Below are 72,089 nucleotides of genomic sequence, written 5' to 3'. Positions count from 1 at the left end.
GGTCCCAGGAAATCAGCAGCTACCTGAGCAGTGTTCACAATGAAGGCTCTCAGTCAATGGCGAGAATGCAAAAGGAAGAGTTGCTATAGAGTTAAGATTGCGGCCACAGACCTGGGGTAGCATGGTTGTTTTTTGTCGTTGTTGCTTACCGTTTTGATTTTGGTTTTCCTGCTCTGTTTCCTTAACAGCAGAGAAGCTTCGAGTCGAGAAAAGTCCTAGAAAGAATCTAGTGCCATTCTGCCACTTCTCCAGTGAGATAGCTAAGGCCTAAGGAAGTTTCATGACTGGCCCAGATAGTTAAGAACGCTTATCCGTTGTCTCCTCATTCCTGTGCCTTCTTTTTTCTCTCAGTCCCCACTCCCACGCCCCAGAAACCCAGCCCAGAGCTCTGTAGACAGAGAAGTAATAGAAAGAATATGTGGTCTTTTTTTAAAAAAATGTTTATTTACTTTTGAGAGAGAGAGACAGAGAGAGAGACAGAGACAGAGAGAGAGTGCCTACAAGTGGGGGAGGGGCAGAGAGAGAGGGAGACACAGAATCTGAAGCAGGCTCCAAGCTGTCAGCACAGAGCCCGACTCGGGGCTTGAACTCGTGAACCACAAGATCATGATCTGAGCCAAAGCCGGACGCTTAACCGGACTGGGCCACCCAGGCGCCGCGAGACTGTGTAGACTTATAACCCAAGGACTTGGAGTTCAAGTTACGCATCCGTGGCGCTTAACTTCTTGGGGACTCAGTTTCTTTATTGGTGAAAGGGGAATAAAGATCCACACCTGCCAGTATTTTTATGAGGACTGGATGAAATAACTTCTACAGAAGCACGTTAAAATTGCCAAGGAACATGTCATTTAAGGCATTGCCTGACTGCAGCCCAACCTAGACGGGAAGGACATGGGACACAGGTTGAAACCCAGGCACGGAACAAACTTGGAGCAATTGACAGTAACACCCGGTGCTCTCCACACGTACTTGAAACCAAAAAAAAAAAAAAAAAAAGATTACAGATTAGAAGGCTAAAAATACTTGCAGATGTTTGGCATGGCTGCGGTTAGCTTTTTGACTTTTGGAGCACATAACATCTAGGGATATTTGTTCCACTTGGTTTTAACTAAGTTGTCAGCATATTATTTGAAAACTTTCTAAATTCTGAAGATCTATTTTGCAGAAAGATGTCTAATCATTTATTTGAACAAAGCTATAAACATGGCCTCCAGGCTCGCCCTACCATCATGCCTCCCGGTGAAAGGCACAGAACCCTACCCTTTATGCTGCTGGCAGGGCACCCAGAAGCTTCATCAAAGTGTTTACAGAAATGCCTGCCGATGGTACTTTCACAGGTATAGGCCTAAATGGAACCACACACAGCCGGGTCCTAGAAAAAGCCCCGGGTTGTTTCCCATTAGCTGTATGACTCAGAGCCACTCTACCTCTCTGAGCTTCTAAGAGGCAAAAGGGGGATAAGTCACAATATCAACCCCAGGATTAAAAGGGATCGCATCATCCGGTCTTAGCTCAAATGTACCCTGCTCAGAGGGGCGATAGCAGATGCTGTGACACGTCACTTCAGGACTCAAGCATCGTGCCCATAGCTGCTGGGTGTGTTGGAAACCGACAGCTCACAGCTGGGCCCTTTCGTAGATTGCCCTCCTCTGCCCACCACATTCAAGGCCTCACCCACTCACCCCCCAACTCAGCACATGTACAACACTGGCCACTAAGAGGGTCTAGAGGCCAGCCCTCTGCCTCTGACTACAGAGTCGCAGCAAAGTTCCCCGTGGCTCCGGAGGCTGAGGTTTTGCTGCGACCATGTACCAGCCCAGCTCCTCCCTCTCACGAATACTGTTTCCTGTACTCCCGCATGGGTGTTGATCCGAAAAGAGAGCTCGGCGATACCCTCCCTATACGGTGATCCCCAATCCAGAGTTGTCCTCCCAAGGAACCAACCTGCAGCAAGGACCCTTCCCTGCCACACCAATGTAGAACCACTCCTCCCCTGGTCACTGTCTATCCCATCGCTCTTGTCACTGAGAAAAACACCATTTGTCTGTATATGCATCGTCTACCCCTCTGCTGCTATGATACATGCTCCCTGAGGGAAGGGACTTGGTGTGTTTGACCCACTGCTGCGTCCCTGGTACCTGGCACACAGTTGGGTGACACTCCTTAAATATTGTTGAATAAAAGAATATTATGTGTTAAGAGCTTCCAGTCTAGTGAATACAATAAGCCATACAAATGTTAGCTTATATGTTTGTAGGAACTGAATTTGTGCTTCAAGAAGGATGAATTAAAGATTATTAATGTGGAGGCTGAAGGACTCACCCAGTGACTCACTTATCAACAAATTAATGGATCCTGCCTCGGTTGACATTTCTGTTTGCCAAGTAATGGCAAAGTTATTTAAATATCTCCATTATGGGTCCTCTGTATATCCAAAGAACACATTTAAACATAAAAAAAAAAAAAAAGTTTGAATGCAACACCGTGTGTTTGTAGTCACCAGCAAATCCCATTTGGATAAACTAACAGCTCATAACTAAGGAAACAGCTATCGATAAAGTGAACAGATTATTAGTTCAAGAACAGAGTGTTGTCTTTGGCAAGAGCATTTCACGCGTTGATCCTCACAAAGTTCTGGGTCACAAAGGCTACAAGTCAGGAGATCCACCTGGTCTCTGATCCAAGCTCTGCCTCTAACTCCCCAAGTGACCCGGGTCACGTCACTGCCCCTCTCTGGTCCTGAATGTTCTTATCTGTGACATGAGAAAGATGCTTTCTATCAACCCTTTTAACAATGACATGCTACATGCAGACCATACTACCAACTACGTCTAGGACAAGGTTAAAAGATCTCATAGCCTACATGATATTTGCGGTGAAAAGTAGATAATCTATGACCTGAATCCAAGGTGGTACTTAAACCGATTTTGCATGATACTGGATAAATAACTGAAAAGGCAAATAACCTTGAGGCCAGTGGATGATAGGATATATATAACTACCTTTGATCTACGGGACGGGATCTGTTTTTCTAGGTCACAAGAGGCAGGTTTTTAAGAATGGTTCCTCCAAAAATCTCTCGAGAAATGCAACGGGTCTCCTTTTCTCGGTTGTGTGAACTAAACGAGGAGGTACCAGTCTCCATCCGCTCTCGCTCCCGGTTTGGAGCCCTAGCTCAGAAAATTGCGACTTTTGTTTCCTACTTGCTCTTTCCTTCACAGCTTCTTTTTCCCTTCCTTCCCCATCCTCCCAATTGTGGTCACCCTTCAAGGCCCCATCCTCTACCCTCTTCCCCGTGTGCTCATCTCAGATGATGATCTCATCCACCCACATAGTTTGGTTATGGCAAATGACTCCCATGGCTGTCCCTCCAGCCATGAGCTTGCAGTTTCGAAATCAAATTCCTAATTGCCTGCTGGACAGTTTCGCTGGCCATCTCAACATCTCAAACTCATATCTTAACGTAAACTTAACTTTTTTTTTTTTTTCAACGTTTATTTATTTTTGGGACAGAGAGACAGAGCATGAACGGGGGAGGGGCAGAGAGAGAGGGAGACACAGAATTGGAAACAGGCTCCAGGCTCTGAGCCATCAGCCCAGAGCCTGACGCGGGGCTCGAACTCACGGACCGCGAGATCGTGACCTGGCTGAAGTCGGACGCTTAACCGACTGCGCCACCCAGGCACCCCAAACTTAACTTTTTTTTATCGTCCATATTTACTATCCACAGTTCCTGATGCTCACTTCCTTCCCTTGGTTTGTGGTGGCACTTGTATTCAAATTCCTGTTTCCCAACTCGAAATAGTCACTAAATCCTCCCCTTTTTTCTTTTCCCTGTCTTCTGCATATGCCCCATTTCCACTGCTCCCACCCTAAAAGAGGTCTTTTTTTTAATGTTTATTTATTTATTTATTTTTATTTATTTTTTAAAGTTTTATTTATTTTGAGTGAGTCGGAGACAGTGCAAACAGGAAAGGGGCAGAGAGAAAGGGAGAAAGGGAATCCCAAGCAGGCCTCTTGTTGCCAGTGAAGAGCCCGACGTGGGACTCGAACTTACAAAATCACGAGATCATGACCTGAGCTGAAACCGAGTCCGGCGCTTAACTGACTGAGGCACCCAGGTGCACCCCGTTTATTTACTTTTGAGAGGGGGGGGGAGAGAGAGAGAGAGAGGGAGAGAGGGAGGATCCCAAGCAGGTTCCGCACTGTCAGCACAAAGCCCAACCTGGAGCTCGAACCATGAGATCATGACCTGAGCCAAAGTCTGACGCTCAACCAACTGAGCCACCCAGGCTCCCCAACAGAGGTGTTGAATAAGATGACCCATTCAGTAATCGATAACATGCATGTTACTATTCGAAAAGTTGAAATAAGCAATGGTATGAAAAAATATGTAGGCCTAACTCACTTAGATATGGCAATATGAGGGAAATTAGTAGCAAACCAGATCAAGCAATGAATAAAAAAGGCATTATGATCAAGTTGGGTGTATGCCAGGAATTCATATATAGCTTAACATTAGAAATCTGAGCAACATAATTCATGATATTAATAGACTGAAGGAGAAAAACCGTATGCTAATACTCATAGCTCCACAGATACAGGAAAAAATATTAAAAATTGATAAAATTCAACACCCATGCAATTTAAAAAGAAAAAAAAAACTTGGCAAACTAAGAATACAAGGGGATTTTTTACATCTACCAAAAACTTCTCTCATACATCATTTTTAATGATCAAATGTTAAAAGTTTTATAGGAAAGTTGCAGAAATTCCCACTATCAACATGTCTGTCTTTATAATAGAAGTTCTAAACAGGACAGTAAGAAAAGTCTAAGAAACAGCAGGTATAAAAATTGAAAAGAAAAAAATTGTTAGTACTTGCAGGCGACACGATTAGCTCTATGAAATAATAAAACAAAAGAAGCTATAGGAAAAAATGGTAGATTTTCATTGTTGTATATAGCATAAATATACAAAAATTAATTACCTTATAAATTAAACAAAAAAAGTTAATGTGATTTTGCAAATACCATTCACAATATCCAAAATAAAGTAACCAAATAATTAATCTCACAGAAAATGTACAAAGTCCTTAAGGACAAAATGATATAACATCATTGAAAAAATACTTGAATGACCTAAACAAATAGAAGGATGTACCAAGTTCATGGATAAGAATATTCAATATCTTAAATATGTCCATTATTCCTAAACTAATATATACATTCAAAAAAATTCCAATCAAAGTCCTAATATAATTTTTCATGTCACTTAAGAAGCTAAATTCTATAATTGTATGGAAGAGCAAAAGGCCGAAAAAAGGCGAAGACAATCTTAAAAAACATTTGCCCTAAATGATTTCAAGACTAACACTGTAGGGTTGGAAAAGGGATGGGCAAATAAAAAAACTTCCACACACACACAAAAACAGGCTACAGAGCTCAAAAATATATCCATATATATGAGGAAACTTTACATATATGCGAGGAAATGTTGTCGATCGGGGAGGGGAGGAGGATGGGCAATTCAATAAATGGAGCTAGGGTAACTCATCCTTATGAGTAAAGAAAAAAATTTCTACCCTATCCCACACCCATTGAAAGCAACTTACAGGTGGCCCAGTCGGTTGAACATCTGACTCCTGATTTCAGCTCAGGTCAAGATCTCACAGTTTGTGGGACTGAGCTCCACATGGGGCTCCACACTCACAGCACAGAGCCTGCTTGGGATTCTCTCTCTCCCTTTCCCTCTGCCCCTCCCCCTCCCCGTCTCTCTCTTAAAATAAATAAATAAACTTTTTAAAAAGCCATTTATAATAGAAACAAACATATAAAGATGAAAAGTTTTGGAAGAATTACAAGAGAATATGTTTATGGCTTTGTGATACAGGAGAATTCCTTAAAGATTCAAAGCATAATCGGACTATATTGAAATCAAAATATTTTGCACTTCAAAAGACATCATTAGAGGGGCTTTTGATTATGGCAGGATGAAGCAGTTTTTCCAAAATACATACAACACTGGACAAATTGTCAAAATCAATCATTTCGAGGTCCTAGAAATCAACCAATGGTAGATAATAAATTGGAAAGCTTTATTTTTGAAAAACTGCTAGAACTTTGGGTGAGAACAAGAGGGGTCTGTGGTCTTCTTGCCTGGGGCTGCTCAATCTATTTGCCCCAGTTTGACTGGTAAGCCTTGTAGTTTTGCCAGTGCTTAGCCAGCTGCAACACTAGGAGCTTTGCTGCCAGAGAGATGAGGTTCAATTCATGATGGTGGTCGGAGGGGTGACATGGGGAGCAAACACCCGGGGCTTTTCCAACTAAAAGTGGTGAATTCTATAGGAAATAAGAATTTCCTATGGCTTGAACTATAGGAAATAAATGAGGGAAACCCGTAACAGCTTGCTCGTCCAAGATTGCAACCTTAGTTGTGGTGAGTGATAGACAAATCCGAAATTTAATGGAGAGATCCGGGAAATGAAAATGCCATAGAAGCGCTGAAATCGACTCCCCACACATACCTTAGTGACTGCAAAACTACACACATGTGCAAGGGAGACCCAAGGAAGTCTGGAGATAAAATCCATGGGAGACTTGGGAACTGGTTGCACGTCTTAGTCTCCCTGCCCGCCCATAGATCATTTAGCACAGGGTAAAAGCCTCACTGAATCCAGAATAGCCTCTGCCCAGATCATTGGCTGGCCGCTAGCTATGCAGACACAGGGGTGACCTTTAAGAAGTCAAGATAAAAATTAAAGTAAGAACGAAAAATTTCAGCAGATACCTTAGTGACATCGCACCTTAAGGGAAACTGTCTTTCCACACACCCCCCCCCCCCAGCTCTTGGTGTTGCTAATCGTCTTAATTATAGCCATTCGGGTGGGGACTTAGTGTTAGCTCATTGTGCTTTTAATTTACATTTCCTTACTGACTAATAATGCTGGGCATCTTTCCATGTTAGCCATTCACATATCTCCCTCAGTGAAGTGTCTATTCAAATTATATGCCCACTTTTATTTATGTTTTTATTTTTTTAATGCTTATTTACTTTTGAGAGAGAGAGAGAGAGACAGGGACAGAATGCGAGCCAGGGAGGGGCAGAGAGAGAGAAGGAGACAGAATCTGAAACAGGCTTCGGGCTCTGAGCTGTCACTACAGAGCGCAAAGCTGGGCTCGAACTCAGAAACAGATCACAACCTGAGCCGAAGTTGGATGCTCAACCAACTAAGCTATCCAGGAGCCCTAATATGCCCACTTTTAAAATATACATGCACTTTGGGGGCACCTGGGTGGTGCAGTCAGTTAAGCGTCCAACTCTTGATCTCCGGTCAGGTTGTGATCTCACAGTTCGTGGGTTCAAGCCCTGCGTCAGGCTCTGCGACACTGGTGCTTGGGATTCTGTCTCTTCTTCTCTCTGACCCTCCCCCACTTGTGCTCATTCTCTCTCTCTCTCTCTCTCTCTCTCTCTCAAAATAAATTAAAAAACTTACAAAAATTTTTTAAATATGCATACACTACTGATGGGGATGAAAAATGGTATAACCATTTTGTGAGACAGTTCAGCAGTTTCTTAAAGAGTGTTAAACACAGAATTAACATACAAATCAGCAATTCCACTCTAAATATCTACCTGAAAGACATCAAAATATACACTTACCCAGAAATTTGTACACAGATGTACATAACAAATTATTCATAACAGTTAAATGCTGTAAACCATACAAATATTGGAGTGGATAAACAAAATGATACAGCCATACAATGGAATACTAGCCAGCAATAAAAAAGGAACGAACAACAGTAGTTGTATATGCAACATCAGGGATGAACTTCTAAAATATTGTATTAGATGAAAGAAGCCGGACATGAAAGACTATATATTGTATACATCCAGGTATATGATATTTTTAGAAAAATCCAAACTAGAGACTCAAAGCAGATCAGTAGTTGCCTGGGGCTTGGGGTAGGAGGTGAGATTCACTGACAATGGCCAAGAGGAAACTTTTAGGGGTGATGGAACTGCCCTAAAATTGCAGCGATGGTTGTCCAACCACATATTTATTTAAAACACATCAATCTGTCCATTACAGCGAGTAAATTTTGTGACTATACAAATTATAGATCAATAAAGCTTGCCTTAAGAAATAAGCCATGGATGAGAAAGTAAGAAGTCAAGTTGTAGATTGGGAAAAGATATTTAACACGTATATAATTATAGAAGGATTAGAAGAATCCAGAATATATATGTGTCTGTGTGTGTGTGTATGTGTATCCATATATATCCATATATATGGACTCTTATAAATCAAGTAGAAATAAGAAACACAATACCGAAAAAAGAAAAGGGGGCAAAAGTGATGAACAAGCATTTGCACAAAGGAAACCTGAACGGGCAATAATCACAACATCTAAAAGACAATCAATCTCATGGTAATCAAGTAAAATGTAAGTTAAAACCACAATGAGATACCAAGTGGTGCCAGGGAAAAAAATTAAAAATCTTGATCACATCAAACGTTGGCAAGGATATGGAGGAATAAGAATTCTTAAACACTGCTGGTGAGACTATAAATAGTCACTATGGAGAGCAATTTGGCAACGTCTCCCAATGTTGAAGCCCCGCACTCTTCAGGACTGAGCTGTTCCATTGCTACGCAAACACACACAGACACACACACACACACACACACACACACACACCCCGAAATTCTCACACATACTCCACAAGATACGAGAACGTTCATAATAGTAACTGGTGTCGCTGTCAGATTAAATCCTTTATTCTGAATAGCCTTAGGCAGAAATTTCTTCAATCTCACTCAGTTTTAATTTCCCTTCTAGTAAAAGGGGGATAACCATACCTGCCCACCAGAGATGCCGTGCGGGTTAAAAGAGCAAAATGCGTATGACAAATGTGGCACAGTGTCTGAGACTGACTAGACCCTCAAGGAACATAATTTCCCTTCCCTCCGTGTACTAAATGGATGTTCATATCCTTAATTAACTGGAGGCAATACCTCCACCATAAGCGAGGCTGAAGCCTACAGCGAAGCAAGTGGGTTCCTTCAAAATATTTAAGCTCCCATTTCCTCTCTTTGGGTGCTTTCCAGAAAGTGCACCACACCATGCTTCACAAAGGATTTAGAACCGGAAGCAAAAGGTATGTCGCGGGAAGAGGGACGCAGGGACACTGAGACAGTTACAAGGTTAGGAAGCCATTGATTACAGACTTTGCGCCACCTGGATCTCAGTATGAATTAAATCTAATTACGCTTGGCTTAAAGCAGCATTTGTGTTACGTTCAAATGGGTCTCGGTAGTTTTAAGGGGTAAATGTGCTTACATACATTCAATGGGACACACTGATTCCTGCTCCATAAAAACATACAAGACCATCTTAATTTATCTTAGGAGGTAAGAAGACCAGCGATGTTATGGAGGTCAAAGTAAATTTGTTGGCCCTTTCTCATTTAACTCTACAAGGACGCTCACAGCAAATGAGGATAAAAATGTGGCTGATTTCACAAGCATGATGGTATGTCCTCCTCTTACAAATGAATGTCAGGCTAGAAGTCTGGTTATTCCGAGCGAGCCCTAACTAACGCAAATTGTCTATGTGAACATGTCAGAACTGGGAGCCACACAGAACCAGCAGGAAGGGAGGAGGGTAGTAATGCACTGGATAGGAAGAGGGTGGGTTTCAGACTCCAGCCCCCGGTGTGCTTACTTACTGGCTATGCCTTCCGAGCAAGCCCCTCAGAGCTTTCAGGCCTCCGTGAGACACAGCGATGTGTGTGCTCCAATTCCGGGTTCTGAAGCTCATCACGTCCTTCTCAAACCCCAGTTGCAGAAGTCATATTCCAGGGCATCTTTTAAGACCCCCGGAGAACAGAAAGACCTGTACTGGATATACAAATGGGTACCAACGAAGTATGGGAGACAGGGAACAAAGAGAGGAATTTAGAAGGTGCGTAAACGTTACAAATGCATAAATGATAGGGGTGCCTGGGTGGCTCAGTCGGTTGAGCGTCTGACTTCAGCCCAGGTCATGATCTCACAGTTTGTGGGTTCGAGCCCCATGTCGGGCTCTGTGCTGACAACTCGGAGCCTGGAGCCTGCTTCGGATTCTGTGTCTCCCTCTCCCTGTTCTCTCTCTCTTCCCCCACTTGCACACACACACACACACACTCTCTCTCTCTCAAAAATAAATCAAGATTAAAAAAAAATTTTTTTAGGCATAAAAAATAGACATGCATTTTTTTTCAATGGCATTCAATTGCAGTGGATACATTTAATTAAAATAATGCCTCCATAAGTTCAAGGAGGTCCAGGTGAGGTACCTACTTTACAGTCTGAACTCTTGAACTGACTAAATGTGTGACTTTGGGTCGGTCACTTTCCTTCTCGTGGCCTCCATTGTCTTCTCTGTAAAAGGAGGGGCTCAGCCAGATGGTTTCCAGGCAAAACAATGTGATGAACCTAAGTTTAGAGGTAAATACCACATAATGTCTGTATAAGCCTTGAGGGATCTGGGAGGAATCAAGGCAGGTCAGAAATGGGCGGGGCTTCCCTCTTAGAACCTCTCCCCTTTCCAGAGTGCGCCCCTCCCCAGCAGACTTCCCAGACCACGCTGGCGTTGCCAGAGGGCTGCTGGGAATTTCTCTGCAGAACCCTGTTCCCAAACGAACTCCCAGGAGGTTGGGGGAAGGAGAAGGGTGCCAGTTTAAAGCAGGTCTGATATGATCCAGGACCTGCTAGGGTTTCAGCTGCCTGCTTTCTGGCAATCTGCAGAGAAATTAAAGAGATTCTTGTAGAGGTTAAATGGCTGTAGTCCTAGGGAGGGGACTCTGTTGCTCAGAAAGAAACACAAAGACGAGATTCATCTTGCTCAAGAATTATAAATAGAACAGTCAGATTAGATTCGGCAGAGGAATGGGGGCACCAGGAAGGAGCCAAGTTCTCTCCGAATAAAGAGGCAAGGCTCCAAAGACTCCCAAAGCAGGCTTTCAAAAGGGAAAAAAAGGAAAGATGGGAAAGAAGAAAACTTCAAAAAAAAAAAAAAAATGGGCCTTTTCTTTTAACCCACAACTTTTTATCAGGCAAGAAGGCAAAATCATCAGTTCCCTGAAAGAGAGATTAAAAGTAAATTATCACCCCATAAGGAGCCGTTCCCTGTAAAAGGAATGAAAATAGTTTACTGCTCTACGGAAAATGCAGACGGCTTCCAAACTTTAGGTTAAAAACTTGGCAAGGGGAGTTTGGCCTCCCTGTGCGTCTGTCTTAGAGATGTTTATCCAGCGGATGGAGATACTGAGATGGGTCTGGTTTTCAGGTTTGTTTTTTTTTGTTCGGCATAAGGTTTCCATCAGATACAGTCTGCAAACTGGCGCAAGCCGGGGAGGCTGCTGGAGGAGAGGCCGTGATTTAACTGCAGGCGACTCTGCCTACACCTTAGTACCAACAAAGCCACAGTGCAGAGACCAAGCTGGAAACCGCGCTGGGGGCTGGTGGAGGGCCTACTGGCTCCTGACTCCAAAGACCTTTCTCCCAGGTCTCCTTCCAGCATGAAATGCCATATGGTCTTAGACAAGTCACTTGACCTGTCTGAGTTACAGATTCCCCATCTGTTCCTCAGTGAGTCTGGCTTACGCCCCCATCTCAAAGTTGTTCAAGGAAGTAACATAAAATACAAGTTCTGTAGAAATGCCATCAGTAGTCGAGGCAAAAACAGCTCCCTTCCAGGGGGCCTCGGTGCTTTCTACAAAACACGGATACCGGGGGCTGCTTGGCCACGTTATACATTTCCCGTTCGCCAGGATTCCTCTTGTAAAAGGAGGCCCACAGGGGGCATGAAACACAGAGATTTCGGGTTTTAGGCCAAGACAGGCTAAAGTTTGAATCCTTCCCTCCTGTCTCATTCATTAGGTGTAGAACATCGGGGGGGAAAGTTTCTGAAACTTTCTGGATCTCAGTTTACTTCACTGTGAAATGGGAATAATGCTGGCTCCACAGGTTTGCTGTGAGGACTCGTAAAAATGGTAGAAAGTATGCCCATGTGCTCAATAAAATATGGCTGTTGTGAATCAGCACCCACCACCACGGTCACCAATTTTATTCCTTCTGGATTAAATCAGACGCACACTCCTTGATTTATTCATACACGCCTAGCTGCAATTTAAGCCTTTTTGTTTTGTTAAAAATATGTCTTTTTTTTCTTATCGTATTTCCACTTCCAGGAAGATAGAGTGGGCACACGTTTCCCTATTCCTCCCACAAACTACAACACGAGAGCCTGGCCGTCATACGTGACACGAACACGAGACTCTAAAACGTGGAGAAAAGGCAGAAGCCTGGCTAGGGGCCTCAGGACCCAAGAAACAAGGCAGGGTTGCGTTCTCTGGGTTTTCGTTTTGCTTCATATATGCCAGGCTCGGAGCTGAAGAAACTAAAACCTCAGACACGGCAACAGGCACAGATTAAAAATAACGTCCACGGCAGCCTGTGCACCCTAGCCAAGGGACCAGGAAAGAGGCAGTCAAGCAAGATGGAAAACTTTTAGACAATAATCTCTCTACTCCTGCCAAAAAGCACAGAGAACACTGTGGCCTTACCCCCACCCATGCCAGCAAAGGCCAGCGAGGAACCTAGATTTCTATCCTTATCAGGCTATAGTGAGGCACCCACCACCCCCGTCAGGCATTGTCAGAAAAGACCAAGTAGGAAGCTGCACCTTTTATCCCTGCCAGGCGGTAACCCCACCTCCCACAGTGACACAGGAGACCATGTGGGGGGCCTGGACCTCCACTCCCACCCAGACTGTTGAGGCACCCCTCCGCATCCCCACTGGGGTAGTATCAGAGGAGGACTGGCGGGGCGTCCGAACTTTCACCACTGCCCAGCTGTAATAAGGGCACCTCCCCATGGTGTCAGTGTGGCCGGATGGAGAGCAGTAACAAGGCACATCAACCCCTCCCAGCCAGCTTGGGAGGTATTAGTGGGGAGCCAGAACTCCCATTCCCAGCCAGCTATGACAAGGATCCCCCCACTGGATGTCAATGGAGGCTCGGTGAGGAACCTGTGCATTTGCCTTTGCCAGGCATTATCAAAAGAGGGCCCTCGGGCGCCCGGGTGGCTCGCTCAGTTAAGCGTCCGACCTCGGCTCAGGTCATGATCTCATGGTTTGTGGGGTTCGAGTCCCACGTGGGGCTCTGTGCTGACAGCTCGGAGCCCAGAGCCTGCTTCGGATTCTGTGTCTCCCTTTCTCTGTGCCCCTCCCCGGCTCGTGCGCGCGCTCTCTCTCTCTCTCTCTCTCTCAAATAAATAAACATTGAAAAATAATTTAAAAAAAAAAAAAAAAGAGGGCCTGCTTTCCCATTCTTTTTAATTTTTTTTTTTTCAACGTTTTTTATTTTTATTTTTGGGACAGAGAGAGACAGAGCTTGAACGGGGGAGGGGCAGAGAGAGAGGGAGACACAGAATCGGAAACAGGCTCCAGGCTCCGAGCCATCAGCCCAGAGCCCGACGCGGGGCTCGAACTCACGGACCGCGAGATCGTGACCTGGCTGAAGTCGGACGCTTAACCGACTGCGCCACCCAGGCGCCCCGTGCTTTCCCATTCTTGAAGTAGTGTCAGAGAAAGCCAGCTAAAATGGAATGTTTACCTAAGATCCAGAATATCATAACATATACAAATGTGATCAGTTTTCAACTGGAAATTCCTCATCGTACCAAGAGCCAGAAAAATTGCCAAGAGAACACATAAAAATACATCAATAGGTGGTAACACCAACACCAAAATGACAGAGACACTGGAAGTCTAAAGAGGCCACGATAAAAATGTTTCCGGGAACAATTACGGACATGCTTCAAACGAATGCAAAAGAAAGCACTAGAAACCCTCAAACACAGGGTAAAAAGAATTAAATAGAAATTTTAGGGCCAAAAGTAAAATAATTAGAATGGAAACGCATGAAATAGAATCGGATGAAACTCCAATTAAGACAGAGATTGGCAGAATGGATAAAAACACATGACCCAACTACATGTTGTCTATAAGTGACTCACTTCAGATCCAGATCTAGAAATAGGTTGCAAGGGGAAGGGTGGGAAGAGATATTCCATGCAAACCAAAAAGTAACCAAAAGAAAGCAGGGGTAGCTATCCTAATATCAAACACAACAGATTTTTAAACCCAAAAAAGGTCACAAGTACAAAGAAGGGCATTATATACTAATAAAAGGTTCAATACAGCAAGAAGACATAGCAGTTATAAACATATAAGCACTAGTAACAGACCAGAAAAATATATGAAGCAAAAATTGACAGAACTGAAATGAGAAATAGTCCTACAGTAATAACAGGAGTTTAATAGACTACTGTCGATAACGGCTAGAACAACTGGAGAGAAGTGAGGAAACAGAGGGTTTGAACAATATAATAAACTAACAAGATCTAACAGACATAAACAGAACACTCTACCCAACAACAATAGAATGTACATTATTCTCAAGTGCACGGGGACGTTTTCCAGGATAAGCCATGTTAGCCCCCAACACTAAATGCCAATTGATTTTTTGTTTATTTTTATTTATTTTTTTTAACGTTTATTTATTTTTGAGACAGAGAGAGACAGAGCATGAACGGGGGAGGGTCAGAGAGAGAGGGAGACACAGAATCTGAAACAGGCTCCAGGCTCTGAGCGGTCAGCACAGAGCCCGACGCGGGGCTTGAACTCACGGACCACGAGATCATGACCTGAGCCGAAGTCGGACGCGCAACCGACTGAGCCACCCAGGCGCCCCAAATGCCAATCGATTTTTAAAGGCAAAAGCCATACAGCATATCTCCTCTGACCACAATGGGATGAAGCTAGAAGTCAATAAAAGGAGAAAAATTGGAAAATTCACAAAGTTGTTAAGATTAAGCAATACACTTTTTGAACAACCAATGGGTAAAATAAAAAACCAAAATGGAAATTAGAACATCTTGAGACAAAAAAGGAAAACACAAGGTGCCCAAACTTACAGGATGCAGTGAAAGCAGTGCTAAGGAGGAAATTTATAGCTAAAAGTGCTCACATTAACAAAGAAAAAAGACTGGGGCACCTGGGTGGCTCCATTGGTTGAGTCTCTGACTCTTGCTTTCAGCTCAGATCATGATCCCAGTGTTATGGGATCGAGCCCCATGTCAGGCTCTACACTGAGCATGGAACCTGCTTTGGGATTCCCCCCCCCCCCGCCCCTCTCCCCTGTTTGCACTCTCTCTGTCTCTCTCTCTCTAAGAAGAATAAAAAATAAAGAATAAATGAAAATAAATTTAAAAAAAGAAAGTGATGAGTTTAAAAGAAGAAGAAAAAATTCATATCAACAACCTAACTTTAAAAATTAGTAAGCTAGAAAAAGACCAAACTAAACCTAAAACTAGCAGAAGGAAAGAATTAATAAAAATTAGAGCAGAGATAAATGAAATAGAGAGTAGAAAAATAACAGACAAAATTGACAAAACCAAAAGTTGGTTCTTTGAAAAGAGCAATAAAATTGACAAACCTTTTAGCTAAACTGACAAAAAAAGACATAAGATTTAAATTACTAAAATTAAAAGTGGAAGTAGGGACAATACTACTGGAACTACAGATATAAAAAGGATTTTAAGGTAATCATAAGCCAACAAGCTAGATAACCTAGATGAAATGGACAAATTTCTAGAAATTTCTAGAAATACAAAATCTACCAAGACTAAATCATGAAGAAATAAAAATCCTGAATAGACCTATAACTAGTAAGGAAATTGAAAAAGCAATTAAAAATCTCCCAACAACAACAAGAAGCCCAGACCTGCTGGCTTCAGGAGTGAATTCTACCAACCTTTTAAAGAACACTAACTCTTCTCAAAAAAAATTGAAAATGAGGGGACATTTCCAAATTCATTCTATGAAGCTAGAATTGCTCTGATGCCAGAGCCAAAGACAATGCAAAATTACAAACCAGTATCCCTTGTGGACATTGATGCAAAAATCCTCAACAAAGTACTAACAAACTGAATTCACCAGCATATTAAGAATTTATATACTACGACTAAGTTGGATTTATCTGGAATACAAAGATGGTTCAACATACAAAAATCAATCCTGTAATACAACACGTTAATAGAATGAAGAAAAAAACCAACGCATGATCATTTCAATTGCTACAGAAAAAGGCATTTGATAAAATTTAATAAATTCAATACTCTTTCATGATAAAAACACTCAACACACGAGGAACAGAAGGAAACTACCTCAACATGATAAAAGCTATATAAAACCCCACAACAAATATCATACTCAATGATGAAAGACTGAAAGCTTTTCTTCTGTGATCAGAAATAAGGCAAGGATGCCCATTCTATCACTTCTATTCAACATAGTACTGGAAGTTCTAGCCAGAGCACTTAGGCAAGAAAATAAAATAAAGGTATACAAATTGGAAAGAAAAAAGTAAAGATATCTATTCACAGATGCTATAATTTTATATGTATAATATACTAAAGATTCCATATCAGAATAAAACTATTAGAATTAATAAATGAATTCAGCAAAGTAATAGAATACAAAATCAGCACACAAAAGTAACTTATATTTCTATACACTAACAATGAACAATATGAAAAAGAAATTAAAAAACAATTATATTACAATAGCATCAAAAATATTTAGAAATGAACTTAAACAAGAAGGTAAAAGACTTATACAGTGAAAACTACAAAACATTGCAGAAAGAAATTAGACATAAATAAATGGAAAAATATCCCATGTTCATGGATTGAGAGACTTAACATTGTTTAGATGTCACTATCACCCAAAGTGATCTTCTACATATTCAATGCGATCTCTATCAAAATCCCAACAATGTGTTTGCAGAAATAGAAAAACCCATCCCAAAATTTATACAGAATCTTAAGAGACAGCACATCATTAAAACAATCTTCAAAAAGAACAAAGTTGGAGGATTCACATTTCCTGATTTCAAAACTTACTACACACATAAATTTGGTAACGTTGAGATGAAATGGATCAATTCCTTGAGAAACAGAAACTACCACGACTTGTCCAATATGAAGTAGATAATTTGAATATTCCTATAATTATTAAAGAAATTGGATTCATAACTAAGAAATTCACCCAAAATAAATCTCTGCACCAGTTAGTTTCAATGGAGAATTCAATCAAACATTTAAAGAAAGATTGACACCAATTTTAAACAATCTCTTCCAGAAAACAGAAGAGGAAAGAACACCTTACAATTTATTTTATAAAGCTAATATCACTCTGATATCAGTCAAAGACAGTATAAAAATCAGTCAAGGACAACACAAAAAAAGAAAACTATAGTCCAATATCCTCCAAGAATATGCACACAAAAATTCTTAACAAGATATCATCAAATAGAATCCAGCAATTAATAAAAAGAAGTATTCATCACAACCAGGTGGAGTTAAAATATTCAACTATCAATCAATGTGATTCATCATATTAATGGACCAGAAGAGTAAAATCATATGATCATATCAATCAATGCAGAAAAAGCACTTGATGAAATTCAATACCCATTCATGATTCTTTAAAAAAAAAAAAAACTCTGAGAAAAAAACAGAAATAGGGAACTTTCTAAATTCGATGAAGACCATCTACAACAAACCAATGGCTAACATTAAACAGTGGAAGACTAAATGTTTTCCTCCTAAGATCAGGAATAAAATAGGGACATCTGCTCCCAGTCTTAGTCAACATAGTGCTGGGATTTCTAAATGCAGTAACACAGTAGGCAAGAAAAGGAAATAAAAGACATACCAATTGGAAAAGAAGAAATAATATTGTTTTTACTTACAGATAGAATGTTTGTCCAAGACTCCTAAACTAATAAGTAACTTCAGCAACATTGCAGGATAAAAGATGAATATAATTTTTAAAAAATCTTTTAATGTTTTATTTATTTTTGAGACAGAGACAGAGAACGAGTGTGGGAGGGGCAGAGAGAGAGGGAGACACAGGATCTGAAGCAGGTTCTAGGCTCCAAGCGATCAGCACAAAGCCCGACACGGGGCTTGAACTTACAAACTGGAAGATCATGACCTCAGAGATCAACCAACTGAACCACCCAGGCGCCCCAAGATGAACATAAATTTTTATATTTATAAATAAATATATTTTATACATTTATATATTATACATACATAAATATAAACATGTTTTTCTATTTCTACACATTAGCAATGAATATATGACACTGAAATTATAATACCATTTACAGTCACTCAAAAAAAATTAAATGCTTATGTGCAAATCTAACAAAACATGTACAGGGGCTTATATGTTGACAACTGCAGAACAATGATGACAGAAATCAAAGAAAATCTAAATACATGAGTGACACGTTGTTCTCATGGATTTGAAAACTTAACATAGTAAAAGATGTCACATCTCCCCCGAATTTATATACAGGTTTAATGTATTTCCTAACAAAATCATAGAAAGGCTTTTTGGCAGCCATAGGTAAGATTATTCTAAAACTTACATGGAAAGGCAAACTAAATAGTTAAAACAATTTTGAAAAGAGGGAATAAAATACGGCTCTATTTTCAAGACTTTTTATATGGCTACAATAATCAAGATTGATACTAGCAGAGGGAGTAGACACACAGATCAATGGAATAGAATAAAGAACACGGAAACAGACTTACACGAATATGCCCAGCTGATTCTGACAAAAATGCTAAAGTAATCGAGTGGAGAAGGGGAAGAAGGGAAGGAGAGGGAAGGGGAAGGGGAGGGAGGAGTGGAGAAGGAGGAGGACGTCATAAACTTAATCTCCCTTTTTTTTTTTTAATTTTTTTCTTTACTGTTTATTTTTTTTTTTAATTAAAAAAAATTTTTTTTTCAACGTTTTTTATTTATTTTTGGGACAGAGAGAGACAGAGCATGAACGGGTGAGGGGCAGAGAGAGAGGGAGACACAGAATCGGAAACAGGCTCCAGGCTCCGAGCCATCAGCCCAGAGCCTGACGCGGGGCTCGAACTCACAGACCGCGAGATCGTGACCTGGCTGAAGTCGGACGCTTAACCGACTGCGCCACCCAGGCGCCCCTTTACTGTTTATTTTTTATTTTTGAGACAGAGACAGAGCATGAACAGGGGAGGGGCAGAGAGAGAGAGAGAGGGAGACACAGAATCCAAAACAGGCTCCAGGCTCTGAGCTGTCAGCACAGAGCCCTATGCGGGGCTCGAACCCACGAACTGTGAGATCATGACCTGAGCCGAAGTCGGACGCTTAACCGACTGAGCCACCCAGGCGCCCCTAATCTCCCTCTTTAAACAAAAATTAAGTCAACGTGGGGCACCTGAGTGGCTCAGTCAGTTAAGCGTCCGACTTCGGCTCAAGTCATGATCTCACAGTTCATGAGTTCGAGCCCTGCGTCAGGCTCTGTGCTGACGGTGCAGAGCCTGGAGCGTGTTTGGGATTCTGTGTCTCCCTCTCTCTTTGCCTCTTCCCCACTTGCTCTCTCTCTCTCTCTCTCTCAAAAATAAATACACATTGAAAAAAATTAAGTCAAAATGGATCACAAGCTTAAACATTTAAAAAAAAAAGTATAAAACTTAAAAAAATAGAAAAGTATAAAACTTAAAAAATAGGACAGGGGTGCCTGGGTGGCTCAGTCCGTTAAGCCTCCAGCTCTTGATTTCAGCTCAGGTCATGATCCCACTGTCAGCAGGAATGGAGTCTGCTTAAGATTCTCTCTCCCCCTCTCCCTCTGCACCCCTTCAAAAAAGAAAAAGAACAAAATCTTCGGAAACTAGGCTAAGCAAAGAGACCCTACACTGGACCCCAGAAGCACAATCTATAAAAGGAAAAATTGATAAGTTGGACTTTATCAAAATTACAAACCTTTGCTTAGTGAAAGATAAGAAGATAAAAGACAAGCTAGATGCTGGGAAGAAATCTTTGAAAACGACATATCCGACAAATAACTAGTATCTAGAATATACAAAGATCTCTCAAATCTGTTGAGATTTCAACAGCAAAAACCCCCAAACGCTCCAATGTGCAAAACCCCCGAAGAGACATTTCACTAAAGAGAATATATAGATGGCAAATAAGTACATGAAAATATATTAGCCATTAGGGAAATGCAAGTTAAAACCACAGTGAGGTAACAGTATACACCTCACCAAGCTGGTGAGGGTGCAGAAAAATTGCATCACTCATATGTTGCCAGTGGGGTATAAAGTGGCAGTCTGGGAAAGAGTTTGCTACTTTATTTATTTATTTTTATTTTTTTTTTAACGTTTATTTATTTTTGAGACAGAGAGAGACAGAGCATGAACGGGGGAGGGGCAGAGAGAGAGGGAGACACAGAATCGGAAGCAGGCTCCAGGCTCTGAGCGGTCAGCACAGAGCCCAACGCGGGGCTTGAACTCACAGACCGCAAGATCGTGACCTGAGTTGAAGTCGGACGCTTAACCGACTGTGCCACCCAGGCGCCCCGCTACTTTCTTTAAGCACCAAACAGGCAACTGCCATATGACTCAGAAAATGCAATACTGGGCATTTATCCCCGAGAAATAAAAAATTATACTCACACCAAAAACCTGGACACAAATGTTCTTTGCAGTTTTATTCATAACAATGTATTCCTAATAGTGAAAAAGCTGGAAACCACCCAGATGTCCTTCTGTAGCTGAATAGTTAAACAACATGTGGTATATCCATACCCTGGAATACACAACAACGTGGGTTGTTGTATACCCAATATACACAACAATGGGGTGAACTTCCAGAGCATTGCACGTTGTCTGATTCCACGCATATAAAATGCTTACTATGGGGGCGCCTTGGTGGCTCAGTCTTTTGAGCATCTGACTTTGGCTCAGGTCATGATCTCACAGTTCGTGGGTTCGAGCCCCGCGTCAGGCTCTGTGCTGACAGCCTGGGATGATGGGATTTTGACTGTATCAATGTCAGTATCCTGGTTGTGATATTGTGCAATAGCTTTCCCCGATGTTACTTACCTGGAGGAGAAATGGACCAAGGGTAATGGTATCACGCTGTGCTATTTCTTGCAACTGCCTGTGAATCTATAATCATCTCAAGATTAACAGTTTACTATTCAAAAAAAGTGATCCATAGAAATCTGGAAATTACATATATAGAAAAATAATAAAAATCATGTGTTTCTCCACCACTCAGAGACAACCACTTTTTAATACCCAGGCATATTTAACAAAAGTTTAAAAAAAATCTTTCTGAGCATGAATAATTTCAAAGAAAGAGAACACTTATTCAATGGAAGCGATTGTATGCCCCACCATGAAAATTGTTTTACTTAAGAAACTCCTTTTCCTACAATGGCCTTCCATATATATATATATATGGAAGGCAATATGCATATATACATTATTAATATATATAGTTATTTTACATGTAACAAATAAGGAGCTGGCTCACACAATTATGGAGGCTGTGAAGTCCCAAGGTATACAGTTGCAGGCTGGAGATGCAGGAGAGCTGATGGTGTAGTTTCAGTCCAGAAGCCAGCAGACTCAAGACCCAAGAAGAGCCAGTGTTCATTCAAGTTCAAGTCCAAAAGCAGGAAAAGACCAATATCTCCACTTACAGCAATCAGGCAGGTGTCTTCTCTTACTCATGAGAGGATCAGCCTTTCTGTTCTATCCAGGCCTGCAACTGATTGCACGAGGCCCACCCACATTAGGCAATCTGATGTAGTCTACTGATTCAAATGCTAACCTTATCCAGAAACCTCACAGACACAACCAGAATAACATTTGTTCAACTATGTGGGCACCCTGGAGCCCAGCCAGTCAAGCTGACACACAAAATTAACCATCACATGGCCGGATGCCATCCCCACCGGTGAATCACCAACCCTCCTCTCCCAACGCTTAGGCTGATTTCCTGTGATTTCTCATCTGAATACAGGAGAAGACCAAATTCTTCTTTATGTGTAAGAACCAGTGAGGGGCTTCTGGGTGGCTCAGCCGCTTACGTGTCTGACTTCAGCTCACAGCTAGTGAGTTTGAACCCTGCATCAGGCTCTGTGCTGACGGCTTAGAGCCTGGAGCCTGCTTCGGATTCTGCGTCTTTCTCCCTGCCCCTCTCTGGCTTGCACTCTGTCTCTGCCTCTCTCTTTCAAAAATGAATAAAAGTTAAAAGAAAAAATTAAAAATAAAAAAAGAACCAGTGAGATCATAGCGGTGATGTTGCAGAACTTGGCTATCGTATTTTTCAGCCAAATATCCTACATCTGGAGTGTATCGCAAGGGAGTTACTAATTGGCAGGACCAGGGTGAAACTACCCCAGAGGAAATGGAGTGTTAGCTTTGTGATGTATGAGGGAAGTGATGGGGTGCCACAGAAGAAAAATGGCGCGCGCGTGCGCACACACACACACACACACACACACACGGGACCTTGTGGCCTATCATGCCAACTGCTCCGTTGTTCTGTAGTGAACATCTCAGTCTGGTGGTGCACACTCACATCAGGACATTTTAGATGGGTCTAGTCTGCAGAGGAATTATGGCCCTCTCTGCTGCCATTCTGTGCTTCAATTTCTCTAACCGTCAAGTGGGCAACTTTGGTCTATTTTTGGTTCATAGAGCTCTTAAGAAGTGTAGTGATGCCTCTATAGCATTTCAACCCCTTAAAAAAAAACCTGCATAAGTAAGTCAAAGGCCACTGCATAAGAAACAATTCCAAGTTCATAAATCACCCAGATCCTTGGGAGATTCTCGGTAAACACTTAATAAAAGTAGGCAAATGGCTGGCAACATGAGGATTCAGTTAGCCACAGAGTTCGAAAAGAAAAAAAAAACTCACAAAAAACTAAGACCCACATGAGCACCTGATGAAGTGACTTCATTGTGGCCATACAGTTCTCTTGCTCTATGGACCAACTTCCCAATGGAAATATTTTTCATCATCCGTCTATCTACTCTATGACCCAGCAATTCTACTCCTGGTATTCACCTGAAATAAATAAAACAGACGCCCACAAAAAAAGACTTGCACAGACACATTAATGGCAGTCTTACTCATAAGAGCAAATATCTAGAAACACCCCAAGTGTCAATTACCAGGTGAGCGGATCAACAGAAGTATATTCACACAACACAATACCTCCTCGAAACGAAACAGACCTACACAATAATACAATGCAGTACAAAATAAAAGGGAATACACAAACTACAGATGTAGGCAACCCCATGGATGGATATCAAAGTCATTGCGTGAGAGATGAGAACATGCTGTGTGGTTCTAGTGACATGAAGTTAGAACATGCAAAGTTAACATATTATGGAAGAAATCAATACCAGGGTTGTGTCTGGAAGCAGGGATGGGTTCGAGGTGGTGGGAAATAAACATCTGGGGAAGAGGGATGAAGGTACTTTCTGGGGAAATGAAAATGTCCTAGATCTTTTGGGGATGAGGTGGTTTCCCAGGTGTATAGAATTATTGCACTCATCAAACTGAACACTTAAGATCTGTGCCCGCCATTTTATGTAAATTACATCTTAATCGTTTTTTTTAATGGTCAGACCCACCCATATCCAGGGGCAGAAAAACTATCTCGACTGAATAAACTCTGAATGGGCAGTGGGAAACAAAATTAAGTTAGGTTTGATCACATCCTTTGATTGTGCTTGTTAAAGATATCAGTGAAAGGCAGGACTTATTTTGTCCAAGAAAGGCAGAAAGGAAGGAAGAAAGGGGATGTCTGACACCCTCTCCGACTTTTCCTGTTTAATACACTTACTTCCCTACCCCTCAACCCATTGTTCTATCCATTTAGTATTTCCACACCTTCCTCCATGCCTGCTGGGTGCTTGGTGCTCTCACGGGCACCCCAAGGTGGTTGGCTGAAAGGGGATGAAGGCCTGGAGCAAGTAAAGGATGACCCAAGACACTTTACAATTGAGGGGTGATTTGCATGGTACCTGTTCTAAGTGCCAAAATTAGAGAAAAACCCCTTCAAGGGGAGCTAGACAGTTTCACTGAAGCAATGGGGTGAATGTACTTCCAAGAACTGGGAGTATTTACATATATCTACGTGTGTGTGTGTGTGTGTGTACACACACACACACATACATATGCATAAAATTTATTTATTTTGAGAGAGAGAGAGCACAAGTGGGGGAGAGGCAGAGAGAAAGGAAGAGACTCCCAAGCAGGCTCAGCACTGTCAGCACAGAGCCCAATGTGGGGCTCGATCTCACAAATCGTGAGATCATCACCTGAGCCAAAATCAAGAGTTGGATGCTTAACTGACCAAGCCACCCAAGCATGCCGAACTGGGAGTATTTTAATCAACGTAGACACAGAAAGGGGAAGTTCCATAAGGAGGAGATCATAACCAAAGGCACAGAATCAGAAATCTACCAAGAATGTTGGGGAGATAAAAAGGAATAATTATAGCTACTACTTGGTGAAGAGCCTGGCTTTGCCACCCATGAATGTAAGTATCTCTTTTCTTATTTAAACTCAGGACATCTCCACTTTATGCGGTCATCGGTCATCGACAGGGAGTCAGAGGGAAATGAAGGAAGTTGCTCAAGCTCTCCTGAGGGTCAAGTCTTGGTCCTGGGAAATGGGTTGTGTCGCAGTCCGGAAGGAGAAGGGGATGGTCAGCTAATGAGTATGGTACCTTTCAGGGGTCTGAGATCAAGCGGGAGCTGCAGACGTGGTGAGGTTTGCCCAGCAATAATAGAGGGGCAGGGATTGAGAGCAGAGAACCAAACCCGGGGCATGACAGTCACCAGGTGAAGAGCTTGGATTCAGACAGAGCAGACCAGGATTTGGTACCTACCAACTATCTAAGCCTCAGCTCTTCCTTTAAAGATGAAATAATCAATGTACCTTGCTTCCAGGGTTGATGGGAGCATTCAAATACACCGTAAGTACTCGATAAATGTGTGCCCTGGTTTTTGAGGCATGCATGTATTTTGGGAGAAAGAAGAGGGAGGGAGGCGGAGAGCACCTAAGGGGGGGGGGGAGTGGAAATCAGAGAAATTTACGAAAGACTTAGAATTGTAAGTGTCCCAAGACATGTGCCCAGAGGGTCTTTAGGAGACACTGATAAACAAAGAAGGGTGGGGTTAGAATGGACCACTAACAGTTGCAATTGGTAGAATAAAATAAAGAAGGCAAGGGGCACCTGGGTGGCTCAGTCGGTTGAGCCTCTGACTTTGACTCAGGTCATGATCTCACGCCTCGTGAGTTTGAGCCCCGCATCGGGCTCTGTGCCGACAGCTCGGAGCCTGGAGACTGCTTCTGATTCTGTGTCTCCCTCTCCCTCTGCCCCTAACCCACTCGCGTTCTGTCTCTGTCTCTCTCAAAAATAAATAAACATTAAAAAAAAAAGGCAAAGTTAGATTTCAGGGGGTTACAGGAATACTGGACAACGTCACAATGGAGACAGTAGATGTGGACACAGAAGACCTAGAAAAGATATCAGAAAAAGAGCAAATTCAAACGAAGACTTATTTGCAATATCTAGGAGGCTGCACTGTGATTGGAAGCAGAAGTAAACCAAGTAAAGTTCCAGTGAAAAAGAAACAGAACACATACTTGGGAGAAAAATGGTAATTAAGGGACAAAACCCCAGATGAATGAAGTCCAGGAGAAACACGGATGACTTAGCCCGAGAGACAAAGAGAGAAATCTCTTATCTGGAGAAGATGAAGAAGACACAGGGAGAGAGCGGGGTATAAGAAAGAAGAAGGCAGGTGTTCTGAGGCCCTGTGGGTAGTGGAGAAAAATGCGTCCCCAAGGCTAAGCCACTCCGGCCCTTTGGATTCATCTGTGAGAAGCAGAACCAGTGACCTCAGTCCACAAGGAAGGGACCCCAACTTGAAGACGTACACGTGGCCTTACCGTCTAGGGAAGAATATTTTCCTCCATGCAAATAAATGGAACACCCATACATAGGCTGTTTCAGTAGCTTCTCTCAGTGGCCACCTCTGCAAAGTACTGTTCCAGGTGCCCAATGACAAAGATGGCCAGGTAGTCCCACCATACTAAAGTTGACGTGGAAAAAGTTTAGATTGTAAACTTGGTGAGGGGTGTGCCCTCACCAGGTTCCCTCTGGATCGATGATTTCTGTAGAAATAGTAAATGCCCCAATTCTCTAATGTATTGTGGCTTTGAAGCCTCACCCTCACGGGGGCCTAATTCAACATTTGGCAATCCATTGGAGTATGTGATACTTGGCATTTTCATTGCTTCATTATTTAAAGGGCAATTCATTATGTGCAATGGAAACAAATAAAACTCTATTTCTGACATTTCTAAATCTGAACCCTGAACTCTCAATAAACCTTCCAGTCTCAAAATAATTATTTAAGCAAAGCCCTGGTGTATTCACTCCAAACCATTGAGTAGCGCTCCTAATGGTTGGTGATGCAATCTCTGATGCTCAGACTTGCGCATTGGAACTTCCCCGAAGAATATTAAATAGTCCCCCACGCCTCAACCCATTAAAGGCAATCTTGTTCTCACAGGCCTCAATCAAATTTGCACAGCAATTAGTCCTGCACAGGGTTTGATACATTTCTTAATTATAAAACAACTTTGTACTCTATTGGCCCTTTCAGATGGGTTAAGAGAACATTAATTACCTCCTCCTGAGACATCAAAGAGTTTTTTTTTTTTTAATCCCCCTCTTAGGGCTGAATAAAGCAAGACGTGCGGAGGAACTAACATCTACTGAGCACCTACTATGCGTTAAGTTCTGTTTGGGGTGATTCACACGTGCGTAAATAAGCCTATAGGTAAATTATCAATCCTGTTTGTCAGATGAGAAGAACACACTGGAAAGAGATTACCTGTGGTTGGTCACATTGCTAGGAAGTCGGCCCGCCTGCCAGTCAAGTTTTATATCAAAAGTGAGTTAGATTGAGGATGATTTTACCCCCCCCCTTTTTTTTTAATGACTTGTTACCGTCCATCACCAATTTTTGAGCACCTTCTGTATGCCAGGGAGCTAGGTGCGGTGAAGAATAAAATGACTAGGTCCTTGTTCCCAGGGCAGACGACAAACAAAAAATTTCTGGGTCCTGCGTCCACCATGCCAGCCCGAGGGCCCCGGGGCTACACGGCGAGGACCAAAAGGCTCAGCCCTGGTGGGTGGGTACGGCCCCGGCAGTTGGCGCAATCAGAGGTGGGGCTCCCGAAATCCGGATCCCGGGAAATCGCCGCCCCTCCCTTTCACCTTTGGTTCTAGGCATCACCCGGAGAAGGAAGTGAAGACGTATCCGGAACCATCCAGCCTGGAAACGCACCTAGGCATTCCCGAGGCCCTGGCCTCGGCGTCAGAAAACGCCAACCGCTCTCTTCCCTCCCTCCGACTCGGGCATTTCAGCCCCGCGCCCTCCGCGGCATCCCTCCCCCACCTCCAGCCAGTCGAGATTTGTTTTCACTGCAATCTCCCTAAATTGCTCATTTCATAAGACCTGCAGGAAAAAGTCAGGAAATGAGGTTTAGAGGAAGACGGAGGAGGAGAGTCGGGGGCCGGGAGGGGAAGCCGGCGGGGGGAAGCGAACTATGGGAGAGCGAGTCTTTCATTATCGCGACCTGTTAGGCGCACATCCTCTCGCTCGCCGCGCGCCACCCTCTCGCTGGATGCGAGCCATCCTCCGGGCTAATGAGCAGAGCGCAGGAGATAACTAATCCTAATGCAATTACCGCTCGCCATTACACTGATAGGTTGGAGGCGCTCCCCGTGTGCCCCCCAGCCGGAGACCGGCTCGTGCAGATGTGCCTGCGCCTCCCGCCCTAGACGTTTTGACAGCTGTATACGGTGCCGGGCCCCCTCCCCCTGCCGGCATCCCGGGAGAGTGATCTTGGTACAGCCAGTCCCCCAGCGGCCCGGCGGAGGTGAAATGCAATCGTAGCAGCTGGAGGGGAGCGGGGCCCGGCCGCGCGCTGGCCGCGGGGCGCGGCGCGGGGCGGGCGGGCGCGCGGGGCCGCCCCCTCCCGGGCCCCCTTCCCGCCCCCCCCCCGACTGCCCGCACCCCCGCCCCCGCCCCGCCGCTTCCGGAGAGCCGGGCGGCTCTTACCGCGCGCCGGCCGGGCCCTCTCCTGGCCGAGCTCGCGCTCCCGTGATAGGGGGATGGTTTGCAGCACACATGTTCCTTTGTTTGGCCCGGCCACGTGCTCTGTTTGCACAGCAGCATGTGGTACCACTGGAGGAAATCGAACCAACACTGAAAGTTCAAGGAACAGCCAAGCTCTGCTGGGAAGCGGCTGGGCCAGGGCCGGGCGGAGGGATGGAGCGGGAGGCAGGCCCGGCTCCCTCGCGGAGAGGCCCAGGCGGAGCGAAGGGGGGATGCGGTTGAGGAATGTTCTGGGTGAAGGGGACTGCGGGTCTCCGCAGAGCACGCGCGCGGTTGGGGGGGGGGGGGGGGACTTTATGCAGTCGCCGGCCAGCCCTGCCTGGGGTGGGACGTGGACTTTGATTATGATACTCATCTCTTGAATTTGCAAGAGCTTCATGGCTGATAAAGGCTTCTCACAACCTCCGTCTCACTTAATCCTTACAAAAACATACGATGCTAAAGTGCCTCCCCTTCTTGGGGGGAGAGGGAGAGAGGGGAAAGGCCGCAACCCCTGAACTCTTGACCGAGTGGTCTGACCTTCCAGGCGGCCAGTGAGTCAGCCCCAACTATGATGGCAAAATGCATAAGACAGTGATCATTTGTCCCTCTCCCTCTTGCTCCCTCTCCTTCCCTCCCTCTCTCCCTCTCCTCTCTCTCCCTCTCCCTCTCCCCTCTCCCCTCTCTCTCTCTCTCTCTCATTACCGAACAATATACATTTGTGGTTAAAAAACTTTTAAGCAATTCATAAATGTGTGAAACATAAGTGTACAATGTAAAAAGGGAAAGTTTTCCAAATCCAATTTCCCAAATATAGTCATGGTTAAGATTTTCAGCCATTTTCTCATTTTTCCATGCATGCCTGAACATAGTTTTGCAGTTTATAAATGCTTGCGTCTTTTTTTAAAAGAAAAAAAGGAGGGGGAATCTTACTACACATGCCATTGAGCTAAATCCGTTCGATTTAACACTGAATCAAGAAATACATCTTTCCCAAACAGAATATATTCATCTAGACCATTGTTCTTTTTAACAGCTGCATAGTATTTCCTTGTATGAATGTATCATTATTTAATTGCATAATCAGATGGTTTTCCATTTTTGTTTATTTTAAAAAAGCCAAACTAAACATATGACATACATGAATATACATCATATGTGAATATATATCCGTATATAAATATATACTGTGTATCGTCAAAGTATTATTTTAGGATGAGTTCCTAAAATTTCTAATTCAAAACAGTGTTTTGAATCAAAGGTAAGGCACGTCTTAAATTTCAACAGATATGGCCAAATTGTTCAATAAAAATGTTACACTGATGTACAATGCATGTAACAAAGTTGACTATTAGTGTTTGGCTTTACTGTATGAAACCTAACTGCCTTCCACTCATACCTGACCTGAACATTTATACATTGTTTTTAATTCTTGCTAATTCAACAGGATAAAAATCTAATGTTTTAAAAAGTGAACTTGAGAATATTTATTATAATATGTTTACTGACTGCTATTTTTTTCTTCTATGAGTTGTATCTTTAGCCCATTTTTCTATTGGTTTACTTATCTTTTCTTATTGACTTGAAGAAATTCCTTTGAATGCTTTGCAAAGATTTCTCCCAGTTCATTTTTTACCTTTCGATTCTTGTAATACAGAAATGTTAAACGCTTAATGTAGTCAAATTGGTCAATCATGATGGCTTATAGGTTTCATGCTATGCTTAGAAAAACTTTTTCAAACCTCCAGAAAATTAAAATACTCTCCTATATTTTCTTTTAACATTTCTATGATTGTTTCCGTATTTTATTTAGCAGATTTTTATTGAGCAAGTCACATACACCAGACGCTCTTTGAAGCTGGATATGTGGGGTGCCTGGGTGGCTCAGTCGATTAAGCATCCGACTCTTGGTTTGGGCTCCAGTCATGATCTCGCGGTTCATGAGTTTAAGTCCCACATTGGGCCCTATGCTGAGAGTATGGTGCCTACTTGGGATTCTCTCTCTCTCCCTCTCTCTTTCCCTCCCCTGTTCACTCTCTTTGTCTCTCTCTAAATAAATTAATTTTAAAATTTTAAAAAAAAATAGAAGCTGGACTTGTACACATAGTTCCTAAATTCATGGAGTTATAGTCCAGAGTTGGAGACAGACAATAAGCAAATGAATGAATAAGCAATTACAAAATTCAAAGCACTATGACAAATTAATGGAGAATAACAGAGAGCATGATTACAAAAGGCAAAATTTAAACAAGGCTCTGAAAGACAAGCAATAGCCAGTCATTGAGGTGAAGATCATTCCAGGCAGAAGAAAAGGCCCAGAGGAGGAAAAGAACTTGGACTTTTTTTAGGAACTTAAAGGAGGCCAATGTGACGTTAATACTGTGAGCAATGTAGTGAGTCAGAAGATAAAGGGCCTTATAGACCAAGATGAAGGTGAAATTAATGGGTGCGTTGAAGACCCAGGTAAGGAATCAATTTTATTCTAAGTGCAGTGGGACACCACTGAATAGTTTAAGGTGAAAAAGTATCTGACATATCTGAGTTATTTAAAAGAATGCTCAGGCTTTCTTGAGAATGAGGTAAAGGAGGTAAGAGATGAAGCAGGGATCCAGGAAGGAGTCTGAGGGAAAAGATGCTGGCTTATTGGATAGTGATCAGGGTAGATAGGGAGAGGGGAATATTCAAGAACCATCTGAGAGGACATTGACATGACTTGTTGATGGAGCAGATGTGGGTGATAAGGGAGAAGTAAGAATTATCTTGACCTCTACGTTCTAGTTTGAGTGATTAGGTGGGTGGCGGTACTATTTCTTGAGAAGTATAGATTGGAGAAAGATGGGGGGGGGGGGGGGGGAGTCCAACAATCACTTTCGGTGATTCTCATGAGTTTGAGATTATCATGAGACATTCAGGTGGATTTATCAGGTAGGTACAAGTTGACCAGCGGTGCAACATTGGAGCTGGGGAGAGAAGACTAGGTAGGAGGTAAAAATTTGGAAACTGCTGGCCGTTATGCACCTGAGTCCAGGAGAAGAGTATAGAGAGAAGAGCAGAGGCCCTGACTATGAGCCCTGAAGAACTCAGAGTGTTTGGGAGTTGAACTAAGAAGAAGCCATCAATGTAGACCAAAGAGCAGTCAAGGAGGTAAGGCAGAAAACCAGGAGAGGTTGCTATGTCAGAGATACAGACAGAAGGAATAGCAAATAGCAACAAATGCTAAGGAGAAGTATCATAATATAGAAAGACCAAAAAGCATCCATTACAGTTGACAACAAAGACCTTCACTGATGATATTGGCAAGAATGGTGTTAGGAGAAAAAGGAGGTATTTAGTGGAATAAGAAGTTGTAATCTGAGAACCATGGCAACTCCCTGAGAGAAAACTGAGAATTTCATGGGAGACTTCTGTAGATATACAGCCTTCATCAGGTGTTTCTCAAATTTTGCTGTGCATTAGACTCACCTAGTTAAACGTACAGTTGCCTGCGTCCCAACCCCAGAGCCTGACCCTGTGGTCCCGGGGCCAATATTTTAATTCAGTTCTTCAGACGACTCTGATACATAGCAAAGTTTGAGAATCGCTGCCTGAACCCAAGGCTTCTCAAAATGGAATTTCAGATTCTACGTCTGAGGGAGAGAGGGAGGATGGAAGGACAGAAGGCCTTTCAGTATCTTTCAGATCATATCACATAAGCAAGCTGCCTGCTTATTCTTTTATGAAAACAGTGACCGTACAGAAAAATACATCACTTGGCCTTACATTGAGGTGTTTTAACCTGAAAATAAATTAGACTCACTGCATACAAGCTGAACTCCCTACTTCCCCTGCCTGTTTGTTATATCCAAAGATATAACAGAGTTGTTGACTCAAATAGCACTCACAGGTGAAATTTCACCCCCCCCCCTTCTTTTTTTTAATCAAGACCTACCCAGAATTCAAAAATGTCTCGTATTCCATCGTTCTTCTAACCGACTAGATGGTCTAAGACTGAGACCATCTCCTTAAAGGCAAATCAGCCTCTGGTTTGGGAATTCAGTCACCTCCCTTTGATTCAGTAACCCCACTCCAGGCAAGCACTTTTGCGTACATTAATGAATCCTCGGATGAACCTTTTGAGGCAATTACTTTTATTTCTAGTTTATGGATGAACAACTGTGACTAGACTAAATGGAGCTGAAATAAGTTATTAAAGATGTCTCAAAAATAGCATTCCTTGTGTAGACGTGACGATCTTATCCCTATTATGGAAGGAAATATGGGTGGTTCATTGCCCATGTGATTCTGGTATTTGTCTTTCCTACCACTCTTGGCCCTGCTGTGTAGATCAGATTGTTAACAGCCCAGGCTCCACTATCAGCTGGATTTTTATTCTTTGCCAACGTGGACGAGGAACACGTTGTCATGAAGTACGTGAGCATGAGCTCTAGGGTTCAAACCCTGGCTCTGCCCCTTTGTAACTCAGTATCCTTGGACAAGTCATGTAGCCTCTGCAGGCTTCATTGTCCTCATGTGAAAATCAAAGGGCTCTCAAAAAAGACGTTGTATTAAATGATATATATCTCAATATTCAGTAACGATTATTTACAACAAACCTCATTACAGCCCTCAGTCAAACCCCAATCTTGCCCAAATGCCCCATAGGATATATTCCTAAAATATTTTGGGGGGAAGGTACTGCTATTTCTTATTCCTCTCTAACCCCTGATGGTGTTATTTCAACCATGTTCTGCCTCTCTTCTGAGTTCCTCATAGCCACCCGCCTTCATAAGCTCTTCGTTTGGGTCCTGAAAGAGAAGCTGTGTTCAACCTCATTTCTTTCTAAACCCAGCATCAATATAGACCCAGTTACCCAGGAAAATTGAGGAAATGGAAGAACTTTGCCAAAATTAACCAACTTCATAATGAAAACATATTCAACCTCTAAAATCTAAAAATACAATCTTTTCCACAACATCCCTGCTCCCTTGTCGTGTCAATAATGGTTGGGTACTTCTGGAGTTGGAAAACTCCAGAACATTCCATAGCTCTAGCTAGCAGAAATTTCTTCCTAATGTCCATTAAAATCTCTGTCCTATAGTTTTCATCCTACCCTTAAGGACCATCAAGAACTTAGCCTATCAAATATCTAGCAAAAGTTGGGAGAGCCTTCTTGAGTCTTCTCTCTCCCAGCTACATATTCCCAGTTACTCCTTCCATAACAAGGTTTTTGGTTTCCCCATCATCATGTCTGCCATCCCCAAATACATTATTCATCTCTTCCCCTCGCGAAGTGGGCTACCCCAAAACTAAATGCAAAGTGGGGTCTAACCAGCACAGAAAGCAGGTTTATGCCAACTGTGTTTTTTCTTTTCTTTTCTTTTTTTTTAATGTTTATTGACTTTTGAAAGAGAGACAGAGACAGAGTGTGAGCAGGGGAGGGGCGGAGAGAGAGAGGGGGACACAGAATCCGAAACAGGCCCCAGGCTCTGAGCTGTCAGCACAGAGCCTGGCATGGGGCTCCACCTCACGAACAGTGAGATCGTGACCTGAGCTGAAGTCGGACGCTCGACCGACTGAGCCACCCAGGCACCCCTACCCCCGCTCTGTTCTAAACACAGATTCTTTTACCCAGTTAACATGATAGGCATTTAGATACCCCCCCAAGATTTGTAAGGTGGAAGTGAGGTGAAATCCATTTTCCTACATTCTGCTATTGCCACTAGCAAAGGACAGCGGTGGAGACTGGGATTATTCTGCAACAGAACGAAGTTTCCTGATCACCAGCTTTAAGGGTCATAGAGACAACTATGAAGACATCTGGAGCGGCTTCCTGATTCCAGGGGTAGCCTCCTGATTCCTCTCTGATAGACACTCCCTGGGTGGACCAATCGCCCAGTTTTTTTCCCGGAGGCCCACCCTACCGCGTGATCCTGCAGCACATCCAACGATTCCAGAGGCACCCAAGTCCTTGTATTAAATCTCTTACTGCTTAAATGGATGCAGTGCCTTCCGTTCCCTGCAATGGCGTGCTAACAATTTGGGCCAATGAAGATCTCAGAAGACAGAAAACATTATAGCAATTTAAAGTGTTGCTTTGGGAGCGCCTGGGTGGCTCAGTCGGTTGAGCGTCCGACTCTTGATTTCAGCTCAGGTCATGATCCCAGGGTCATGGGATGGAACCCTGTGTTGGGCTCCACGCTGAGCGTGGAACGTGCTTAGGATTCTCTCTCTCTCTCTCTCTCTCTCTCTCTCTCTCTCCCCTCTATGCCTCCCCCCCACTCACACTCGCTCGCTCTCTCTCTCTCTCTCTCAAATTAAAAACAAATAAAATTTAAAAAAATAAGAATAAATCAATAAAATGTCGCTTTGTACTCACACGTATGTGATCCCCATGGGACCGGAGCTGGACGGGCCGATCGTTGGACCTGTGGGTAGATGAACATGGGAAACACTACCCATGGGTTTGTCCCATAAACTCACAGGGTACCAACACTGATTCCATCTATATTATTGATTGAAATATCTAGTTTGTCCACAATTCTAAACCCTGCTGTTTCGGCCAGGACTTGTGGTCACAACGGACAGAAACACAACTCAAAACAACTTAAGCAAAAGAGGGGGGGGTGATTAATAATAATCCAACAGCATAAAAGGCAGGGGCAGACATGGCCTTAGGGACAACTAAACCAAGGATCAAATGTTCTAAAAGGTCTCTCTGTTCATCTCTCATTTCTGCTTCCCTCCGAACATTAGATTTATTCTCTCAAACTATCTTACCTAACAGACTGGCATTTATGGCTGCTGGCTCCTCCAACTTTGTATCCCAAATGCTCTAAAACCAGAGGTGTAAATAAAGGCCCTCTTCTCCCAACCGAAATTTGAAAAATCCCCCGACAAAAATTCCGAACATGGTTTTGGATCTTTTGCCCATCCCTTGGACCAATCACTGTGGTCTGTGAGTGAGGTACTAGGAATGGCCCGCCTGGACCACGTGATCACCACAATCGCCCTGTGGCCAGGGGCGCAGAGTTCATTAGCAAGGGACAGCAGGAGAATAGGCACTGAGCAGACAGCAATATTCACCCCCAGTACGGAACCGATCTGAATGACTCGCCAACTACAGCTGTTAGGCTTTTCATTTTTTTTTTTTAAGTGTATTTATTTATTTTTGAGAGGGGTAGAGGGGCAGCGAGAGGAGAGAGAGCGAATCCCAAGCAGGCTTGTGTTGCCAGCGCGGAGTCTGATGCGGGGCTCGAACCCACAAAATGTGAGATCGTGACCTGAGCCAAAATCAAGAGTCGGTTGCTTAACCGACTAAACCACCAGGTGTCCCAGCCGTTGTTAGGCTTTTGGATGCTAACTCTTCTCAGAGGATTTAAAACCACCGACCTGACCACTACATTGAGAAGTCCAAGGAACACGTTTCTGAAAGATTTCGTCCGTGGAGGGTTTTGAAAATAAGGCACTTATCTCAAAGTCAGTTATTTGGCTATATCAAACATTCAGAATCTAGAAATAGGAAAAAATAAATAAACAGCCTTTGAATAGTTACGAGAGGTGTTTTAAAAATCAAGTTGTAGTGATGTTGGAAAGTTCTGGAAATACGACACTGGTCATGGTTATACAACATTGTGAATGTACTTAATGCCACCAAATTATAAACTTAAAAATGGCTAAAATATTAAATCTTATGCATATTTTACCACATAAAAAAATAAAGCTACGTATCGAATTCATTTATCCATTCATGAATTCGCTTATTCACCATTTATGTTACTTTGGTCTCAGAGGATCTAGAATGTAGGGACATACCTATGGAATAATGGGATCAAAAATGGTAGGACTTGGAACGATCCTCAATGCTCTCAGCCCACCAAGAAGAAACCCTTTGTGCCACTTAATTCTTGCGTTAAAAAGTGTTAGCCCAGACCACCTAGTTAATCCTCCACTTGTCACTAAAGAGCATTTCACTCCATCCATCCAGGACACCTAATTCATCCTAGACACAGATGCTTCACCTAGTTTAGAAACATCACTGACAGTAATTGCTCTCCCTCGGCTTCATAAGCAAAACCTAGGTGTGGCCCAGACTGGAAAGAAACACTCATGTGAAGGATGTTAGTACAACGCCCCCACTCCCTGCCACGTCATAATGAGCCAGGAGGTATTTTCCTCTCAACTTATAGAAGCTCATTTAAAACAAAAATGAAGACCTTCCATACTCTTAACCTTAAGAACCTGAGACTGTACTATAAGAAGAAAAAGAGGGCATAATGTTTTTTCTTCCCCAAATAACAGGCAATGATGAGCTCAGAGAACGCTAAGGTGAACTGATCGACCCTTCCAGGGACCATTTGAAGTTTTAGAAACAGAGATTAGAAATCAAGTACTCTGTGTCCGTTTCCCTCTACCCCGGCGCTAGGCTTTCAGATAAGTATTCATTTCTCCATGAGACAGAGGCTGTCATGGAAAAGCTACTCTGCCAGAAAGAATTTAGGACACTTGTACAGAACTGGGCTAAATCAGAGATATTCTCTGGTCAGCTGGCCATAATCTGCCATTTTCAGATCTCTTGAAACTGAAAAGATGTTGTGGTTTATGGTTGATTCACATGACAAGGAAACAAGAAAGTGGGTGGGGTGAGGAATGAAGTAAAAACTCCCATTATGCATTCCTTTAACAGATATTTATGGAAGGCTCAATACATGCCAGGCTGATGTTACAGTTAGTTATCTATTACTATGTAATAAGCTATCTCCAAATGTAATTGCTTCGGCAGCAATTTAATTTTGCTCATGAGTTTTGAGAGTCAAGGATTTGGGAATGGTTGAGCTGGATGCACTTGGCATTTGTTGGCTTGGTGAGCTGGAGGGTTTACTTCGAAGGTGGCATCTCCCCTCAAATGTCTAGAACCTCAGGGCTCCTTGGCCATTCTCTATCTCTCTCTGCCTCTCTCTGCCTCTCTACATCTGTTTCTCTATCTTGCTCTCTCATTCCCCCTCCCACCTTCCCCCACAGGATGTCTCATATTCTGAGGCTTCTCCACTTTGCTTGGATTTTTCACAACATGGCTATCTCACAGTATTCGTAGTCCTTATGAGATGACTAACTTCACCGTGGCAAGTGTTCCAAGAAACCCAACTGGAAGCCTTAGAAGTCCCTGCACATCACTTCTACCACATTTTCTTAGTCAAAGTGAATCATTAAAGCCCACCCAGATTCAAAGTGAGGGAAGGAATAGGCCTCACTTTTCCACAGGGGGTGTGGCACGCAGATACAGGAAGGGAAGGACTTGATGGTGGCCATCTTGAAGAGAAACGACCACATATAGATAAGGATCTAGATACAGTCTGTCCTCCGAGAAAGAATGGATGATACAAACAAGTAAACAGGCCCTTACAATGATACAAAAGGTATACTGTGGAATAGGAATAGGAGTTGAAGGAGAACCCAGCTCAGACTTGAGAGGTCAAGAAAGGATTTCTGGAGTAGAAAATATTTAACGTGAGACCTGGGCCAAGCTTGAGATGGTTGTGCAAAAGGGAGGACAGAAGAGACAGTGTTCTAAGTTGAGAACAATGTTCTAGAAGACCCAGGAAAAAAGAGAGAAAGAGCATTTGTGTAAAAACAACCCTGAAATAACCCCAATATGTCAGAACAGTAGGGTGAAAAGATATGAATGTTGAAAGATGAAATTGAAGAGAAAAAAAAAACGAACATAAATTCCCACTCTTTTCTATGTAAAGGTAGATATGTGTTAAAAATACGCTCTTAGAGCAGTGCCTGGGTAGTTCGGTCCGTTAAACCTCTGACTTTTGATTTTGGCTCAGGTCATGATCGCATGGTTGTGAGATCGAGCCCTGTGTCCAGAGCCTCCTTGGGACTCCCCACCCACCCCCCTCTACCTCTGCCCCTTCCCCACTCATGCTCTCTTTCTATCTCTCAAAAAAAAAATACATTTTTAAAAAAATGGGTCCATGCCACTCATAAGGTTTTGTGGTACACATTTCATCACTTTATGTTGTTAATGTCTTTTCCTTCTCAGTAAGTACACTTCTAAGACACTGCTTTAAATCTGTGTATAATATTCATTTATTGTCTCTGTTACTTTATTTACTCAATCTCTTAATGTGGGATAATTAGGGCATTATTTCCAATTTCTTTTTACGTTTCTCCTTATACTTAAATCTTCATCGTTTTGGATGATAATTTCCTAGATACACAAGTTCTGAGTCGATATATAAGAACACTTTTTTAAGGTTTTTGACACACAGTACCAAAGAGTTTTCCAGAAATTTTTATTCATGTTTAACGTCCCACAACAAGGTGAGAAAGTGACGACTTCCCTATGCACTTCCTGCCAATAGGAATAATCATTGTGTTTCTAGTTTTGATCAATTTGATACGTTTCAGTTTACATTTCTGTCATTACTGGGGAGACGGAAATTTTTGATGCTAGTAGTTCTTTTCTTATGTCAGCTTCTGAAGACGACAAACTTATCAAAACTAGATGTGAGTAGACTTCAAACCTGAAAATGCTATAAAACGTAATAGGCAAAATTTAATCCACTAGTACATTTCGATGTCGTTTGATAATACCTCTGTCTGCCTCTCTTTCCCCTTGAATGCTTCTGTGTTTGAGCTGTTCTGAAACAGCCACAGCAACTTTGTAGAGAAAGGAGGAGAGGAAGTCAAGGGTTGTGACATATCAGAGACCCGGACTAAGTTCAATTCCAGTTAAATAGGGTGAAGTGGGGTGAGTGGGGGCCTTATTTCATTCATGATAGCTCACTGGCTCCCTCCTTTAATGCATTTAATGGTCCTGTGAATTTAATGACCATTGCAATTAAAGTCACCCTGCTTAAGCATTGTGAATTACATTATGCTTGTTAGTGGCTGCCTTTGATAAAACATAATAGCAAAGTCATCTCTTTTACATCATAAGTCATTTTAAATATTGCTTTTCTGTATCTGTCCTTGCCCAATTGATTTATTACCTGGTACTCCTAAGAAGTGCAATAAAAAGAAAGTTAGGTCTTGAGTAATTCTTCCGGTGTCTGGATAAACAGGCAGCCAAGGGGCACCATGGCCTTCTGATTGGTTAGCCTAAAAATGAAGATGGAAATGAGGGTGGCAATCGGGAATTAAATTAGACGAGTTATACAAAAGGAAAATATTAGTTTTTTGTGGCCTCTTTGCTCTTCTCCCCTTAGGATGGAAACTCAACAAAGGTCACGTCTCTACCAGGAAGACTTGAGATACAAACGTATTCAGATAAGCCAGGGAAGTGGATCAGAGAGTCAGGAATGGGGACAGGGGACAGAAATAGTGCTAGAAATACGGCATGCCTGCTTTTGTCTACTTAACTTTATGAATGAAAATTTCGACAGAGATATTTGTAACCAAAACGGAACAAGAATCTGTTGAAGTCAATGTTGATTACTGAAGCAAAAACAAACAAACAAACAAAAACAAAACAAAACAAACCACCTCAAAAAGCCCTCATGTTGCTGTGTTATTAAGTACCTCAACCCTAAATCATGCGAACTGTTGTTGTCATTTTCTTCTTCATTTTGCTCCAGGAAACCAGGTCTCAGCCTTTTGGTCATTCAGTCCAAATAGCTTCCTGGAGACAAGCCCACTGATGCCTAATGTTCATGTGAATCCATAACCCTTTCATCCAAAATCTTTGTCCTTACTCATAACATTCACACTGGATGCATTTGGAGAAGGTAAGGTAGCAGTTGTGTTAAATATAACAAAGCTCAATGATTCAGTGCGTGATTTCACTCTGATTAGTCCCAAATGACAACGCAGAATTACCAGTGATAAAATGTCTTTTGGGGTACACCATCAGGATCTCGGAGAACAAGGGAGGATTCTCACCTGGTACATTATTTTGGTGCTTCCTTAGCTCCAACCGGCTGTTCTGTGATGTCTCCATAAATAATAGAACCAAGGGTTCTCCATTCCGCACACCCAGCCAAAGTTCTTGAGTTGACAAATATAAAAAAGAGTTCACAAATCTCCGTGCAATACTGTCTGCTAACAAAATTACTTGTTGAGAGACAGAGTGGTTTTGTAGAAAATACACTACACCTGAAACAGGGAGACCTGGGTTTGAGACCCATGTCTGGACCCACCCTGCTCTCTTTCTTTAGATGAATTATTTTAACTTCAAGAGACTTCAATTTCCTCATCTATAAAAAGAAGGGTTGGACTATACTATCTCTAATTCCCTCTTGCTCCTAAGGACCGTGATTCCACTTTGCTGTCCTGATCACTTCCACTGGATTTTCTGATATAAATTCAGTGGTTTGGGGGCACCTAGGTGGTTCAGTCAGTTAAGCGTCTGACTCTTGACTCTGGCTCAGGTCATGATCTCCCGGTTCGTGGGTTCAAGCCCCACATCAGGCTCTGCACTGGCAGTGCGGAGCCTGCTTGGGATTCTCTCTCTCTCTCTCTCTCTCCCTCTCTCTCTGCCCCTTTCCTGCCCGCACTCTCTCATTCTCTCTCTCTCTCTCTCTCTCTCTCTCTCTCTCTCTCAAAAAAAAATAAGTAAATAAACTTCAGAAAAATTTTAAAAAATAATAAATTCAGTAACCTTTTTTTCCTCTCAAGATATTTTTTCCATGAAGATATTCATATTCATTTGGAAGGCAGTGGTCCCCTTATGACCTGGAAGAAAAGAAAAGAATGACATAAAAGCTTTAGAAGAAATACAAGTAATAATAATAAATGGATACAGACACATGTAATAGTGTATATGCACACACACACACACACGCACACACACACACGCACACCTTCAGTTTTGAGTTGCTAATTCACCGCAGGCAAAAAACATTGCTAATATAGTTACACAATGGGCTTGAATCTCCTCTCTCATTTTTAATAAGTGCTCGATTTATCCTTCAATTTTAGTCCGCGTCCTTACATTGCTGTGTTTACTGAAGACTGTTTCCATCCTAAATTGCTGCAGTAGACATCTTCTTAGATCTGTGAGTTGCCTAAATTCTATTGTTTCTTGGGAAATAATAAGAGCCACCAGCACAAAAGGGCATACTTGCATACCACTTTAAGGTTTGTATTATTTAGAGTTAACGTCATACCCACCAGGATTGTATTAGTGGCACCGCACATCCATTCAGAAGATGACATCTATCATTTCACCAAAACAACCTTCCAGAAATAAATGACTAACATTAAATAAGTATCATGTGTTAAAACAAGATTGATCCAGGGTGCCCAGAGGGGTCTGTCAGTTGAGCGTCTGACTCAGCTCAGGTCATGATCCTGGGTCGTGGGATCGAGCCCTGAGTGGCTCCACACTGAGCAAGGAATCTGCTTGGGATTCTCTCTCTCCCTCTGCCCCTCCCCAATTCGCCCTCCCTCTCTCTGTCTCTGTCTCTCTGTCTCTCTCCCTCTTTCAAAACAAAACAAACCACGGTTGATCCAAAACACCCTCTAAAAAAGTTGGTCAGACAGTTGAAGTAATAAAATGTAGAGTAAATACTATGAAATGGGCACTCTAAAACCCATTAATGAAAATAGATGTGATTGTTTCAGTCTTTCTGGAAAATAATTTGGGAAAATGCACCCAGAGGCTTAAAAAAAGTTTGTGCCTTAGTGATTTTAGTTCTATTCATGTATCCTAAGGAAAAATGTGAAGCACAAAGATCTTTTTAAATATATTCATGTACGAGGGGCGCCTGGGTGGCTCAGTCAGTTGAGTGTCCGACTTCCGCTCAGGTCATGATCTCGCGGTCCGTGAGTTCAAGCCCCCTGCCAGGCTCTGTGCTGACAGCTCAGAGCCTAGAGCCTGTTTCAGATTCTGTGTCTCCCTCTCTCTCTGCCCCTCCCCCACTCATGCTCTGCCTGTCTCTCTCTCTCTGCCAAAAATAAACATTAAAAAAACTAAAAAATACATATATTCATGTACGAATCATTTATGATAAATGAAAGTTGGATCTAACCTAAATGAGCAATAGAAGGTAATGGTTTAGTAAATTATGGCCTATCCATATGATGGAACATTATGTAGTCACCAAAAATATACTTTGTTAGAATTTTTTAATGGCACAGAAAATGCCTCTGATATTCTATTAAGTGAAAAATGTCATAAAATTATATGTTAGAATTTAATCTCAAAACTTTCATACCCAGTAAAAATAGAACACAGTATCTCAATATTGTATTATTATTATTATTATTATTATTATACTCTTCTTAAGTTTTTTGTAGTCTCCAAATTTGCCAAGTTGGGCGTCTGCTTCTTTTAAAGTCAACAAAATACCCAGAGACATTAAAGATGATTTGTATTGAGAGGTCTGGAGTAGCCAGAATGCTCAGGGGAATGAACTATTTTGGTGGATTTAATGTTGTGACAAACTACAAATTAATTAAGAACCCCTTTCTGAATCTCTTTGGTGAGAAGCCCATCATTAGCCACCAATTGTTTTCTGAATCCGTACCAAATCCTTGATTCAGGGCCCTGAAGGCTACCATGTGGCCCAGACCAGGCACCTTGCAGAGATTCCAAATCACTACCGTTTGGTATTCACCAAGAAAGACTTCACAAAAAGTCTTCACTGACGACACAAGGGAGTCCTGCGGACCGGACAGGATTATAGCAGAACCTCCCCACCCCACCTCCAGGCTGAAGAACTGGATGGACCAAAGCACAGAGGTGGAGGGAAAGTCAGGGCACGTCTGGGATCAAGAAGTCAAGAAGAGATCTTCCTAGGAAGAGCCAGGGTCTTTGAGGGAGTGCCGGGGCATGGTTTCTCAAGGTCATCAGTTCCCTTTCTAAAACAGTAACTAATGGTCATAACTGAGTCTTTGCTTAATTACTGTAGATATCGTGGTTCCTGGACCATCCATGGGAACATTAAAAGCCACAACATACTTCATAAAAGCCCATGTCAAAGCCGCAAGATACTGTTCTAAATAACAACTGTAATCCCCTACCTTCATATAGCACCTTTCTGTTTACAAAGCTTATCACCATTTCACCGATAAGGAAACACAGTCACAGACATCTGATGAATCATCCCCATTACGCCGCGCACGCAAGTGACAGTTGGGTTCAAATCTTGGAACTCCTTAGCATTTCTTTCTGCCCCCAAGCTGCCTCTGACCCAGGGACTCACCCCCTCGAAGCCCACTTCTCCTCTACCTCTTCCCCAATCTCATTTTAATCATTGTCATTGTCGGCTTTCTTCTTGGATTATGAAGTACAGGGGGTTCTGTTTAGACTGGGTCTGGATTCTTCAAAGCAGTTCTCCACTTTCAAAGTGCTTTCACACCTCATTTATCCTCACAACTTCTCAGGTAATTCCGACAAATTGAAAACTTTACTTTCGTCTGAATACACAGAGGACAGAATGGGACGCGGAGGGGGTGGGAGCAGGGAGGGGGGCGCTGGGGGGGGGCAGGAAGGGGCGGCTAATTTACACACGCTCGGATTCCCTCTGTGCTGCACACACTGAGGCAGAAAGGGCCCTAGGTCCTTGGACCCTAGGACCCTAGGACCATGCACTTTGGTCCTTCTCAGGTTGACAGGCTCCTCCTGGAAATGTCAAAGGTATAAAATCCCCCTTTACAAATTCCATTTTTGTTGTGCCACTTTTCTACCAAAGCCTCTTTCAACAGTCGGTTCCATAAGAAAAACCGTTCTGTCATATGGTTTCAAGTAATCTTTACACTTCTAACATCGAATATGGCTGCCAAGTATTATTGCAAGAACTAAATAGATGACATCTGGAAAGAAGAATGTAAAAACCCACTGTTTCATGACCCCCACCTGTGTCTTTCCAGGCAGCGTGAAAAGGAGAGGGAAAGCAAGCAGCCAAAAAGGGATTCTCAGCAACATCCTCCGGAGGAAAACAGGGAGGAGGGACACATGGTAAAAATCGGAGCTATCATCTGTCTGTGTTGTCCTGATTTACCAAACGCATTTCAAACACTGAGGGTGAAGCAGAAGGTTGCATATTCAGCCAGTCAGTTCAGGAGATTTTCCCAGCCAGTCGTCTCTCCCAAATTCAGAACCTATTGCTTAAGACATCAGACTGGTGGCGGAACCGAGCCCGGATTTAATGAACAGGTAAATCAATGATACTGACTGAGCATCTCCGATGGCCCTGTCCCGTAGAAAATATGGGACAGTGTAACTTTGGGCAAAACATTTTATGCTTCTTAACTCCGGGCTACCCTGTCTGGGAAATGAGGAAACTAACGACACCGGCTCTTCTAAACTGACAGAATTATTGTGAGGCGCAAATAAGGTAATAGATGCGTAAGCTCTAAAGTGCCAGAGAGGGCGCCTGGGTGGCGCAGTCGGTTAAGCGTCCGACTTCAGCCAGGTTACGATCTCGCGGTCTGTGAGTTCGAGCCCCGCGTCAGGCTCTGGGCTGATGGCTCAGAGCCTGGAGCCTGTTTCCGATTCTGTGTCTCCTTCTCTCTCTGCCCCTCCCCCGTTCATGCTCTGTCTCTCTCTGTCCCAAAAATAAATAAACGTTGAAAAAAAAAAAATTAAAAAAAAAAAAATAAATAAAAAAATAAATAAAGTGCCAGAGAAATGCAAAGTAACATGATTATATATACAATGAACCAGTAGGTCTGCCCCTTGCTCGCACGGAGCTTGCAACCAATCTGGAGGAACAAAGCATCAACATATCCAATGTAAGTACCAGCATAAGGATTACATTAGAGAAGAGACAACGTGACAAGCGGTTTGGCAAGATAATATGCAATTATTTGCAAGTGAGAGGTACAGACAATGAGATTTATGAATTTTAAATAGGTGACGATCTCAGCGAGCTGGAGCGATGGGGACAGGCTTTGTGGCAGAAACAACTCGCGATCTGGCCTTGGAGGGTGAGTAGTAGGTCGGGCAAGAAAAACACGTTATCGTCCCTACAGCCAACCTGAGCTCCTTGCCCAGACCCAGGTAGAGACATGCGGAGATAGAATTCACAAACCACGTCAGCCCGTGGTCTACTGTCTGAGGCCAACTGGGTAAGACTCCACCATCATCAAGAGGCAGAGTGAGCTTCAGAAGAAGTCCCTGAACATTACCATAGAAGTTTAACTTGGAATTGTTTGGCTGCCCCATAACCAAAAACCACCCAGACCCTCATACTCTTCTTCGCCACACCCTTCTCATTCAGATTTGTCTTGCCTGTTAAAACTGCAGGGTGTCTCGCAGGAAGACAATATAGTCAGTCACCCAGCAGTTGTGTTTCCGACGTGCATGGTTGGCTGTGGTTGGCCAAGAAATTCCAAGTAGGAAACACAGACGCAAAGATAGCAAACACAAGATGGGCCTCATTTCAAAACCATTCACTTAGCAATGACCGTGTTAGAAGTCTTTTTATCTATGAGGATGCATGAGGTCACAGGCCAAAAGGGAGTGGGGGTGGGGGGGAGGCTGTGAAGTGTATCTGAGTTGCTTGGAGCAAGGTGCTAATGCGACCAAGTGCAAAGGTTTCACCTCCCACCCATTCAGTTCACCGACCAAAAAGCAGCAGTCACACTTTGCCGGACGTAGGATGCAGTAGAATTTCATCCAGCCATCCCACTGGTGCAAAGTGTGGGTTGTGACATAGTTCAGAACAAGGTGCAAATGGCTCCATCCAACACATTTGCCATGCCTCGACACCTGGACAGCAAGTCAATGCCCAAGGCGCGATCCGGTCCCTACTTCCTTCTTCCCAAAGGCTTTCGCCACTGGTCCGGCCACCATCATCCAGTATGTCGAAAACATTTCCCGATCCACGTCTGTGCTCAAGCTGTCTCTCCTGCCCTGAGGCCTTCCGTGTCCCTCCTGCACAGCATCGATTCAAACCTGCTTCCTCCACAGGGCCACTTCTGGTGCCCCGATTTTCATGGTCTTCCCACTGCCTGAATTCCTGACATAGCCACGATGCTTTTCATTTTGGCCCTTGAGCTTCAGCACGGTACTTTGTACACAGCAAGCTCTCCTTTAAATGCTTAAGAAATAAATTTCAGTTACATACGTAGAGTAGGGGGTAGTTAGAAAGAGCAGGAGAAAACTTCTCTGGACTTACCTGTTTGGGGTATAAATGCCTGGTCTTCCCAAATAGCACATCAGCAACAGTATCAAGGACAGCAATGGAAGTGGAAACCCTAGGAAGCAGAAGAGCGATGGTGGTAGTCCTTGATTCCTTAATAATATGAGACAAGAGGAAAACGTCTGGCTCTAAATAGAGAAGAACTAACTACATGATAGAAGCCATTACCTGAGTAGTTTAAGTCAACACACTGGACAGGGACACGTGCAGATCTGTGGGGCATCGAGATGAGACAGTCATCATCTCCCGGCCCGATCTATCCTTTTTCCTCTTCAAAATCCAGTAAGTACGTCATTGATCTGGTTCGTTCACCCTCTAAAATGTCCCCCACATCTATCCCCACTTTTGGATCACCCTCAAGCCCTAGGAGTATCTTATCTGGGACAATCCTGGAAAATTCTCTTGACCTGAAACTCCTGGCCATTTTTTCTGATTCATGGGCTTACTTCGTCTTCGCAATAGTACCTAGAACACTCTCTCCTTAGGTCTCCTTTAATACCACCAAAGTACCACGAAGGCAACCTGGTAAGAGGGAGGGACACTGGATGATGCTTCCGGACACATAGCTTTTAGTGCCACCTTATCTGCTAATTAATGGTGTAACTTTGGTCAAGACATGTCCTCTCTCTGGGTCTCAGTTTCCTTTCCTACTGTCAACTTGGAGGAAAAAAAGCCCTCCTCCAGAGAAGCCTCTAAGAATAAATACCTTTTGAGCTGGTCTTCTACCAGAAGGTGGTCTCCGAGGAACTTTCTAGGTCTAACACTCAGGCTCCAAATTTCCATCCTTCTGTCTTTCCTGCTCCCTTGTTTTCCCACCCTACTCCCCCCACCATGGCATGCCAGTACCACGCCTGACCAAAGCCTCAGCATTTTATCAGAAGTTATTTCCATTCTGACCTTCGCGTCAAGATCTCCAGCCAGAAATAGGAAGGGTGAATACAAAAGACCTCTTTCCTTTCCATTGTGTTCCCGGCCCCCTCCACTTTCTAGTGAAAATGGCCTATTTGGAGAAGCCAAAATGCCTCGGAATTGAATTCACCAAAGTAATATACACAAGGTTTTAATTTACAGTTTGGGGGTCTCTGGGCCCCTGCATATGAGTTCTATAAATGAGATGTGTTGCTACAATGAGTCCCATTGGGAAAGGCTGGGCTGAGACTACGAACAGCTGTAGAGCTATAATCCAACAACGTCAGCTTCTGAATCAGATATGAATTATTGGTTCAGTCACAAAGCTATGGATATGCTTTCCCCCACAGGCACTCGCATATGGCCTTTGGCAGAAATGAAAACATCTTTTCCCTCCTTTACTGGGTTTGGTTAATAAGGAACCTTTATTCTGAATACTTTCTTATGTCTTAACTTCCTCTCTCTTTGTTCTCATTCCGATTTCCGCGTCAAGGCCGCCAACAGCCCCCTGCACAAGGTGAGGCCAACAGCTCTTGTGAACTGTTTAGAGCTAACGGAGGCCGAGACATCCCAGAGAGTGGTTCTCAGCCTTGGTTTTAGTACTGGGAACACGTGAGGCTATTTCAAAAACCCCAGGGCGGCCCGCACCGCACCCCCAGGCCAACTAAATTACGAATTCTGGAGTGGGACCAAGGCATCGGGAATTTTTAAGCACTGAAGTGATTCCAATATATAGTCAACATTGAAACCACTGCTTTAAAGTCCATTCTGTCTAAAACACGAACAGCCTTTCTCTCGACCCTCTAACAATGCGTAGGAAATCTGGACACAGAAGACTTTTTCCTTGAAGCTGAAATTGGTGTTCAGTTCCTAAAACCAAGACCTGTCTTCTAAACCAAGGTGGATAGCCAAAACTTCAAACCATTTACCCAACTGCCATACCTTCTGGAGTGTCAGCTTTCTGATCCTTAAGGCATTTGGTTGTGAAGGCTGGAGGAGAGCAGGGAACAATGAAAAATATACAAGAGCTGAGTCCTAGGAAGGCTGGGGTGGGGGAAGTGTGTTTCTGGTACTACAGTTACTGGGGAGCAGTCCATTCAAATTTAGGGATTCCGTTCTCTCATCTGCAAACTGAATTTGGAGGTTGGTGAAATACAGCCTCTGAGTGGCTTCCTCCACCATCCCCCTAAAGTCATCAGATTGATCAAAAATATATAAAAGACTAACCTTTGTTCAACACCGCCCATTTAGACACAGCCACATGCTCTCAGTATAAACGTAACAATGATAAAGAAATACGTTTTGCCCTTTCCAGAACTGCCAGATATTTGGAGAGAAAACCAGAGGGAATTTGGAGGGAACCCTCACCTTGACACCAACTAGAATAACGGAACGACCACTCTGTCATTCGAGCCATGGCAGGATCAGAAATCTTTCTGTCCTGGTAGGAAACCCAAATCCTTCTAAGCCCCTTCTTCTTCCTCCGGAGCTCACCCAGCACAAGTTTACTGCAGACCTCCGGTTTCTACATGACCACCTTTCAGCCTCTGTTGCTACCCTGTTAGTTCTGAAGCCTTCAGACTGGCTTGGGCATGACCCACGCGTAAGCAGTTACTTTTCCCTTTTTCTGAATAACAAATAGATTGCGTTAAAGGTGGAAATATCATGCTCTCCTTCCTGACTCACTGGGATAATTCGTGCTGGATTTTTCTCTCTACCTTGACCTTCACATACAATTGTTTCTCTTAATTCTACTTTTCAATAATCCCTTAAACCTCTTGAACCCACTCCTCCCTTTCCATCCCCTTGCCACTGACCTGGTTCAGGTCTTCCACTCTTTTTTTCTTTTGAAAGCACGGAGCCTGACTCAGGGCTCAATCTCACAAACTGTGAGATCATGACCGAAGCAGAAATCAAGAGTCAGACGTTTAATCGACTGAGCCACTCAGGTGCCCCTCAGCTCCTCCACTCTGGGGGGGAAGCTGTGATTCAAGAGATATCTGTGGATAGGCAGGTAACAGAGGACGTGCCCACTTGACCAACCAATCAATCAATGCAGAGGGGATGGTTTTTGAGAGAGGTGAAACCCAGATCTCCCTCTACCTCATAGTCCAGATCTTTGCCATTTCTTCCCCGGGACAACGGCAGCCTTCTCCTAATTGGTCCATTGTCCACTCCCGCCCCAAAGTCTTTTCTTGAATAAAGGATATGTAGGAAGCATCTTGAATAAAGGAGATGTAGCTAGGACTACAGAGACAGATCCTCCTGGGCCTGGGTTCAAGCAGCTCTCAATCTAGCAGATGAGATACATGTAAGAAAACCATTGCCACGATCTGGGAAGTTTCCGGCTATGGCAACAGAGAGGAGGATGTAGCAACTCTGGGCTAGAAAAATCAGTGAAGGTTTGCAGCAGAAGTGAATGAATCTGAGCCGGAAGCCATTCCCAAAAGAGAGCGCGGCGTGTGCAAAGATCTGAATGTGGGAAAGATTACGATTCATTTTTGAAACCACAGCTCAATACAGCGGGCATGTCAGGAAAAGGGGCTTAAAAGGGGGCAGGGACCAAATCATGGAGACACCCATATCTGCACTGCAGTGATGAATTTGGGTTGGTCCCATAGTCTTTGAGGTGTCACTGGAGGATTTTAAGTAGGGGAGTCACAATATCATACCGTAATTTCAGAATGCTCTCTTTGATAGCAGCTAGGGGCACGTGGGTGGTTCGGTCGGTTAAGCATCTGACATCGGCTTTGAACCCCACATTGGGCTCTATGCTGACAGCTAGAAGCCTGGAGCCTGCTTTGGATTCTATATCTCCATCTCGCTCTCTGCCCCTCCCCCACTTGCACTCCGTCTCTCTCTCTCAAAAATAAATAAACATTAAAAAGAGAGAGAGAGAGAGAGACAAAGCTTACAGGCAGGTGAAGTTGATAGAAAATGTTGCAAAAGTCCAGGTGAGATTATGGGCCTAGGCTGAGGTGGTAACGGTGGGCCCAGAGAGGAAGTAAACCTTTCTGCTTTCTTTTTATGAAGACATAACTGACATATAACATCATATTTGTTTCAGGGGTGCAACACAACGTTCCGACGTTTGTAGAGATTGCAAAAATGATCACCACGATAGGTCTCGTTGACATCTGTCGCCATACGTAGTTACAAATTTTAACATACACTGTCTTAGCAACTTTCACATATGCAACACGGTATTATTAACTATAGTCATCGTGCTGCACGTTATACCCTGAGGACTTATTTATTTTATAACTGGAAGTTTATACCTTTTGACCCCATTCGCTTTTTTCATCCACCCCCCACCTTCCACCTCTAGGCAACCACCAATCTGTTCTCTGTATCTATGAGCTTGGGTTTTGGGGGGTTGCTTTTTTAGATTCAACATATGAACTCATATGGTATTTGTCTTTGACTTATTTCACTTAGTATGATAACCATCAAGGTCCATTCTTGTTGCAAATAGCAAAATTTTCTTCTTTTTTATGGCGGAGTAATACTGTATATATTATAGATGTAACATATATCACATCTTCTTTATCCATGCATCCCTTGGTGAACACATAGGTGGTTTCCATATCTTAGCTGCTGTAAATAATGCTGCAATGACTGTGGGAATGCAGATATCTCTTCGAGTTAGTGTTTTTGCATTCTTTTCTTTTCTTTTTTTTTTTAACGTTGATTCATTTTTGAGAGACAGAGAGAGACAGAGCATGAGCGGGGGGAGGGGCAGAGAGACAGGGAGACACAGAATCCCAAAGCAGGCTCCAGGCTCCGAGCTGCCAGCACACAGCCCGATGCGGGGCTCGAACTCACGAACTGCCAGATCACGACCGGAGCCGAAGTCGGACGCTCAACCGACTGAGCCACTCAGGCGCCCCCCATGTTTTTGCATTCTTTGAATAAATACCTAGAAGGAGAATTGCTGGATCACATGGCAGTTCTAAGTTTTTGAACCCGATAGTTTGGCATTTTGCAACTGGGTTGTCTGCGTTCTTTATATGTTTTATGTGTAGTAACCCCTTATCAGATATATGATTTGCAAATTCTCATTTTGTTGGTGTTCTCTTCTGCCGTGCAGAAGATTTTTAGTTTAACGTGGTCCCACTTGTTTACTTATGCTTTTGTTGCCCAGGCTTTTACTACCAAATCCAAAAAATTATTGCCACGATGGATGTCAAGGAGCTTATCCACCTATGTTTTCTTCTGGAAGTTTTGTGGTTTCGGGTCTTACACTGACGTCTTTAATCCATGTTAATTTTCGTGGATGGTGTAAGACAGCGGCCCAGTTTCATGCCTTTGCATGTGGCTGTCCAGTTTTCCCAACACCATTTACTGAAAAGAGGAGGTAACTTTAATTTATATCAATGTTTAGGGGCACGGTTGAGCGGCCGACTTTGGCTCAGGTCAGGATCTCGCGGTTTGGGAGTTTGAGTCCCGCGTCGGGCTCTGTGCTGACAGCTCGGAGCCTGGAGCCTGCTTCGGACTCTTGGTCTCCTTCTCTCTCTGCCCCTCCCCGCGTTCTCAAAAATAAATAAACATTAAAAAAAAATTTTTGTTTTAATTATGTGAATATTTAGCCTGATTTCTTCCTGGACTTACAATCTTGTTTTTTGTTTATTGGTTTGGTTTTTATTTTTATTTAATTTATTTATTTATTTTGGGAGGTAACTTTATTTTTTTATTTTTATTTTTTTATACTGTGCTATTCCATTCATTATTTTTTTCTTTTTTTTAATATGAAATTTATTGTCCAATTGGTTTCCATACAACGCCCAGTGCTCATCCCAACAGGTGCCCTCCTCAATACCCATCACCCATTCCTCTCCCTCCCACCCCCATCAACCCTCAGTTTGTTCTCAGTTTTTAAGAGTCTCTTATGTTTTGGCTCCCTCCCTCTCTAACTTTTTTTTTTTAAACATGAATTAAGTAGTCCTGTGCTTTCATTTACATCAATTAAGATTCAAAACACCCCCTGAAAAATACGTATTCGTATCTCAGTTTTACCAGTGAGGAAACTAGCTCAGAGAAGTTAAGTAACCTGCCCAAAGCCACCAGCCAGCTGGTGCTCAGATTTTCTGGCCAGAAGTCAAGGGCTCTCTCTCTCTTGCCTTTCCACTAAGTAGCCCCAGACTACTTCTTGTCCTACTTCTTTTCTAGGCCAGACTGAAGCCGGGCAATTAGACCATTTGTCTGGACATAACGTTGGAGGCTCTGAATGCCACTGTGGCTAAGAGCCTGGCTTTGAGTTCAGGTAACCTGGGCCTGATTCCCAGCCTTGAGCAATAACTCTCAAGCCTCTCTCCCCATCTACCACCAGAGGCGCAATAACGTCACCCCGCTGGGTTGTGGTAGGGATGCTGTAAATGAGGTCAAAGCTGCCAGCGCTATGCCTGCTACATCGTCTGTTCTCAAGAAATGGTAACAATTTTCCCCCAGAATAGCCAGGATAGAGTCAAGCCATAACCAGAAGACATGTCCTATATTTGACTCAGACATATGCTAGCAGATGGGGCCCCTGGGTGGCTCAGTCGGTTGAGCGTCCTACTTCAGCTCACGTCATGATCTCAAGGTTCATAGGTTCGAGCCCCGCGTCAGGCTCTGTGCTGACAGCTCAGAGCCTGGAGCCTGCTTTGGATTCTGTGTCTCCTTCTCTCTCTGGCCTTCCCCCACTCACTGTTTCGATCTCTCAAAAAATGAATAAATGTTTTTTAAAAATTAAAAAAAAAAAGAAATATGCTAATAGAGGTGGGACACAGACATAAACCAGAATCTAAAAAAAAAAAAAAAAAAAAAAAAAAAGATTTGCATGGTTTTAATATCTCTCCTGTCACCTCAAAGACAATTCTTTCCATTTCCACTTATGTCACTGAGATGATGGCGAAAACACCCCCTACCACCCCACCCCCCCCACCCCCGCAACACACACACACACATACAAGCTCAATATCAAGCCCAGGAGATCCTTGTGCTAAGCTACTTTACTGGGGTTTTCTGTTCTTCCCCCGCCCCCCCCTCCTTTCACGCTAGAATTAAGAAACCTGTAACTTGCTGCTTATCTCATTATCTCCTGCCTTGCATTTTAATGTGTCTCCTCTAAAAAGACCTCATTGATATTCCGGTTATGTATGTGTTTGTTTGTGTCTCTTGGGAAAATTTGCTACCGATCTTCCAAGTGGAGCACCAGCATCCTTACAGCTCAAAGTTGGATCTCTCCTTTGTAAAGGAAAAAAAAAAATGGAGATGGTTTGAATATTTTGCATCGACAAGAAGCTGTAAATAGAACAGCTGAAGAGTCTCCATCCAAATCCATGCACAAAACGGCAGGTAAAGAATTGGGTGTCTTCCCGGGATGCTGGGTTCTGTCGATGAATAATTCAAGCCTAAAGGCTCTTAAAAGGACACAGTTACCTGGTTTTCCAGATAATTAGAGGCCCCCCTGACAAAAAGGTTTTAACCTAATTTAACCAGATAATTAACCAGATCATCCAGAAAAGAGCAAGCTTTTTATCCTGCCTAAATTATCCAGAGCTTTATCATTATTAGGTAACTGACAACCTTCCCCACTAACCATAACATGGAGTCTACACTGTGGGAGGAGCGGAATCAAGCCTCGAGTTAACAGGTGACACGAACAGGATAATAAGAAATCATCTTGTACAATCTAGCTGTTCTCTTTTCAAGATTGCAGATCATGGCTACCTCCATGCAAAATACACCGGGAAGCTTAGGGCATTATCTAGAACAAAACAAAAAATCCTGCTGTGAGAAAGAACAAGACGTGGTAGAGACCTGATTGTATCGACTTTTTACACACACTGAATTATTTAAATAAGAGCTTGCTTCGTATCACCATGCTTACGTATTGATACCAGGAGATAGAAGTGGATGCATCCTTTTCCGTGTGTCCGATGTTACTGCAGCTGATGAAATTCTCCCATTTTATTCGTCATCATTATTTATTTATTCTACTTCCCCCAAATAATCCACTGAGATCTTTGGTGAGGTACCACTGCTCATACTAATACAACGGTCTGAGTGCCAAATATATGCCAGGTCTTTAACATCTATGATTTCCTTTAAATACAGAAAATTCCCTTCGAGGTGGATTTTCGTTTATTTACTTATTTTTTGGGTGGGGGAGCACACGTGCAAGTGGGAAAGGGGCAGAGGGAGAGGGCGAGGGAGAACCTTAAGCAGGCTGAGCGTGGAGCCCAACTTGGGACTCGATCTCCCAACCCCGAGATCAAGACCTGAGCTAAAATTAAGAGTCCGACGCTCAACCGACTGAGCCACCCAGGCACCCCGACACAAGCGATTCTTTAGCGATAACCAATGATCTGGATAATTTAACTTATGACGATTAACATCAATATAGCTGGGCAGCGTTTAAAGTGCTCTGTCCACGTTAACTTGTTTAAGTCTTGCAATGACCCTCTGCGGTTAGCAACGATTATGATGCTATTTTACAGATGAGGAAGTCGCTTAAACTCAGAAAAGCGGAGGGGTCAAAAATCAGGTCCAAGTTCACACGGGTAGTTTGTGACCGAGCTGGGATTCAAACCCGAGGAGTCCCACTCCAGAGTCCATACTTCAGCCGCTATACTCCACTGCTCCCCCAACTGGAGAGCAGGATTTTTACTCACGGCTACAAGTCGGTTCCACCACCCTGACCATGACTCTCTGTTAAGAATCCTGGCTTCCCTTATTTGCCAGCACTTAAGCTTCGTCCACCTTTCAGGGTGATGATATCTATGGAATTTCTGGCAGTCGTTTCTTGGGATTAACTATTTTATTTTTGCTCCCTGTACCAGCTGAATCGATAGCAAGAGGCAAAAAATATTTCTACGTAACCACAGATTCTAGACATCCATGTGGTTGCTACAGGATATTAACAAGGGAATCTACTTTGCCTTGACAAGAAGTCGTGGACGAGAGCCAGATGTCCCATTAAAAGTCCTTTCTAACCTAAATGAGTTTGTGACGATGTGTGTTTATATGTATGAGGATAAAACATACTGTGAGCGTCGCTTCTCCTAGCGGATAAGCTGTTATCGGAGAATGAGGCACTTCAGGAGGCTAATTGACCACTGGAGGCTGTCTACACAGGCAGAGCAGAGGGGTGATCTGGGGCCCTCCCCAGCCCTGTTCCCCCCACCCCGCGCCTACCCCCGCCCCATCCACCCACCCACACTCAAGAAAAACCCTACTAAATTATCCAGGCCGGCCAATTTCATCTGACAGTGAATCAACATAAACGTCTTTTTGCCTCTGTAGACAAAATATTTTTACGTTTTCAGGAGCCTGGGCTCTCTGATGCCCAGAGAAATCTCAGCTGCCCTACCCTGTAAAATGGTCCTCACTGTCCTCCTGAGGACACTTGGGCTCTGCCCCTTGAGCCAGCTCAGACGTCACCACTGTACCCCCAGCCCCGATTTCCGGAGCCTTCCTGTGCCGGCAGCAGCCATTTTGTCACTTAAGAGCCGACGTTTGTAAGAAAAATAAATAAATAAATAAATAACGGTGAGAGAGACCCATGCTAAAAGTCACCGCCATATTTTGTATCGAGATGCTATTTCTTTTAATGGTTATTTATTACCGTTGGCCTTTTTGGATTAATTATGGCACCGTTTTTATAAGGGGCAGAAGCAATCTGTCACCCAGGATTACACAGAAGGCCACCCAGGCTCCGTGTTTCCTGTTATCCTGCTGTAAATCAGTATAACGTGCAGGAGAACAGGCCACAAGGCACCGACGGCCGGGCCGTCCTCTGGCCCGATCACGCAGCGCCCACCACCCCCTCTTGTCACTCCCCAAAGGGTCCCTGAAAGAGAGTTTGTCCAGGAACGCCGCGGCCCCGCAGCGTGCTGACTTTATAAAGAGACGAGGTGAAGTAACACTTTTCTTTTTAATACCCCGTGGTGCCGAACCGAAATTGCAGCCTGCTTCTATTTTCAGAGGCCTCCTTGGTAAGAGAATGTTTTTATCTGGAGATACAATGACCGTGGCCCATGCTCCGCAGTTCCCATGAAGGCCTTGCCAAAGTCCATGAATGCTCGCTTTATGCATCGGTTTTGCAGGTGTTCAGGGGGGTATGTAATCACTAATGAATAGTCGAAAAACACAGAAACTCTCTGCGAGCTCTGGCACTGGGAGCTGCTGGGCTTTATAATTCTGTGAGAAAACACACATGCATCTAAAGCATTCCCTAGGCTCCAGCATTGCCTGAGGCCAAATATTCGTCACAGTCCATCCCTGGGCTGGTGGTACGTTCCAGAAAAGAAGGGATTTGTAGCTGCCCTGTGGACTCAGAAGTTTGTGGCTCTTACGTGATGTTCCTGTGCTGACTTGCTACAGGCACTGCCGGGGCCAGGCTCCCGTCTTTGGCACACGCCATTTACGTGGCACAGCAGGCCAGACCACCTGGACATTTTAGGAAGGCTTTATGGACCCAGGCCACGGACTGGCTGCCCAGGGCAAGAAGGCATTAGAAGGTCAAGACCGAATGACCTCAGATAATCCTCACGGATTCTCAAGCAGGGCAAGGACTAGAACTGTGGGGCGTCCGGGATATTTTCTCAAGCGGGCTGGTTGAAGGGAGAAGGGGACTGGGAAAGAAAGAGAGTGTTAGGGGCCCATCGAGCCAGAGGCCTTACATCTATACAGAATCTGTCTTTTCCTCTCCACCCAAGAAAAGCTACCTGAGAATCAGTGATTGTGGGAAAAGGGACACTATTCGCTAATCTACCTTATCCTTCCCAGCCGCGGTCCAGAGAGAGCAGAGATGTGGAAGGTTGTGTTTGTCGTTTTCCTCACTCCCCCCACTTCTCTCTTCCCCCCTTCTCACTACCAGGGGCCCTCTCTAGCTAGGACAGGAACCCGATCAGCTCTCTAGCCACCTTGAAGGTTGCAAAAGATCTGGAAACTTTGCTGAGATCTCCAACTTCTCTGGCACTTTGAAGGGGTAGTGAGATCTCTTTACCAGCACAGACACAGGCCATTGGAGAAAGACAGAAGCCCAGTATGGGGAAAACGGGATATTGGGCCATAACAGGTGGCACTTCCCGGAAGCCTGCATGGCCAGGAACAACCCCAAACCGAGGCACCACGAGCCCCCAAAGGCACCGGTGATGGCACCTTGGCCCTGGGAGGGGGACTTCTAGTCACCCGGCACATGAGACACTAACTCTACTCTCTCATCCAGAGCTAGCAAGGGTGGCCCCAGAGCAGAGCTAGAACTGGGGATCAGAAGGTGGGCTGTCACCGGGGTGCCTGGTGGCTCAGTCAATTGGGTGTCTGACTTCAGCTCAGGTCACAAACTCACAGTTCATGGGTTTGAGCCCCACGTCGGGTTCTGTGCTGACAGCTGAGAGCTGGAGCCTACTTTAGATTCTGTGTCTCCCTCTCTCTCTGCCCCTCCCCTGCTTGTTCTCTCTCTTTCTCTCTCTCTCTCTCAAAAAAAAAAAAATACATAAATAAAATAAACATTTAAAATAAAAAGAAGCTGGGCTGTCAAGACTACCCATAAACATCAAAAAGGTTAACCTTTGTACATTCGGGGTTGAAAGAATTTTGAGATAGGGGAGCCACAAAGATACCAGACTTTCTCACAAAAACCCACCTTCCCTGGGTTTTCAGACCTCTCCTAATACACATTCCTCTAGCATTTCCATCCCCTACCCTGACACCTAAGATGCCAGTCTACCTTTCACAGTTAAGCGGAGGGGAAGTCTTTGAATTAGCGGTATTTCAGAAACACAAGAGAAGAAATTTTATTTCCAAAAATATTTCCCAACTTGGCCTCTCACACCAAAAATTCCACAGTTAGAGACGTATTCCTTTGGTTCAAGCCAAACTTGAGCTACCACAAGCATTAATCTATTTGGAAAAATATCTCCCGAACACCTTCTTTGTACACTCCCATGTATGTACGGGGCATTTGATAAAAGGGGCAAATAGCATAGAGAAGATTTGTGCTCTCATGGCCCTTACATTAATCTGTATCAGATATTTTTTTTTTCAACGTTTATTTATTTTTGGGACAGAGAGAGACAGAGCATGAACGGGGGAGGGGTAGAGAGAGAGGGAGACACAGAATCGGAAACAGGCTCCAGGATCCGAGCCATCAGCCCAGAGCCCGACACGGGGCTTGAACTCACGGACCGCGAGATCGTGACCTGGCTGAAGTCGGACGCTTAACCGACTGCACCACCCAGGCGCCCCTGTATCAGATATTTAAGAATAAGTTTATCAAGTTATTTCCGGAAAACACATGTCAATAGTAGGAGGGGATTATAGTGAGTCCATTTAAAGGAGAGCAGGGTGGTGATAGGTTGTCCTTGAAGGGAAAGACAGAAGGATAAAAAAGTAGTGAACTGGGGCGCCTGGGTGGCTCAGTCGGTTAACCGTCCGACTTCCGCTCAGGTCACGATCTCGTGGTCCGTGAGTTCGAGCCCCGCGTCGGGCTCTGGTGCTGACAGCTCAGAGCCTGGAGCCTGCTTCAGATTCTGTGTCTCCCTCTCTCTCTCTGACCCTCCCCCGTTCATGCTCTGTCTCTCTCTGTCTCAAAAAAAATAAAATAAACATTAAAAAAAAATTAAAAAAAAAAAGTAGTGAACTGTAAGGGCCATTGAGGATAAACTTCCACCTACTTCATTCATTCATTCATTCATTCATTCATCCAGCCCACAAATATGTCTCGAGCATCTCCGTAAAGCCAGATACTGTGGATATATTAGTGAACTTCTATCAGGGAGCTTATATCTAGTGTGGGGGACAGACAGGCAACTAGACAGTTACAGTTAAACATGGCCAGTGCTAGTCAAGGTGGGCATTCAAGGGGCACGCATTAGGGGCAGGCAAACTAGACTTGAGGAAAGGGGTTGATCAGGGAAGGCTTCTTGGAAGGAGTGAAATCACAGGAATGGGGGCTGAGGGGTCAGCATTCTTTTTTTTTTTTTTATTTTTTTTTTTTAAATCTTTTTTTTTCAACGTTTATTTATTTTTGGGACAGAGAGAGACAGAGCATGAACGGGGGAGGGGCAGAGAGAGAGGGAGACACAGAATCGGAAACAGGCTCCAGGCTCCGAGCCATCAGCCCAGAGCCTGACGCGGGGCTCGAACTCACGGACCGCGAGATCGTGACCTGGCTGAAGTCGGACGCTTAACCGACTGCGCCACCCAGGCGCCCCGAGGGGTCAGCATTCTTGAGAGTGGGAAGAGTATATGCAAAGTCCCTAAAACAAGGGTGCTGTTGTGCTCCCCAGCTCCACAGTTGGCAGAGGCAGCATTAAGGCACAGTGGCGGTCAGACTACACATCACCTGTGGGTCTAAGCTGGGGGCTGGCCGACTTTTCCTGCCAAGGTCCAGAGAGTAAACATTGTGGGGTCTGTGGCCCCTGTGGCCTGTCGCAACCACTCAACTCTGCCATCGTAACAGGAACTAGTCACGACAATATGAAAACGGATGGATGCAGCCGTGTTTTGATAATACTTTATTTACAAGAAACAGCAGTAGGCTGGACGTGGCCCACAGGCTGTAGTTCCCCAACCACTGGTCTAGCCGGGACTTGGAGCCAAACAGAGGAGGCTAAGCCAACCTCATCTGCTGGGGTGGGCCTCCCTAGAGAGACGGAAAACTGGGGGCAAAAGAATACCAGGAAGGGGGCTGGGAGATCTGACCTCAGATCTCTAGGATACTGTCTTGCTCTGCGGTAAAATGAAAGAGTAGAATCGGACAGTCTCTGAAGTCTCTTCTCTGAGAGTCTAGAGCAGGGGCACCTACCTAACCTACAGTACGGAGCCTATCCAAGGAGCCTAAAGATAATATTGGGCAGTCTATGAGCTTGCATGGAAAAACATTACATTTCTAGTTTCATCCATTTCCAGCCGAATTGTAGAGTTTATGTTCAATCACAAGTGCAGGCGACAAACCACAGTCATGTGAGCAGTACCTGTGACTTTGTCTCCATTACAAATCACAGATCTTTTCATATCATGTTACAGTTGTGGCATATATGTTGAAATACCATCTATATTTCACTTCTTTGAATTAATGGTAGCTATGAGTCCTGCAACTAGACTGTGTTATTTAATATGTTAATAGAGACACACATACGTCTATATTGTACATTGGAGGTTTTTTGATATTTGAGAACTATATTTCAATATAATTAGTTTTCTTTGTGATCCCATGTAATTTATTCTGCCTGTTAAAAAAACAGTGTTCTGAGAAGGAGTCCACCCCACCCCCATGACTCCCAGTCTAGAGCAATAAATTATTCATTTATATCTATCATACTGGCAAGGAATTTCTTTAAAAAAAAAATACCCTTCTGGAGGTATAGCAAAGGAGTACTTTCTTACACAGCTGATGAAAATGAGAACTGTTACAGTCTTGTCAGAAAGTACTGTGACAGTATTATTAAAATTTAAAAGTATTTTAATTTTAATAATTATTATAAATAAATATATTTATCAATAAATATAAAATATAAAATTATAAAAATTTTAATATTTATTAAAATTAAAAAGTACGTATATACTCTGTAATCTCCTCCTGGGAACTTAGCTAACATAAATAAAAACACCCGTACCAAAAAAAGGAGGCATAGGGACACACATTGTTCAAAAGGTCAATAACGAACAAACAAACTTGGGAACAAACAGGCATATTGCTAAGGAGAAGGTTAGGATACGATGACAGAGCCACCCAATGGAATATTATATAATCACGAAAAAGAATGATTTAGAGCTCTGTGTCTTGGTGGAATTTCTGTGCAGTACCATTGAATAAGGAAAGCGATACTATTTTATTCCATTTAGTTAAAATACACCTCGACAAAAGGAATGCTATGTGCACCTGATGTGTGCCTGTGATTACATACACACAGAGAAAAGTGAGGAAAGACCTGTATCAGGGTATCAACACGAGTTACGTGGGAGAAGGCAGTATTAACGGACACAGTGGTTGGATGAAGAAGGACCCAAGCAACAACAGAAAGGAAAGACCATGCTACCAAGGCAAACAAAACATACATATATATATAACATGATTGCATTTCCGTGTTTATATAACATTATGTTTGTACGGTAATTACGGAGAAGTAATTCCGTCCAGCCCCTCAGAAAAATCTCTGATATCAGACACATGTAGGTTGAGTTCACCTTCTCCAGTTTCCTACCGATACATGAAGTACCTTCGGAATCCCGCTTTGCTCCAAACTGATGCCTGACATCTCTGGCAGCTTTCTTGGGAATCGCAGAGAGAAATCACAACACCCCAAACCGTTTTATTTTACAAATGAACGTGTCTATTTTGACACAAACAACCCATTCATTCGTTCACTTGCAGAGATCCACGAGTGCCAGGGACGAGGCTTGACTCTGAGGATCAAAAGGAGGCGAGGGACAGGAAGGGAGGGAGTAGTTTACATTCGTCCCTATTTCTGGCTTCTTTATTGTTGTTCACTAATATCAAACACGGATTTTTGGGGCGCCTGGGTGGCTCAGTCGGTTAAGCGGCCGACTTCGGCTCAGGTCATGATCTCACGGTCCGTGAGTTCGAGCCCCGCGTCGGGCTCTGTGCTGACAGCTCAGAGCCTGGAGCCTGTTTCAGATTCTGGGTCTCCCTCTCTCTGACCCTCCCCTGTTCATGCTCTGTCTCTCCCTGTCTCAAAAATAAATAAAATGTTAAAAAAAAAAAGTTTTTTTTAAATAAAAAAAAGAAACACGGATTTTTTTCTTCTCTTTCCTCTATTTCACTCCTTTGCTGGCTCACCAAATTCTCACAAAGATCAGATCAATGCCCAGTACATCCTAGAGAGGCAATAGAGGCTTACAGAGGCAATGAATGTGAGTCCACTCGTCACACCTTTCAAGGTCAGGAGGGAGTAGCATGGCTCCGGCCAGTCGCGATCCTGCTCGATGACCTAGAAGCTCAGGAATCTGATCAGGCCACTTTGCAGAGGCCACCCTCCACCAACTGCCCATCAGTTTCAGTTCTGACGGCCAAGAACGAGAACAAAAGAAGTGAAAGGCCAGCAACCCTCGGTCTCCTTCCCCGGTCCGATGACCTTTTTGTTTTTTACTCCCCCAGTTCTACTCTGGGAACTGTGAACCCAAAGACAGTCCGGTTCTCTCAGACCGCTGTTCCTAACTCTTAGGAAGGATAAGGCTCTCCGGCTTCTCCTTGCACGGGGTGGAAGATGAGAACTAATCCTAGACATGCTGGCTTCTCTATTATAGGTGGCAGCCGTTACCACCTTTTATTCTCATAAAAATGAGAATTCCTTACAGCCAGCGCCACACATTTCAAAGCGTTCCCTTCCCCATATAAAATTTCATGAGATGCAGGAAACACAGGCAGTATTATTAGCACGAGGTGAAGAAGTCTGAAGCTAGGTAGAGGCAAGAAACAAGTCACACAGGAACGAGAAGTGTGGGTCCAGGCCTTTCAAATGCGAACAGGGGCACAGGAGCAATCTGCATTGTAGAGAAAATAAATTGGTGTAGCTCAGCACTGCCCAACGGGAATAGAACGCCAGCCACACGGGTCAACGTTTTTCCAGTAGCCACATTAACAGAGTAAAAAGAAACAGCTGAAAGTCATGGTAATTTCTGATGTAACCCGACAGAGTTTCAATATTATCATTTCATCGTAATTAATAGGAAAAAACTTAACGAGCTAGTTTACCTTCTGCTTCGTACCAAGTCTTGGAAACCCAGCGTGTTTTTTAGGCACGGGAGACATCTGAATTCGGACTAGCCCCATTTCGAGGAAGCAATAACCACATGTGGCTGGCCACAGCACAGGACAGCTCACAGACAGAGAAAAAGGGAGAAGACGGGGACAATAGATCACATTTACAAATCAAGCAAAATTCGGGGAGCCTGGGTGGCTCCGTCGGTTGAGCATCCGACTTCAGCTCAGGTCTCACGGTTTGTGGGTTTGGCCCGCGTTGGGCTCTGTGCTGACAGCTCGGAGCCTGGAGCCTGCCTCGCATTCTGTGTCCTCTCCCTCTGCCCCTCCCCGGCTCCTGCTGTGTGTGTGTGTGTGTGTGTGTGTGTGTGTGTGTCAACTATAAATAAACATTAAACAAACAAACAAAAATACAAATCAAGTGACATTCTCTCCAAAAAGACAGTGGTGGTGTTTCAGCAGCAAGGGAGCTGAGGACAGCCAGCGCCAGCCCCAAACCGGGGAAGCCCCCAATCGAGGCCCTGATGCTGCGCGTGGCTTCACAGGTGACCCCGGAAAAGCATATCCAGCCCTCAATGACAGAAGCAAGGCCTCAGAGGTTGTGGCGAAGCAGCTCCCTCCAGGCTGGAAGCCGGAACAGACATAGCGGGGGCTTATAAAGCCTCTGTCAATAAGAAACCGGCTCCACAATAATTTTCAACCACAGTGAGCCCTGACAGGAAACTGACCTAGTAAACCGGACAAATTACCGCTGCAGCCAGGCCTGCCTGCCTGCCACTCCATCCCCCAGTGAAATTCGAGCTCTTTGCAAGCTTCTGCTCTGCTTACTGGAGGGCAAGAGAGGGAAGGCCCCAGAGAGGCTTTGAGTGAGTGCTCTGACAGCCCCAGCCACAAGCCCTGGAGTTCTAGGTCACGATCACATCCGGGCGAGAGCAAGAAGGGAGGGAGTGCACTGGGGGGTCGGGGTCAATCCTGCCCTGCATGCGAGCCCCTTTGAGCCGACTGGTTCCCCTCTCTGAGCTCTCTGTTGCCCTGTCAGGAAGTGGCCATAATGACACCTGAGCACCTGGGACCACATCCGTTCAGGTGCCGAGTTCCTCAAGTGGCAAAAGACCATTCGTTGCCGTAATATTTAAGCTACATTTGGATAAAGTGGCCCGTGGCGGTCACATGGGAATCCTTGAGACTTGGTTCCCGGCAAGGAGGCCAGAGGGACCCAGGAGAGGCCACCACCGAGGAAACAACATAAAAGTCTGAAGCCTGGGGAAGGGATCTTGTGTGAAAACAGGTTTGGGTGCCACCAGGACCGCCCACGCGGGTAAGAACCAGCCTGTGGATTTGGAGTTTGTGACATTTCTCCGTCCCCTTTGTAGACAGGACGCCTGTGCTCCTAAATGACAATTACAATCAGCAAACCAAACTCAGAGATGGTGTCAGATCAGCCTGTTGGTACCGGGCACCTGGGATTATTCACATCACGCTAGACTGGTGTGTGAGGAGCAAGCAGCCCGAGCCCCTCTCTGACCCCCGTTACTTAGCCACAAAACAAGGCAAGACGCCTCCCACCAGGGATGTCATCTGAATCTGCTTCCGAACCCTCTGCCCATTCTGCATGCACCACAGGCTGTAAAGCACAGACTAAATGGACAAGTCAGCACATTGTACGCAGCACAGCCAGGTAGCTGTTAGGATTTTCTCCCGACTCTCGCTCAAGATGCCAAGGTGCTAGAAAGCCATTCTACAGGAAGTGCCAGGGAGGCCGGTGCACGTTGAGGAAAGAGAGAGCTGAAGACCCAGGGCCTCATCATTTAGGGAGCTCCAGGGATTCGCTGCCCCAGGTATGTCCCCCCCCCCCCCCCCGCTTGCCACGGGCACCTGTGTCCCCAGCACCAGCATTTGGGTTCCTTTCAACCCATTTGTGTCCCCTCCATCTGCGGAATTTCTCAAATGCTCCACATTTTCTGGCTGGTTTAACAGCCTTATGGAGGGGTTAAAATCTCAAATTTAAACTGTCAAAGCTGTTTAAGGTCAAACAAAGCCTCAGTGATCTAACTGAATCCAGGTTCCTTTCAAAGATGCAACTGAACGCCATCACCATTTGGTTTTTACAAATTTCCCCTTCTCTATTGATGTTAAGAAACCCTGACATAATCCTAGAAGGCAAGTAAACATGCAATGAAAATAAAGGCAATGCAATTTCTTAGTAATGCCTCGCACTCGAATTCAAATCCATCATGGAAACTCAAGGCAGTGGTTCCGGGAAGAGGGGCTGCTCGACCATAACCTGTCGGTTCCACACTGGGAGGGGCCGTCAGCACACCTAACCTTTCTCTTGTGTCTTCACCCGGATTTCTGACGTAAACTCGAGCAGTCTTCTTGAATCTCTGAGTCTCAGTATCACTACCTATAAAATGGAGAAGGCGGCTTCTTTTCTACCTAGCAGCCCATATGAAGAATATTGGAGGGGGGACCTGGGTGGCTCAGTAGGTTAAGCTGCCGACTTCGGCTCAGGTCATGATCTCACGGTTAGTAGGTTCAAGCCCTACGTCGGGCTCTGGGCTGATGGCTCAAAGCCTGGAGCCTGCTTCGGATTCTGTGTCTCCCTCTCTCTCAGCCCCTCCCCTGCTCATGCTCTGTCTCTCTGTCTCTCTCTCTCTCAAAAATAAATAAACATTAAAAAAAGGGGGGGCGCCTGGGTGGCTCAGTCGGTAGAGCATCCGACTTTGGCTCAGGTCATGATCTCACGGTTTGTGAGTTCGAGCCCCGCATCGGGCTCTGTGCTGACAGCTCAGAGCCTGGAGCCTGCTTCAGATTCTGTGTCTCCCTCTCTCTCTGCCCCTCCCCTGCTCATGCTCATGCTCTGTCTCTGTCTCTCAAAAATAAATAACCATTAAAAAAAATTTTTTAATAAAAAAGAATATTGGAATAACTCTGATTGGGAGTATAGATTTTTGTTCTTTCCTCTATTTTCCAACAATTTTGAAATTTGACTGCATTGCTTAAAGAAAGGAAATTTAACTTATTGTAAAATTTAAATCAAGTAACTTGAAATTGATGAACTCCATATGAGGGCAAATCACAGTCAATTCTTTCTTTCTTTCTTTCTTTCTTTAGAAAGAGAGAAAGAGAGAGTACAAATGAGCAGGGGAGAGGGGCAGAGGGAGGAGAGAGAAAGAGTCTCAAGTAGGCTCCACACTCAGCACAGAGCCCAATAGGGGGGGACTCAATTCCACAATCCTGGGATCATTTCACCTAAGCTGAAATCAAGAGTCAGATGCTCAACTGACTGAGCCACCTATGTGTCCCTCACAGTCGATTCTTAACTACCTGTGTGCCACTGAATTCACAGAGTGTTTTGTCTACATTCAATTTTTTAAATCCAAGTGGAACTCCCCCGGCCATTAGGAACGCCTCTGAGGCCACCTCAATCAATCAAAAAATGTAAATGTACGTGTTTATTTTGAACTGTGAGTTCAGCATTGTGGGAAATGCTTGGGAGATCGGGAGCACTCTGGTCCTGCCCTGAAGAAATTCACAATGATGTTAGAAAAACAAGACCAGAAGCTCATATCTGCTGGTACCTACTACTCAGCAGGCACCTGCTGTTGGGACTTCGCTTAAGTAATCTTGTTGACGTCTTACAAGCCTATGTGAGGAGCTATTCTCAGTATCCCCATTGGACAGATGAAAAAACGGAGCCCCAGTTACCATGCTATGTTCACAGGACATTGCAGGAAAGTCTCTGATTATAGTAGGACATAATGTGACATAAATTAGAATAAAGAGGGGTCAGTTGACAGAAAGCTGTACTGTTCACAGGGCGCCTGGGTGGCTCATTCAGCTAAGCATCCGACTCGGTGTCGACGCAGGTGTTGATCTCACGGTTTGTGAGTTCGAGCCCCGCATTGGGCTGACAGTGCAAAGCCTGCTTGAGATTTTCTCTCTCTTTCTCTGCCCCTAATCCCCCTCACTCCCTCTCTCAAAAATAAATAAACACTAAAAAAGCAAGCAAGCGAGCTGTGTTGTTCAATACGGTAGCCACAAGCCAATATGCCCACTGACCGGAGACACATCCCGGGGAACTAAGGAACTGAAACAGAGTGAAATATTTTCCTGTTAAACACAACCGTACCGCTTGGTAGGACTACATTGTACTTTAGCCACTGAAAATTTAATTCCCAAACTGAGATGTGTTATAAGCACAAAATACACACTGAAATTCAAACACTTGAGTGTGAAAAGGGAATGTAAAATAATTCATGAATAATTTTTATAGAGATTAAACATCAAAATGATAATATTTTAGGGGCGCCTGGGTGGCGCAGTCGGTTAAGCATCCGGCTTCAGCTCAGGTCACGATCTCGCAGTCCGGGAGTTCGAGCCCCGCGTCGGGCTCTGGGCTGATGGCTCAGAGCCTGGAGCCTGTTTCCGATTCTGTGTCTCCCTCTCTCTCTGCCCCTCCCCCGTTCATGCTCTGTCTCTCTCTGTCCCCAAAATAAATAAACGTTGAAAAAAAAAATAAAAAAAAATAATAATAAAAAAAAATGATAATATTTTAGATGCATTCAGGTGAAATAAGATATAGCAATAAACATTTTTTCAGCTCTTTCTTTTTACGTTTCTAATGCGTCTACTAGAAAATTTTAAATTACAAATGTGGTTCTTATTATGTGGACAGTGCTGGTAGAGAGCCTCAAAACCCTGGGCATCAATTAAAGATACGCCACGAGATTGTTTTTTTAATTTTTTAGTGTTAGCCTGAGCTCTTATTTCTTTAAACTAAGAATTAAAACACATTCCAAGTGATTTTATTTGGCTGCTGTTTAGAATCATCTGTAACGCTTTTATTTATACCTTACCCTTTGCAAAGCACCGTCACATGTGTTATGTAAGCTCCCACATCTTCTTTATAGACAGTGAGACAGAGCAGGGATATACTTATCCCATTTCACAGAGCAGGACACCAAGGCAAGCTACTCCCATTGCTAGTGAGGGGCAGAGAAGGCTTCGGCCACTTTTCCAGCTTCAGTCTCCCATCCTTCCTTGGCCAGAGGCTGCCTCGAACACACATTTGTCCCCATCCCTCGCACTGGCAAATCCAGAGGCCACCAGCCCAGGCGGCAAAATTGCTCAAAAGAGGAATGCCGTACCCGGATGCTTGCCTATGTGGGTCCTGATGCAGCTGCACAGCCCCTTTTCCATACTCCAGGGAGGCATTTGGGAGCCGGCCGTTTGGCTCCAACAGGCTGTTAAAGCAAGTACCTCAAGACAGCAGGAAACCACTGGCAAAACATATGTCTTCTCTACATAAATTGGTAATAACCCCAGGCCCGCTCAGATGCGAACCATCCTCCTGACTTTACCTGGAGACTCTGATTGCTTGCTCAGCTCTTTGCCTCCCACGGCACCCTATCCATAATCCCTTGCACAAAGGACATGCTTAATAAAGGTCTGCTTAGATGGCCGGGGTGGGGGGGGGGGCGGGGTGGAGGGAGGGTAGAGCGAAGCCAGCACCTTCTTCCTAATATAAGTCCGGGGAGGCTTCCTGCCTCCAACAAGATAAGAGAGGCCATGTTGCCTAATGCTAAGCGTGTGGCTTCCAAAGCTAGAGAGAAAACTTGGGTCAAGTTTCTGATTCAGCCCCTCGGTACACGTGCGACCAGGGCAAGCTACGTAACCTTTCTGAGCTATGCTGCCCATTTTTATTTAAAAAAAAAAAAAAATTTTTTAACATTTATTTATTTTTGAGACAGAGAGAGACAAAGCATGAACGGAGGAGGGGCAGAGAGAGAGGGAGACACAGAATCGGAAGCAGGCTCCAGGCTCTGAGCCATCAGCCCAGAGCCTGACGCGGGGCTCAAACTCACGGACCGCGAGATCGTGACCTGAGCTGAAGTCGGACGCTCAACCGACTGAGCCACCCAGGCGCCCCATATGCTGCCCATTTTTAAATTGAGAATGATCATAGGGGTCGGAGTTGATCCCTAGAGCCAAGGAGGTGAGGTGGGGCTGCAATGTAGCTTGTACTATCCCCAGGCCATACACCTTTCAGGGCAGGGTCCCCAGAAAAGAGGGTCCCCGTTCTCTAAACCATTCAGCGATGCTAATTGCGCACCAAGCCGGCGCCTGAAAGGCCAAGTCCACCCAGGTGGGGAGTCTTTTTCTTGTTGCAAAGACTCACCGTGATCCATAACCCATAGCGTACTTGGTCAGAAGTGACTCCTTCAGGATGCTGCCGTATAGGAGCTAATGAAGTATTTTCTGTGTTCGTGGAACTTTCTCTCCCTCTCTGCGATAATGGAAAGGAGATGACAGACAGTGTTCCTATCCCGGTTCACCCCTTTCATTTGTGCCTGTTGGGCCTCAGTTCCTCATTTGTACACAAGAGTGACGGTAACACGGTAACAGGACTCTTGCGAGAATTACTGAAGGGTGTGCAACACAGTGGTGGGCACATGGCAGGCCCGCGGCAATTCTGAGTGACCTTCCCACTTCCAGAGAGAGAGGGAAGAAAGCAGCAAGGGAGGGGGGCCTGAGCATCAGACCGATTTCCCTGACTCGGCCTCCTTTACCGAATTCTCAATTCCTATCCTTACCCCCAGCTTGTGGGCAGGTGAGAGGCTTACTCCTTTGTATTTGCCTGTTGGAGAATTCAGCCACCGTTGGGGTGCAGCTCCCACAGGTTTGCACACGGCACCCAGCTTTCTCTCGAGTGAGACACCCCCTCCCCGCCACGAGTTGTAGTCGCACTGCTCTGACCGCCTGTCAAGTAGTTTCATTTGAGAGATCAATCAGCTCATCAAATTCAACGCGAGCTAAACCAAAATGACCACCCTCCTTCCCAAACCCCCACCGTCCCTTCCCCCCCTCCTCTAGCCACTGGTGATATTTGCTTCTTACTTCACTGCTATGGTAGCAATCAAAAGCGAACTTCTGCAAGGCCACCACCAAATTCCCATACCAAATCTATTACCATAATGAGCTGTCCCCACTCCTGCCTCCAAGGCCAACCCCTTCCCTTCTCGCCCTCACTCAGCCAAACCTCCCCTTTCTCTCCCTAAAAGCCCCTTCTCAAATGGGCCATTCCCATCAGCCAAAAAGTTATGAACAAACTGGAACATCTCCCCCGCCATTAAAAAACTCCCTTGACCCCACATCACCCCATTCCTCTGCTTCCTTTTACAATGGGAGTCCTCAAAATAAGTATTGATACTTGCTGTCTCTACTCTTCTCTCATTTGTTCCAGAACCATCTTCTGCTAGGCTTTCCGGTCACTCTTGTCCAAGCTCTTATTGTCCTATTGTTCTGGTCGCTAGTGACCTCTGTGTTGGCAAATCCAGTAGCTGCTTCCAGTCATCAGATTACTCAACTCACACACACACACACACACACACACACACACACAGCCTATTTTCCCCCGAGATATCTCCATCTCAGTAAATGCCGAAAACTGGTTTGCCGGGCCAAAAATTTTAGAGACAACCTTGACACCCTCTCCATTTCTCACACTTCAAAACCAGCTCATCAGTTCTACCATCAAAAAATATCCAGCATCGGGGGTGCCTGGGTGGCACAAGCAGTTCAGCGTCCAACTTTTGATTCCGGCTCAGGTTATGATCTCACAGTTTGTGAGTTCGAGCCCTGCATCAGGCACGACACTGGTGGTGTAGAGACTGCTTGCGATTCTCTCTCTCTCTCTCTCTCTCTGCCCCTCCCCCATTTGAACTCTCCCATTTGAAAATAAATTTTTCTTTCATTTGAAAATAAATAAAGGAACTTAAAAAACTTTCTCTCAATACCCAGAACCTAATTTTCACCATTTCTGCCATCATCACCCTCATCCAAGCCACCGCCCTCTCTGCACATCAGCCTAACAACTTCCAACAAGATCCCTGCCTCCCTTTTATATTTTATTTTCCACCCGGCAGCAGGATGACAGTGGTAAAAGAAGTCAGGTCATAGCACTCATCCAAAAATGAATATCCCCTGCCCTGTGCCCCTTGAAGATCTCACAGTTGGCATCAGCCACTTGGCATTCAGCACATCCTGTCATCATTCATTCATCCGACAAAATTTATGTTATCAGGCTTCCATCACATATTGTCAATATCTTCTTCCCATACTTGCACCTGACCTATTCAGTTACGTTATAAACCCTTTGAGAGAGAAAACCAAGACCTCAAACTTGTTTGAATGGTCTATGCAATTTTCTATGTATAGGCATAATTACCGATCAAAGAGAATGTGGCCCGTTTCATGGCCCCGCATGGTTATACATGTTGTTCCATCTACTTGAATGAGCTCCCTCTCCTCCCGCTCTTTGGATTCCCATCTGTCAGGCAAATTCTCACCTTTCTTTGGGTGAGGCTGATCTCCCCTTCCGTTGGATATCCCCTAACTCCAACACACTGCCCTTGTCAGGTTTCACGGTTTTCTTGTCTGTTTTGTTTGGTGACTAATTTCCTCTCCTAACACCACTGCCAATAATATTTTATGATATATTTAAGCGTTTTACACTCTTCGCAGGAAAAGCCCTAATGAAATCCATGCAGATACCACAGTTATTGTTGGGGCATGCATCTAGGAACTTTAAACGCATATTCTTGTTAGTAGTACCTTATGTATGTAAAATGCATTTCCTCCTTTTTTACCCTCACAACGTCCACGTGGGTTGCTATGGAACCTCGCCATGTTGCATTTGAATTAACGAGTTGTGCAGTTCCATGCTTCTGTTGTTCTACATGTCGCTCCGTTTGCCTGCAATGCCCTGAGAGTAGAAAGAGATTAAACGAATTAATCAATAAAGCATACTCGATATGCGCTGAAGGTCCCCATACTATTGCTCATATTTGCCATTCCTTGGGTATCACAAGTGATATTAAGAAACAAAGAAGGATTGGGGCACCTGGGTGGCTCCGTCAGTTAAGCGTCTGACTTTGGCTCAGGTCATGATCTCACCCCTCACGAGTTCAGGCCCCGCGTTGGGCTCTGTGCCGACAGTTCAGAGCCTGGAGCCTGCTTCGGATTCTGTGTCTCCCTCTCTCGCTCTTTCCCTCCCCTGCTGGTGGTCTCTCTCTCTCTCTCTCTCTCTTTCAAAAATAAATAAACATTTAAAAAAAAGACAAAAACAAAGAAGGATAAAGACGCTTTATCATGACACAAATTTTGACAATCATGAAAATTGAGAAAGGTGACAGTAAAGATAGTCTGATGGATAAACTGGCATTTTCTTTTTCTTTTTTAATTTTTT

The 72,089-nt window shown here is 44.1% G+C and overlaps 1 long non-coding RNA gene across 2 annotated transcripts; it reads right to left on the bottom strand.

Annotated features, from left to right (window-relative positions):
* Nucleotides 1–38,059: 38,059 nt before the first annotated feature.
* LOC115525863 lies at nt 38,060–71,595 on the bottom strand. Of its 2 annotated transcripts, XR_004344205.1 has the most exons (5): nt 71,456–71,595; nt 40,731–40,804; nt 40,013–40,117; nt 39,124–39,232; nt 38,060–38,664 (listed from the first exon to the last, which is right to left on the bottom strand). It is a non-coding gene; the product is annotated as an uncharacterized LOC115525863 (long non-coding RNA). The 2 variants fall into 2 exon arrangements; XR_004344204.1 differs by having other exon boundaries at nt 38,060–39,232.
* Nucleotides 71,596–72,089: the final 494 nt, after the last annotated feature.

This window comes from Lynx canadensis, chromosome D1 (genome assembly GCF_007474595.2).
Source record: "Lynx canadensis isolate LIC74 chromosome D1, mLynCan4.pri.v2, whole genome shotgun sequence".
NCBI lineage: Eukaryota > Metazoa > Chordata > Mammalia > Carnivora > Felidae > Lynx > Lynx canadensis.
This window is presented reverse-complemented; position numbering and strand designations above follow the sequence as displayed.